General features: G+C 53.7%; 4 protein-coding genes across 11 annotated transcripts in view; 2 read left to right on the top strand and 2 right to left on the bottom strand.

Annotated features, from left to right (window-relative positions):
* The first annotated feature begins 18,655 nt into the window (after positions 1-18,655).
* On the top strand, positions 18,656-38,178 carry TCOF1 (treacle ribosome biogenesis factor 1). Of its 4 annotated transcripts, XM_064672035.1 has the most exons (18): positions 18,656-18,785; positions 19,246-19,301; positions 21,967-22,109; positions 22,832-22,938; positions 23,206-23,551; positions 24,375-24,475; positions 24,908-25,129; positions 25,763-26,032; positions 29,932-30,106; positions 30,271-30,413; positions 32,273-32,446; positions 32,686-32,935; positions 33,162-33,250; positions 33,972-34,200; positions 35,275-35,841; positions 36,914-37,014; positions 37,556-37,592; positions 38,058-38,178. In XM_064672035.1, the coding sequence occupies exons 1-17, from the start codon at positions 18,681-18,683 to the stop codon at positions 37,586-37,588; spliced, it is 3,111 nt and encodes a 1,036-aa protein (XP_064528105.1). In that variant the 5' UTR covers positions 18,656-18,680; the 3' UTR covers positions 37,589-37,592; positions 38,058-38,178. The 4 variants fall into 4 exon arrangements, with proteins under 4 accessions (XP_064528105.1, XP_064528108.1, XP_064528106.1 ...); XM_064672038.1 differs by lacking the exon at positions 38,058-38,178 and having other exon boundaries at positions 32,273-32,359; positions 37,556-37,719; XM_064672036.1 differs by lacking the exon at positions 38,058-38,178 and having other exon boundaries at positions 33,165-33,250; positions 37,556-37,719.
* Positions 38,179-39,033: 855 nt separating this feature from the next.
* CD74 (CD74 molecule) lies at positions 39,034-43,329 on the bottom strand. Of its 4 annotated transcripts, none has more exons than XM_064672040.1 (9): positions 43,195-43,329; positions 41,794-41,969; positions 41,587-41,678; positions 41,445-41,498; positions 41,177-41,272; positions 40,855-40,945; positions 40,286-40,474; positions 39,856-39,948; positions 39,034-39,710 (listed from the first exon to the last, which is right to left on the bottom strand). In XM_064672040.1, exons 1-9 carry the CDS (start codon positions 43,263-43,265, stop codon positions 39,703-39,705), a joined length of 870 nt encoding a protein of 289 aa, XP_064528110.1. In that variant the 5' UTR covers positions 43,266-43,329; the 3' UTR covers positions 39,034-39,702. The 4 variants fall into 4 exon arrangements, with proteins under 4 accessions (XP_064528110.1, XP_064528112.1, XP_064528111.1 ...); XM_064672041.1 differs by having other exon boundaries at positions 39,572-39,707; XM_064672042.1 differs by lacking the exon at positions 40,286-40,474.
* A 3,915-nt stretch (positions 43,330-47,244) lies between these two features.
* On the bottom strand, positions 47,245-50,150 carry RPS14 (ribosomal protein S14). 2 transcript variants are annotated; one of them, XM_064672044.1, is made up of 5 exons: positions 50,042-50,150; positions 48,758-48,908; positions 48,290-48,451; positions 48,035-48,111; positions 47,245-47,354 (listed from the first exon to the last, which is right to left on the bottom strand). In XM_064672044.1, the coding sequence occupies exons 2-5, from the start codon at positions 48,904-48,906 to the stop codon at positions 47,287-47,289; spliced, it is 456 nt and encodes a 151-aa protein (XP_064528114.1). In that variant the 5' UTR covers positions 48,907-48,908; positions 50,042-50,150; the 3' UTR covers positions 47,245-47,286. The 2 variants fall into 2 exon arrangements, with proteins under 2 accessions (XP_064528114.1, XP_064528115.1); XM_064672045.1 differs by lacking the exon at positions 50,042-50,150 and adding an exon at positions 49,310-49,428.
* A 4,507-nt stretch (positions 50,151-54,657) lies between these two features.
* The window catches only part of NDST1 (N-deacetylase and N-sulfotransferase 1), a 21,222-nt gene continuing 10,049 nt past the window's right edge, over positions 54,658-65,830 (top strand). Inside the window, exon 1 of the mRNA XM_064672039.1 lies at positions 54,658-54,745. The gene's annotated coding sequence lies outside the window, so the exon portion shown is untranslated. The remainder of the gene's footprint in view (positions 54,746-65,830) is intronic.

Below are 65,830 nucleotides of genomic sequence, written 5' to 3'. Positions count from 1 at the left end.
GAGGGGAAACTGAGGCAGGGAGGAGCCGTGGTCACAGCCAGCCAGGGGCAAGGTTTGGTGGGGACCAGAGACTTCTGCCAGTGCAGGGGTACTGATCTGAGCTTGGGGTTCTGGGACAAGGGGCCAGTGCCCTGATGCTTCAGGGCAGCTTTTGGGAGAGATGAGCAATTCCCCTGTGCAATTCTTTCCTCAGGGCCAGCATTCATCAGGCATCAGGAAGCTCCCACATCTGGAACCATCTCACCCCTTCAACTTTCCCCGGGGCAGGACTTGACCCAAGAAGGGAGATTGGTAGCACAAACCCTCTCACCTTCACCCACCCTTGGTACAGCCAGAGCTGAGCCCTGTGGCTGTTTGCACAGCCCCCATGAGGACCTGAGGGGTTCCAGCAAACAGGGCACCCCAACAGCCCTCCAGCCCACCCACCCACCCCACCTGCAGGACTGCAGGGCTGCAGGGCTGTGGCGGGGGCTCACTGGGGTATTTGGGGGGAACCTCAGAACTGGCTGAAAAGAGCAGTTGAGACAGACAGCTCCAGGTCCCCTCCAAGTCTCCCTCCTGGATCCCCTCCTCTGGTTCCCCCCTCAGGCTCTCCCTACACTCCCTGCCCTTCCCCTGACCCTCCAGCCCCCTGTGCCCCAAGTGTCTCCCCTGCCCCATGCCTGCCTGCCCCATAGGACCCCAGGCACTGTGGAGGCGTGGAGAGGACGAATCACAAAGCTCCCCAGTCCCAGGGACAGGGATGACTCCCAGGAACAGCAAAGGGAGGGTAGGCTTCTCCCACCTGGCTTAATGCACAGGCAGAGGGGATGAGGACAAGGACAGGCAATGAGACAGAGCCTATTTCAGCCAGGGCTCAGGGGTTTGCAGGAGCACGGGGAGTGGTGCAGGGGACAAGAGCAGGAGGCAGGATGGATAGCTGTGTTCTGTGCCTCTCCCTGCTGGCAGGAACCTCTGCTCACTCGATGGAGCACAGCAGGGCTGGGTTGAGCCCTTCAGTGAGGTTTGGTTAATCCTCAGGGGTTTATCACTCATTTCTTCCACCCGCTTCTCCTCTCCCTTTCCCTCCCTCCTTCCCATCACTCGCTTCCCTCTTCTCCCCCAACATCTCTAGTTTTGAACAATACCCTCCTCCCAGAAAATCCTGGACCTGACTGCGGGTAAGTAGAGGTGGGGGACCCTCCACCTCCTGGATCCTGTGTGCATAGCCACACACATGGCTCCGTGCACACCCTGAACAGAGACAGAGTTATCGCCAGGGATTGTAATCGGAGCTCTTTCCAAATAATAAATAATAGTCCATTTGGGTGAATATTACAGATGAAAGAGGAAATTGAAGATGTCAGGCCTCAGACATGCCAGAGAAAGTGTGTTTAAGGCAGCACAGATTGCTGATAAACTGTGTCTTCCTTGGGGCCAGAGGATGAGCAGGAGGGAGGTGCAGAGAGGGCAGCAGAAGGGATGTGTGGCCACAGCAGCGGAGCTGGAGCCCACCTATGAGTAGCAGGGCTGGAGCCACCCTGGAGGAGCAAGAGCAGAGCCAAGCACCTCCTGGGTGTGTGGATTTGCTGCTCCAGCAGCATCTGCAGCCCTGTGGTGGGTCGCATCCAGCTCACGCCCTTAGGATGAGGAGGCACAGGCTGGGAGAGTCATCCTGAGTTTAAGCTGCTGTCAGTGGCCAAAGCTCAGACACTTGAAAGGAGGGCAGGAGGTGGCAGCAGGGACATGGGCACATGCTGGCACAGGGAGGGGATCTTCCATGCCCGCCAGGGCAGCTGACTCAGTGAAATCAGTGCTGGCCCTGGGTCTGGAGAAGAAACAGCAGGGTTAACTCAGCTCAGGGAGCTTTTCCAAGAGCTGAAGGGTGAATAAATAGTGAATTTGTTGGAAGTGACCCTGCTCTGAAGGTTCAGGGACAGCTGGCAGGGTCCCAGCAGCACACAAACACCTTCAGGGTGCTCCTTCAAGAAATGATAAGAAGGTGAAAAGCAGCAAGGGGTACAGTGAAGGCACTCTCAATCCCAGGAAATGGGGTGCCATGGGACCCTCAAACCAGCCCCACTGAAATCATCTGACGGGAGGCAGGAGGAGGGAGTGGCTGGTAGTGAGGAGGAGGAGGAAGGAATGACAAGTCTGGAGTTTCAGGGTCAGTACGATTTAAGCTGTCTGCACAGCTGCTCTGAGGGTGATTAATGCATCACAAGGTCTAGGGACGGAAAAAGTACTCAGGGCCTGCAGGCACCCCCCCAGCCTCTCTTAATTCAAGGCAGTCACTTGTCCAGCCTAGCTCAAAGATGTCTCAAGAGCCAGGAGCTTCCTTGGAGAGCTCCAGCATGTTGCACAACGGGGAGATTTCCCCTGGCAGCCAGCCCGGACACGGATGCTGAGCCAGCCAGCAGACCCTGCCTGCTTTGGTCCTGCATCTGCCCTGGCAAGGACAGCCCTGCTCCTCCCTGTCACATCATCTGCTGTGACAAATGACACTGAATCTCCATCTCAGCCTGATCTGCAATAGTGTTACCAGTTCAAGGTGATGGGGAGCCCCATTGGGAGAGCTGTGTGCTGGATGTGGGGCTGGCAGCAGCTCTGTGGGCAGAGCATCACCCTCCCACACCCCAGCCCAGCCCTTCCACACGCCTGCAGACCCTTCCCAGCTGGAGCCAAGCCCCCCACACAGAGGAATTGCTCAGCATCCAGAGTAAAGCCACCAGACAAAGCCCCATATTCTTCCTTTTGGTGCTTCTAAGCCCAGCAACACGACCTGAGAGGCAGCAAACCCTGACCGGTGCCTGGACCAGGTCCCTCCATGTCCCTGCAGCTGGCACAGCTCCTCACATTTGCACAGCTGGTTCTCTGACCAAATATTTAATTATTACTTCTTCTTTTTTCCCCCCTCCCCCCCTAATTATTAATTTTATGTGGCCTAGGGCAAGAATAAAAATAAACACAGCCCTTCCTGCTTCTTTCTGCCCACCGCCCCCCGGCTCCGGCCGCACTTGCGTTCTGGCTCCGAGAGCGCTCGCTGCAAATGGGGTTATGCAAACAGGCTCCACATATTTCTCCACGCCTGCGATGTGCCACGAGGGCCACACAGCAAAGTTTAAAACTAAGCTTCAAATCTTTTTTTTTTTTTTTAACTTCCCCCCCCTCCCCTTTTCTTTATTTTTTAACCCTTTCTGGGGCCGGAGCCCTTTCAGCCCTCAATACTGCCTTTCTCTTGCCATCAATGGGGCATTATGGCAGGGGATTTATTGGAAGCAGAACTCCCAGGCTTTACAATGGGAGCTCTGTGCAAGGCAAATATTGCACAATCTGTTTGCACGCCGCCGGCTCACTGCCCTTCCCCCTCGGCAGCCCCACTCACGCCTCGGCCTCCGGCCTGCTGAAAAGGGACCTTAAAAATCAGAAAAATGAAAAGTTTTTAATAAGTCCCCTCTCTCCTGCTTCAGAGCAAGACATTTGACCTAACAGGGCATCGGGGAGCCTCAAAAAAACACCTCTTGTCGCTCTCGCCTCTCAGATGTTTAAGGGTTTCCGCTCTCCCCGGCCAACGTGTGATGCATTTACTCTTTTATTGGCATGATGAAAGAGCCTAGGCAAGTCTGGAAAAGAAGGGAGCAGTCCCAGGAATGGGGAGAGGTTGTTATTTTGTCTAGAAAGGGGAGAAAAGGTTGAGAGGAGGGGTTGGCCAGGTGATTTGCAGGGAAGGAAGGAGGCTGGAGGCATCGCCAGTCCCAAGCCCAGCAGAGAATGGGGTTGGAGGTGAACGCCTCTCCATTGACTTTGGGAGCCTTCAAGAGGTCCTGGCCATCATGCCTTTGGCCTGGGGATGGATCATGGCCCTGTCCTGAACTTCTTTCTCCCTGTCATGAGCACTCTTTGCTCTCCCATGTGTTATCCTCGAGAGATATCCCCAATGACCATCTCCCCTCCCTGGCACATTGCAGGCAAGCAGCATTTCTGCTAGGCAGTTCCAGGACCTGCCTCCTCCCTACCAACCCCCCAAATCCTATTTTCCCATTCCACAACCTCATTTTCCCCACCCAGAGCCCAGCACCTCTCTACCCCCTGCCACATGGACCCTGTGGATAAAAATCAATTTTCTAGTGGCAACCTCTGCGGCAAGACCTTGACCAGATTACAGGGCTGGGGTTTGGTTTGGGGGAACTCGGAGGTTTTTGAGCACACCATAATTCACTCTCTGGAAGCTGGAGCCAGAGGAAGAGAAAACAGCAATCTGCATCAGTTCCTGCTTATGCAACCCTGATCATCACTGAAGGGATGAGGAGCAGTGCAGCAGCAGCCACGGCACAGGATGCCAAAGCCACTGGGTAGCACGTTACAGGGCAGAGAGGAGAGCATCAGCTATCTCTCTGACGGGGATTCTTGAAGCCAAATACCCTTTTTTCCAATACACTTGCCCATATTTCATGCCATTTTCACTGTTGAAAGTAATCATCATCATCAAAATGCACTTGGAAGCTGTAGCAGAATATTAGAGTCTTTTCTAATGTAAACCATAGCCTCTAACAACACATGTTGGGCTTGGCCAGGGTTTGTTCCCATCAAACCACTGCTGCTCCCCTTCCTCCTCTCCTGGTCCCACAGCACTAGCAAAATATGAAATAAAAGCCCTGAATAAGAGCAGTTCCTCTCTTAGGCTAAGGAATTTTTCTTTTCACTGTGATGATACATCTCAATTAGTCTGCAAATTCTCCCATGAAATTACTTCTATGCCTTCCTGCTCACGTTTGGTTTTTTTCCTTCCCCTTCATTCAGGAGACTTCAGTCCATCAGCTCCCCTTCCTTCGTGTAATATTCCTTCCCTTGCCTTTCCCCACCTCCTGAGAAACTGCAGCTTGCCGCCTTCTCCTCTCCTCTCCTCTCTCTAACGACTTGCTTTGAAGAGCTGGAGAGGAGCCCATGGGTTTGGCACTGCTCCTTTCTTCCCATGCCTTATGGCAAGCTTTCCTCATAGCCTGGGTGCTCTCCCTCCTTGTCCTGCCCCCTCTTCTCAAGCCCAAAATCCAGCACCCCCCTGAAGTGAGGTGCTTCCCACTGGAGCTTCCCAGCAGAGCCCCAGGGCTCATGTGACAGCTGGCAGTGTGGCTGAAGAATTCTCCTTGCTGTGAACCAGGAATGCCCTGGGACACGGATCATGAGTCCCAGGGAGGATGACAGGGGAAGCAACTTGAGTCTGGCTTTGCAGGCAGGACAGGCTGGAGGTGAGGAACCCACCCACATGTGACAGCGTTTGGTGGGAAGCTGGAGAACACATGAGCACGTGGGTTTGTGCCTGGTCCCATCAGGCTCTCATGGCTCAGGCTCCTGGGGTGGACACTGCTCTGGTCCCAGCATACTCACCTTTTGGAAGGACTGAGCTTTGCTAAAAAAAAAAAAAATTATTAAAAAAGTCAGCGGTTGCCTGGCCTCCAAGGGCTCTCTTTGAAGCAGAGGAGAAGGTCCCAAGGCTGCGGAAGGAAAGATTTAAGCATTTAGCATAGTTGGGTTCTGGCAGCACCGCCATGTGACCCTGACACTGGATTCCCCAGCTTATTGATTTTGGACTTCCCCACCTTCATTCCTGACACAATTTATCATGGGATACACAGAAACTCCTCAATCCTCAAAGTATGCAAGATGCTGGCAACACCTCCAGCCTCACCCAAGCTGGGAAAGAAAGAGCAATTCTTCCCAGCACCCACCGGACAAATATCTCTCCATCCCACAGCCACTCTGGGCTGCACCCCAGCACCTTCAGTGGAGCCCCCAAACAAGCAAAGGCTGCTCCCCCTCACCATGAGACAAGACCATCACTGCTCTCCTCCTGAAAGCAGCCATGTCAGGCAGGTACCCAGGGATCCAGCACACTTCTGGATCCATGGGAGCAACCCTAGCCCCTCCACCACCTCCTAAGACCCCACCAGGGTTCTGGCTCCCCTCTCAAGCCACGGCACAGCAAGGGACCAGCCATCCTCTCCCCAGGGCTGGGCAGCCTCCTGGCTCCTTAAATTCCATCATCCCTTTCAGGTGCAACCTCTTCAAAGGCAGCCAGAGGATTTGGGCTGGCAGGAGATGCGACAGCCGGTGGGCTGGATGCCCACCCAGAACTCTGCCTGCTGCCCCAAGCCAAGGCATGGGGGAGGAGGAGGATGAAGCCCAGCACTCCCTGCCTTGGCTCAGGTGCCTGTCCCAGACAAGGAGCCCTTTCTCTCCACTGAGCCTGCAGCAGGGCAGGGCAGGATGGCCTCAGCACCCTGCTTGTTTATAACCCTGCTTCAGTGCAAGGAAAACACACCTGCCCGTGCCAGCCGGGCTCGCACCTGTATCCCCTTCAGGCCCCCTGTTTATCCAGGATGTGTTTCCTCAGCACCCCGGGGGGCCGGTGCGGAGGAGCTGCTGCGCCCCAGCACGAAGGGTTGTTTTCCATCCTGGCAGGAGAGGCAGGTGGAAAGCTCAGGAGGGGCATTTCAAAGGGTTTTACATCAAGGCTGGCCACAACCGCGCTGCTGGAGCAGGAAGAGGGCAGGGAGCATGTCCGGCCAGACCCCACGGCTCGCCTCTGCCCACCCCATCCCCGCAGGCAGCAGCGAGCCCTGGGCACAGGAGCTGGCAGCACCCACTCCCACCCTCTCAAAAGGTCTCTATGCTGCTGAGCGCTGACTGGGGAGTGGTTCAGAACAGGCAAAGAGCCCAATTAGATGCTGCATTACTGAATACAAAAGGTATCAATAATCCAGCAGGAGATGAGAGCTCTTTCTCGCCCAGGATGCCAAGAGCACAAATTGCCTTCTTGTAAGAGAAAGGCTTAATTTCCATAGAACATGACAGATTAAAGCACGAGTGGGTGGGTCCACTCTATTATTCATCAGCCTTCACTGCTAACAGGAGAGGGTGTGCTGCCTCCTTTGAAGTTTCTTCGAAGGCCCAGGGTGCCCACAGACATTTTAGCAGGGTGGGAAGCAAGATACGAAGCTTCGAACACTCAGTGCCCGCGTTTCCCTTTGCCCTGGGTTTGTAACACACCAGCCTTGCTGCTGCTATTGCTTCCCAAGAGGACTTAAACTAGAAGGTCCTGGTTTAAACCCAGAGACTTGTCTGACCTCTGGACCTTAAACCAGCAGAGAAGAGGTCCAGGATGACCGTGCTGCTGCATCAGTCATGCCCAAAGCTGAGCAGAGCTTCCTTTCCTGGCAATGAGGAATGAGCTCTGTCAACAGAGAAATCTAGGATTAAACTTTGGAGCTTGGATTCCTCCCTCCGGAATGGGAAACAGAGCAAAATAATGAGAAGAAAAACCAGTTTCTCTAAGCTGAATTTACTGAGGAGAACACTGGATTATTTCACTCGAACGGAAAACGCCAGGAGAGATTCCTCAGAGGCAGCACATGGCATTTGCAGCTAAACTCTGCAGGGCGAGATTGTGCCAGAGGAGGTTTAGATAGGATGTTGGGAAAAATTTCTTTCCTGAAAGAGTTGTCAAGCATTGAAACAGGCTGCTCAGGGAAGCGGCGGAATCGCCATCCCTGGAAGTGTTCAAATATGTAGATTTGGTGCTTAGGGACATGGCTTAGAGGTGAAACTGTCACTGCTGGGTTAATGTTTGAACACGATGAACTTGGACATGAATTAAGTTTTCCAAACTTAATGATTCTAAGATTCCATGATAGGTGGATATAACTCCATTTCAAAGCAGGGGGGCCTGGAGCAGCCTCCTGCCAGAGCCATGGATCAGGGTGAGGTGTGTTTGTTCCAGTGCAGGCAGCTGCCCACCAGGCACCAGTAAAACCATCAGATCAAGCAAAGAGATGTGGTTTCTCAAACAGAAAGTACCAAGCTCAGTGCTAGGAGACCATGTAAGGAAAGCACAACAAATGTAGGGAAGGGGTTGGAAGGGGCTAGAAGCAGAGTCCTGGGCTGGTGCTGGGAGCTGAAACTGAACCACAGAACTTCTGGTGCACACGAAGACGGTGGAGAAATGTGCTCTGCAGACACTGGAGCATCATCCCCATATTCCAAGCCCACCCATTACTATCGAGGATTTTCTCCTCGTAGTCGCAGGCATAACTTACAGGGTGGTTGTTGGGAGGGTTGAAGTACCTATATCAATACTGCAGAGGGTGATTCATGATTATCTGCAGTAATCCAGAAGCTATACAAAATTGCTAATAATAGGTCTTCAAAACCGACATTTTAGTCAAGATAAAAAATGACTGGAACAAAATTCAATCATGCTTCACTAAACCTATAAATGGAAAGGTATAACCCATATTCAGATCCCCTAAACACTGAGCTAAATGAAAGCAGGGGATGTAGCTCAGCCCCAGCATGCGAGTCAAAGTGTGGTTGGGATCCCCCCCCAGAAGTTGATTCTCAAATATGCTGAAAGCGGTTCCCAATATATCAGGTGCCACAGGACTGGCTTAAATCCGGGCTGGTGGAGGGGATTTGGGAAGGAGAAAGCATGAACACGGATTATGTAGCTGCCCTGGCAGCACATGACAGGCTGCGTGCTGGCAACTGCAGAGCTGCCAGAGCTGAGGCTCCAGCGGTGGGGATGCGGATGTGGGGCCCGGCAGGGTTCATGATCCTGCTGAACACCATTTATTTAACGTTGCTGTGCAATCTGATGCACCGTTGCTAGGTGACCAGAGCCCAGGGATGCCAGGATAACGTGGGAACGGCTGCGCAGGTCAGCCCTGGTCCAGCTCCTCAGCATCACATCTCTGGGATGCATAAGGATGTGGCTCCACGTTCAGGGAGCAGCACAAGGAGTGAGGTAAATACAGAGCTTGTTCAGGGGGATGCCAGACGTGGTCCTCATGGTCCTGCCCCCCAGCCTGAGATCTCCGCCAGAAGAAGGGAACAGAGCCTTCCCCAGCCCCAGGTCCCAAACCTTCCTCTCTCCCTTGCAGTTCCCACACTCCTCCTGCCTCCAAATGCCTGCTTACCCTGTTGGGAAATCTCTTCTCACCCCGCCTGACTTGCACTGTTTCATCTGCCTACGGATCGGATAAGCTGATAAAATGTGCTGAACGCACCAAACGGAGCCTGTTCCCTCCATCCGCTCCCCGCGCCGGCTCATCCAAACCAGCTCCGCCGCATCCAAGGCCACGGAAAGCTCTCTTGCCATTAACACTGCAACAGAGCACGGCGTTTGCAGGGCCAAAGTAAACACGAAATCTGCAGGGATTTTTGTGGTATTGAGGACAACTTAACGACTGCAGCCTGAGGCAGATTTATTGTCACAATTTTCACTGAGCTCTGTAAAATCCAGCAGTGTTGCAAGCTGGTCGTTAACATTGGCTTTAGGCTTTCACAGTTCTGGCTTGGGGAGTGGCAGCAAATGTTCCTGCATGTTGCTTTGGGATGGGAGCTAAGCGTGGGATCAGCTGTTCCCCACTGAACCCCCTGGCCCCCTTGGTTTTGGCATAACCAGCCCCACTTCCACCTTCCCCGCCCTTCCCAAGGGAGACAATGTTTTCTCCCACCTCCCTCTGGGAGGGCTTCCCAGTTCCAGGTGGGTAAGGAAAGGTGGGGTTTCACCCCACAGCAGCTCCTGGGAGCCTGAGAGAGGATTCTTTCTTACTTTTTTCCCTACCAAACCATCAGGCATTTCATACTGACCACTTGAATGAAACCAGGCTTTTTAGTCCAAGCAATTACTCATAAGCAGCATCTAATTACTTCTAGTATTTAAAGAGAACAGAGAAGAATCTCCTTGGAGTATAAACTCGGTGAAGTTGCAGCTGCACACACTCCTTCACATCCCCCCACGTTCCCTGGCCCACAGGCACACCCCAAGGCACCCAGGGGTGCAATCAACCCTTTTGTCCCCTCATCCTTTTACCAATAACAGTGTAAACAACAGATGGGAGCAAGGGGATTTGCAAATATACATTCCAATGCATCATATCCATACACGCACTCCTGCAACAGCATGAAGGGTAAAACAAATCCATACTCTGTGGGAAAACATTGCCCAGCTCTCTGGCCAGGCAGGGAGGCACGGCCAGTCCCCCCCAGCCTGCTCTCAGCAGCAGATAACATCAGAGGTTGGCAAAGCCACCCTCCCGTCTGCTGCACTGCAGGCTCTTCCCACCCCAGCCACAGATGAAGTTACAAGGGAGCTGGCTGGCGCTCCAGGCCGGAGATGCCGTCAAGCCCACACCCGCTGCCCTGGCCTCCTGGGACAGAGGGAGGATGAGACTACAGCGTGGAAACCTCCCAGAGCACTTCAATCTTCTGTCTTGGACAGTGCCCCGGGCAGCTGCTCAGAAATGCGGGTTGTCCCTCTGGAAGCAGAATTGCAAAGATCATGTTGCTGTAAGCCCTGTGCTCCTTGCCCACAGGGGATGCTGCAACCTCGGAGGGAGAGAGAAGAGGCATCAGGGACTGCTGCTTCTCCCCAGGGAAGGCCACAAGGGTTGAGATCTTCAACAAAGTCCCCACAGGGCCAAAAGACAACAAGTAGTACATGGAGGAGGCTGCAGCCTGTGTGATGTGACATGTCTAGGGTGACCATACACTGGCACCTTGAGGACATCCCAGGCAGGTGGATCAGGACCAGGAGCATCTTCCCTCCTCAGCACCACTCCCCAGTGGCACAGATGCTCCTGACACATCACTTGCAGTGGAACTGAGCTGCCTCCATCCCAGCCTTTTCTGAGTTTTTGTGGCTCCTCTACCCACCCATGTCCCCCAGCTTCAGCATGTTTGGAGCACTGGGGGGTGCAGGGTTGGCTGGCCACGCAGTTCTCCATGAGCACGAAGGACAGGCACTGAGCAGCTCTCCAAGTTTCCAAAATTACTCTAAAGTGTGGGTTTCACATTAGACCACCAACAGGGAGCAATGGCAAGGTTCCTCTCCCTGTCTGCTGCAGCGATTTTGGGGAGTTCCCCCCTCTCTTGGCAACAGGAATGGTTTGCTGGTGCCAGCACTGATACTAGCTAAAGCTAGGTGGAAATAAAAACTCCTCAGCTCCTCAGCACTAGCATCCCTTTTCCAGCCAGCACTGTCTCCCATCCAGGACTTCATCAAGGACTTTCCAAGAGCCTTTGGTTGCCTTCCAAAGGGGATTGCTGTCCTCTGCCAGCCAGGGACACCTTTGGGTTTGTCCAGGGCCACCACAGCACAGGATGGGACTTTGTCACCCTCTTGTGGCTTACAAGGGCTGGCAGGTTTGCTGTGGCTTTGAGGTGGCCACATCCAGGACCCCTGATCCAGGGAACGTAGGGAAGTTCCTTCAGCATCCTCCTTACTCCAGCATCCCTGCTTTGGCCTTTTGCTCCTAGGGATTCGGGGAGGCTGTCCACCCCCAGAGGATCAGCCTTCCTGGCTCTCCTGCCCTATGAGTCACATGCCTCCAGGGCAATTTCTTGCCCATCTGGTTCAAGGAAGATCTTCCCTCAACCAAGACATCCCTGCTCACCCCACGCTCCCAGCATGCCATGGAAAGTGCCTGCGAGTCATTCAGATTGGGTTGCTTTAAAGCACTCCCTCCTTTCCTGTTTAGGTGGCTGGAAATCTCCTGCCTAATTCTCAACCCACCCAAATCTCAGCTAGGAAATTAAGCTGCACCAGCCTCTAAGATAGAGAGAAATTCATTCAGCTTTATCTGAAAGCCATTTCAAGTATGTCCAGATTCCTAATGAAACTTGGATAAAGCCCCAGAGATTATTAACAGTGCAGGGCTTTTTCGGATAATGGTTTTCTTCTGTTTCCAAGAGAAACATATATATGTGCTTTGGTGGAATCTCTGCATACATTTTTTTGGCAGAAAAGCCAAAATAAATCCTTGTACTGCAACAACCCTCGAGCAAGATAAGGCAAGAATCTGTTTGTAATTCCTGTGTACTGTTGTCATACACAGATAAACAGGCATCTCTGGCCATGCTGTCCCCTCAGCAAGGCAGGGAGAACAGGGACTGATGTTGTCACAGAAGCCCATCTCAGCTGTCCACATTGGTGCAAGTCCAAACCTGGTCCTCTACCGTGTTACTTCTACACAAGCACAAGTACATGTTGCTCATGCATTAAACTTGAGTTTTTCTGGTACATCAAAGTAAATTATATCAATCTGGAGAATGTGTTTGGAGCCAGTGTGGGGCTGAATCCCACATAAGCAAAGGCAGAGTGCTCCACAGTCCACCTGGGAAGCCCAAGAGGAGGCAGGTTTGGGTGCCAGGAGACAAGCTTTCCGTCCTGTCCATCTCCTTGCCTGCCAGAGAACAAGGCTTATGCCACATGTGCTCACAAAAGTCTCCCCTGCCTTTAGACTGAGCCTTGCCAGACGTGACTCAATGGGTGCAGGTCTTAGGAAGTCGTGCTCTTCACAACCCTTCTCCTTCTGAGGCAAGACACCTAACGAGGGGGCCCTCTGGGTCTTCCCAGAGCACTAATGCATCTGGCATCTGTCCATTCCACTCCCTTAACCACTGTGGCTTTTTCCATCTTCATAAGCAGGGAAAGCAATCAGCGTAATGAACGTCTCTGAAGCTCTCACCACGGCACTCAGGATGTGCTAAACGAAATAAACACACATCAAGAGCCCATTAATGGAGGTCTCTTGTGCCCAGAAGCCACACTCAGACATGAGGGGACCGGGAAGGGATGCTAATGTACAAAGCAGAAACCCTCGGAAAGAGAGGCCTGAATTCTTACTTATTTTATTCGGTTTTTTTCCCCCTGTTTTCAGATTGCTGCATCCCCACTGCCAGCACATGGCTGTGCCCACACTGGGATGGTGCTGGCAGGGTGGGCAGTGGGACGTGCTGCTGGCACAGTGATGCTCCTCATGGCATGTCCTCCCGTGGGTGACCCACCCTGCCCAGCCATCCTGCCCTGGCAAGCCTTCCTCTCTTTTCCAGCCTCCCAGACCCTACATGGGGGGAATTCAGAGCAAACTGGCTGGCCACAGACAGTGATTATGGTCAGAGACTGTGGGACAGAGACCCTGGGGCTGGGGGACAAATGCTTCTGGTCTGGTGGGAGCATGAGCAAGACCTGACTCTCCCAGGGTGAAGTTATAGGATACAGCCACACAAACAAGGTACTCACTGCAGAAAAACGTTATTCCTCCGTTTTCAAGATCATATTGGGCCACTTAATCAAGAGCAAGAGTTTTTCTGTGCTCAGAATGGAGCTGAGAAAGCTCAGGATGCTGGAAGGGCACAAGCCACAGCATGACCCCAGCACGAGCAGCCTCTGCCTCTCCCCGCTCTCTGCTTCCCCTCCTTTTCCTGCCGCATGCCTTTTGACTTCAGTTAAAGCAGCAAAGGATGTCTGATGAGAGAAAAATAATACCCCAGATCTCTGACTTCATGAAGGCAAACATAGCCCCTTCCCTCTCTTTCCAGGTAGAGCTGTTGAGTCCTGAATCAACACAGCAGAGCTGTTGTGGCTGTTGGTGTTGGCCGTGCTGCACGTGAGGCTGCCAGGCCTTTTAACAGGGATAGGCTTACAAACGAGAGCAAGAGCCTTGGGGGAAAACAGGGCTGGGCTGGGGGTTGATTAATAATAACAGCCCTTCTGCTCTCTGCATCGATGGATATTAGATCTGCTACCAAAAAAATGAGAAATTAAATGGCTTAATGCTACTCGATGTTCAGTGCCAGCGCTGAATAACTGCCACGCCAGCAGACACACAGGCAGTGAGACACAGCCAGAGAGACACTTCCAATCAAGATTGTTAAGCATATTGCAACCAAATTTTAATGTCACGTCTTCTGCTCGTTGGAGTTCTCAAATCTGTTCTTTCAGCTACCGAAATTTAAAAACTGCTTTATATTTCACAGGCTTAGAGGTGACTTTTTCCCCCCCGTTAATTAGTTTGAAACCAAAAGGGCTGGGTTGCTCTGAGTTCCAGTGATGGAGCTTTTAGGATATGCGTATATGTATTTTTTCAATATTTTTTTTCACTTCTGAGCTGCTCCTTCTCATCTGACAGCAAGCTGCTGGAGAGTGAGTCAATATTATTTGATACCTGCCTCATAGCTTAGGGGAAATGATCTGACCACCCCAAGCAAAGCCCCAACAGCAAGTGGCCACATCACAGAAATCCCCTCAGCTTTGGCTCTGTGGATCCATTCCAGCTGTGGGGCAAAGGAAGAGGCAGATGTGGTGACACAGCTTGGCTTTCCAAGGGGACCAGCAGCTAAGCTGGAGGTGCCAGGGAGGGCTGTGCTGCACCTTGTTGGGCTCTCCCAATCTTGTTCTTCCACTGTGTGCAAAAATCCTATGAACATAGCATGGATTTGAGTGTCATTTATAACCCCCAAGCCCCAAAGGCAGCGTGGAGCAGATGTTTCAAAACTAAATGCTGGTCTCAAAGTGCCACAGCCTCGGTTTGGCTTCCACAAATGCGGCTGGTTAATTTACGAATGTGACTTGGACATCCAGGTCTGGGAGGGCACCTGTCACCAGGCTGCTGGGGATGCCTGAACAGTCCTCGGTGTATTTGCTAAACACTGAGAGAGCTGCCCCAGTGAGGCCGAGCGGCAGCAGGGCAGTGTACACAAAACAATGCCATGATTCATCCGAGATTGCCATAACCCATCACATTTCATCAGGATGCTGTGGCATTTAAAATGGCATTTCCTCCCATCTGCTGTGCATTAGCAGACAAAGAAAAAGGAGGAGGGGGGAAGAGAACAGCAAAACAAAGGGGGGAGAATAAAACAGGATTCCTGAGTCAGACTGTTCCCAAAGCAGCTCCTTGTCCTTGCAAAGGCTGAGCCCGCCGACTGGGCAGAGGACAGTGACTGTGGCCATGTACAGTTTTGCCTCCAGGCCTGGCTACTGCCCAGGACATTACCCAGATGGTGGTGAGACATGCTGGTAACAACCGTGACTCAAAGCCGGGGAGAGCAGCACCTGGAAAACCCCCTCCACACCCAGAGCTGTCCAGGCAGGGCCCCCAGTGAGCAAATCCCCTCAGGCTAATTTGGTCATTTCCTCTGCTTCTCCATCCCTTCTCAGATTTTCCTTTACTTCCTACCTCCCTTCCCTGACTCATCTTCCCTGGGAAAAGAGAACCCCTTTCTCTATTCCTTCACTGCTCCCCTTTCTCCTGTGTCCATGCTCCCACCTTCTCTCCTCACTGTCCCTTAACACCTTTCATCTCCATCTATCTCTTGCACCTTGTCCTGTCCCATCCCCACCTCCTCCATACTCCCTCCTCTGCTCAGCCCAGTGGCACCCCCGAGGGTTTTTCCAGGAGGGAGAGGGCTCAAAGCTCTTTTGACAGGGCACTCAGAGCAGGGAAATTCAGCTCAGTTTCTGAACTCGGCAGTGAAGATTATCCTAAGCACTTTCAGCCAACACTCTGAGTCATGAGACACATCAGAGTTACCTGTTGGGGGTTGCAAGGGTCATGTCCCTGGCCACCCATCCCAACCTGCTCTGGTGCCGAGGCAGAAGGATCAACGTGCCTGCAGCTCGTGCTCTGGCTGGAATCAGCAGCCATAGAATGGGTCAGGCAAGGAGCTGCAGCAGCTGAGGAGCAGCCAGAGTGTCTTTCCTCCTGCCCTACAAATCACGAAGTCCCTTCACTCTGCAACTCCTAAACAGGCATAAGCAACTCCACATGCACCAAACAAAAAGGTTGGATAACGATGGGAGATGTGTCCCAGACTGCTACAACACGGGACATGCCAGAAGCTTACGTGTGGATAAAAACATTAAACCGAAGCTTGGAGAGCAGCGTGTTCCTGCAAGCCCAGCGGTCCAGCAGACGTGCCTGGAGGCTGTCAGCTCCCATTGGGCACAACGGAGGAAGGACAGCACTCTCCAGCCTGCAGGCACACTCCCTGAACCTGGGCTTGGCCCAGACATAAGCAGTCATTCAGAATGGAATAGGTGTGGACAAGTTTGACCCCAAGCAATAACCAGAGAGCATGTGAAAGTGGCAGTGAGCAAAGCCTTCAGCTTGAAGGCTGAGGACAGGGACAGGGCTCTGTGGTTATTAGAGATGGAGCTGAGCTGGCTCCTCAATTACAGCTGTTTTATCCCCTGTCTGGATTTCCAACAGCTTCCTCCGATCTCTCCGTGACTCAGTGTCTTGGCATGGACAACTCATACCCGAGAGTTTGGCTTTTGAAATCCACCAGGGATATTCACCTTCCTAAAATAAAGAGTGGGCAAAATGTTTTCAACCTCCCTCCAAAAAATGCACACATGCATACACACACACACAAAAACCACTCCTTAATAAGTGCGTGTTGTTGGGTCTCAGCTGGCTTTGGGCTGGCATATATTTTCCTGGTTATAATCATGCAGCTGTTTGCTGACTGAATAGCTGTATTTATTTTTTGACATGTTTACTAACCGCCTCAAATACCTTCTCTACCTGTAATTGTGGTGCAGCGTACATATTATTTTTTTTCAGATTTCTTCATTCAAGTGGGTCGTGTTATTCCCAGGCCCTGAGATGTGGTTTGCTGAGGGTATTCGTGGTTTGAGGGTATGAATCTTTGGACTCAGGTGACCCTGAACTGTGGCAGACCTGCGAAGAGACACTTGGGGGGGCGGGGAAATGGACTCAATTTTTCAAGCCATTTGTGCATAAGCGCTCAGGGCTTTAACATCCTCTATTTGCCTTCCTCCAGAGCAATCTCTCCTGAAAGTGTTTCCTGCCATCTGTGCTCCTTTGTCTTTTTCCCTTCCATGAAGTTGGTCAAAGCCAAACCCTTTATGCTTTCTAGTACATGTGAGTCCCAAGCCATGGGAGAGGAGGAGGCCTGAAAATGCAGCAGAGCAGGGGTTTATTGGACTCCTGGCACCCAAATGCAGGGGGAAACTAATGCAGCCAGTTTCCCCAGACACCCTGTGAAGCATCATCACTTGGCACAGAGATTGGAGAGCTCTGGAAAAGCTGGGCTGGCAGAACACCTCCAACCCCAGACCAGTACACTGCCATCATGCCCTGCAGGGCTGTGCTCTCCTCTCCTGCCTGTACCTGAGCTGAGTGTCTGTCTACATTGTCCCACCCCTGAGGGTTGTCAGAATGTATTCCTCTCCTTTGTCTCTCCACTGGCACCTGATGACTTGGTCACCTGTCATCCTCTCAGCATTAAATGTCCCATCCACCCTCCACCTAGACCTCTCCAAACGGTGTTTTTGCAACTCCCTGCACCATTAATAGTTTGACATTTGTTTGGAGAGCTTTGCTGACCAGGAGGGACCCTCCACTCCTTCCTGCCTGAGCCCCGAGCATCAGCTCCTGTAATCACCAGGCTGCTGGTGGGAGCTGTGTTGGTGTTCAGATTTGGGGGAGGGTTTTATATAAACAAAGCAAGTTGAGCAATTCCTGGAGGTATAAAGCCATTCCAGGCCATGTCAAAGCAAGTCTAAATCTGTTAATCCACGTACCTGCAGCAGACAGAGCCCTTTGTGAACCCCTGGGGGCTCAATCTCCACCCAACCACACTTTCAGAGGCCATGAAGTCAGTGTCCCCAGGCTGCCTCTGTCCACTCAGCCCCTTCCACAGCCTCCCCAAGAGACACCCTTCTGTGCTCTCTACCCAAGAATGCTTCCATGTGGCTCTTCCTTTCCAGTAAGGAGAACCAGGGCCCCAAACCAGGCCACCAGCTGAGACCTGGTTACCTCAGGTCACCTCAGAGCAGCAGTAGCTGAGCTGGGACCCCATCCTGGGGCAGCCACACTGTCACTGCGTGTTTCACGGCCATGTTCATACCATGACCACTTGTGCAGGGGGAGGTCAGTCCCAGAAAGGACTGGCCAGGTCTGGGATTCATTTACAGGAGCTGTAAAACTGCCACCTGGACCGTGGCTTTACAGCTTTGGACGATGCTGGTGTCAGAGACGTTTGGTGCAAGAGCCAGCTGGAGCCATGCCAGTTTTATATTTAATCCTGCCTATGAACACGAATAAAGGGTCTGTATTTTGAATGAGCGACAGGCACACCATGGACACTATTAAACCTTCCAAAAATAAACCTCTGCCAAAGTGATGGGAGCCAGATTTTTTCCTGGAAAGTATCAGCGCGGGGCGGGGGGTGGCAGCGGGGCAGCCCCTCTGTCACAGGCCCCTCTCCAACAGCTGCTCTGCATCAGGAGCAGCTTCTTCCCTCTCGCCCCTTGCTTGTTTTAGCCCCTAAAACGCCAGCGGCTCCTCTCAGCAGCTTAATGTCCACTCAGCATTAAATCAGCCCCGAGGATTCAGCTCCGGAGCGCCGTGGATGAATCCTGCAGGAAAATCTGTTCCAAAACGCACAGAATTACACACGGTGGTGGTGCCGTAACCCCCGCCGTGCCACCCCCGCCCCCTCCGCTCCCAGAGCGCCCCCACCTCCTGCCGAGGGGGTGTGAGGGGCCCAGCTCCGGCCGGGCGAACCCCCCTTTCCATCCTCCCCCATCTCCTGCCGGGGCGGTGTGTGAGACCCCCATGGAGCGACACCCCCTCCTCGCCCTTCCCTTCTCCACCTCCCACCAGGGCGATGTGCGGGGCCTCCATGAGGTGACTCCCAGCCGCCCTGCATCGCCCTCCATCCCCTGCCGGGGGCGGTGCGAGAGACCCCCACGGAGCGACCCCCTCTACCCCCGCTAGCACCAGATCCCCCCAATGGTGCCCTCGACGCCCCCCTCCGGGACTACATTTCCCATGGTGCGGCGCGGCGGAAGCGGAAGTGACGCGCGGCGGCGCGGCACGCGGAGTGCCATGGCCGCCGGTGGCGGGCGGGAGCTGCTCGCCCTCATCCACCAGCACCTGCTGCGCGGCGGCTTCGCGCGGGCCGCCCGCGAACTGCAGGCGCAGACCGGGCAGGTAACGGGGGCGGACGCGCCCGGGCTTCGGGGGAGGCAGCAGGGCCGCAGCGGGGGGAATGATCCCGCGGAGCGCGCGGGCCTCGGCAGGGCCCGGACCCCCTTGGCGCCCTCAGCGACCACCGGGTGCGACGCCGGTGCGGGCCGTGGGGCCCTGCGCTCGTGGCCCCGCGGCTGCACGCTGGCCCGCTGAGCCCACGTGGTGGCCCGGCCCCGAGCCGCCCGGGGGAACGGAGGAGGCTGGCAGCCCGCCGGGTAGCGCTGTCCCGTACCGGGACACGTGCTGCTGCCGGAGAGACCCGCAGGGGGACACGCTGCCCTGCGGGATTCACCGGCAGCGTGTGTGTGGGGATGGCATGGTCCCGTTTGCCCGCGGGTTCCTGGACGGGCCTCTGCGGTCTCTGGTGGTCGCATCTCGAGACGGGGCTGATGCCTGACTGGTGTTCCTTCTGCTTTCACAGAAGTTGCTCCCTTCCCTCTCGACCTCTCTCGAGGACATCTTTACTCACTGGGAAAAGTAAGTCAAAGGACGAAATGAGTATCAGGTAGATTCCAGGCTGTGCTAACATGGCATGTGTGATCTTTATTTGCTAGAATTCCCAGTTATCAGAGTATTTCCAATGATAACTGTGCTCAGCAGACTTTTCTCCTAACCTGTGGTTTCACAGCAATTCCTTTCAGATGTTCAAGATTACTGTGGTTTTAAAATTTCCTGAGCTTGGAGATAAGTTGTTACGTTAGTTTTGAGCAGCTGATACTGTTAGTGCTGGTTAATACTAAAATGTTATGAGGCTCACAGTAGTGCTTTACTGTCAGAAATCTGTTCCCTGGTTCTGTTTCACTTTCTTTTTAAAGCCACGTGCTTTGCAGGAGCATTGACCCAGGAACAGAGACGTTGAGCAGATGTTGAAATGCCAAAGCTCTTGCAGGGACTTAAACCTTGGCATAGATCACAGATGATCTGGCTCAGAGGACATCTTTTGGTTTCAACCTGTCCTTTCAAGCCCTGATGTGTTCCCAGTGCTTACATATTCCCCACGGGAAGGTCCGCAGTGTGGGGCCTTCCCATCCGTGGGGTGCAGTGACAGTGGCATCTACCCAGGGTTTGCTTTGGTTGGATGTTGGAGTGCAGGGCTGCAGGGAGGCCTTTGGCAGCCTCAGCGCTGGGTTATCCAGGGAATTCCTGGAGCTGGGAGTGCTGGAATGAGGATGCTCCTCAGCGCAGCCGTACCAGCAGCCTTGGGAAGTGTTTCCCTCAAAGGTGTGCTTTTGCTGGAACACCTCATGCCTTGCTGCAGCCTTGGTCCCTGCTCTTGTGCTCCACACTTGGGCAGGAGAAAAGCTGGGTCTAGGTGAGGGTGTAGCAGCACAGAAAGAGGTTTGCAGTTCCTGCCTCTAAAACAGTTTGTTGCTCTTGTGGGTGATGATGGTGACCTTACCCTGCCTGCTGCAGCAAACACTCCCAGACACTGCTGCTGTTAAACCTGGGGGCAACAGGGGACTTGCATCAGGTTTAATTCCTTTTTCTCCAGTGTCACCCTTCTGTTGTCGTCCTGCCCCACAAAGATGTCTGTTATTCCTGATTTGCCTGAGCTATGCCTGGTTTGGAGTAAGAAGGAGGGATGTGTTGACCAGTAGTTCTCTTTATCCAGAAGGTGTCCTGGAGTGCTCCTGTGACTGAGCTGCAGTTATTACATCTTGTCACTCCATAGGGTTTTGACCCTAAAATGTCCTTCCTTAAATTACCCTGTGGCTCCTGCCCATCTCACCAAGGTGTCCTTGGTGCTGTCCTGCAGAAACTCCTCCAGAGTGAACCTGAAAGCTGAGACTTGCAGTTACAGGAGTGGCCTCCCTCCAGAACTGCATTTACTCTTAGAGGATGCAGGGAGTGAGTGGGTAGAAAGGTGCCTGGGGACAGGAGAAAGCTGGACCAGCTCAGTCCTAGGAGCAGCCAGAGCCCTGCAGCCCTCAGATGCTCTGGAAAGCTGCAGGGACAGTGCTAGCAGACACCACATCTTCCCCTCACACAGAATCCCTGAGCTCCTGATCACTGACAGCAGCCTGTGTTGTACTGTCAGCTGCCACTGGATCAGGAAGGTGTTGCAGGATCAGAGCTGCCTGTGTGGGCTGCATGTTGTTTTATTAAAACAATTAAAGGATTATTGGAGTAGTTACCAGGACTTTGGAATAGTAAACATGCCTTTGGCTTAGCCTGTTGCACAAAACTTGCTGTTACAGCTGTGCTGCTGGAACGCTCTGGTGACAAGCACAATCTTTACTCGCCAAATTGTTGGACTAATCTTGTTTTTAAAACAGATGAACAAATAAAATGAGCTAAACTGGCACAGAAGTGAGGATATTTGCCTCTGATAATTGTGTGTCTCAGAGCTTAGAAGTATTGCCTGTATGAATCACACTCTGTGCCCAGTGTTATCCTTGTAATAAAGCAAATGTGTTCTCTTTAATTTTCAAATGAAAGCATGGGTAACTTTAGCCCACATCATCTGTTCTGGTCAGGTAGGATTTAGAGCCTGGAGGAATCTTTCTCCAGCTTAATGTTTTAACCCAATTGAACAGCTTAAGTGTTTAATGCTTATCTGTGGCCTCTTCCTCCCCTTTTTCCAACATATCTTCTGTAGGTCCAGCCACTTTCTTTCTTAAACCTCTCTGCAACCTGACTTTCTTGCCCTTTTGACCCGGGAGCCCAAGTTCAAATGGCTTTTACAGCCTTCAGATTCATTTCTTCTGGTCTTGTGGAATACCAAGACCTGTTTGGGGATCACTGCCCTAACCCTGAGGCTGCACTTACTACTCTGTGGCTATAGCTGCCTCCTGGAGATGGAATTTGTTGTGTAGGATGCCTTAGCTCTGCGTTGAACACCATCCTGACCATATATTTTTTTACTTCTCTGCTAAAGTGAGAAAGAGTCTGCTTAGGGCACGGAAAAAAAAGGTCTAGGTTCAGTATCTCCTGAGTATTGCAGGGATATGTTGCTCTTGGGAGTTCCCTGAGGACTAGAGATGCCCCTTGCAGGTTAGAGAATTATTTCTCCCATCCCTTTAGGAGCCGTAGAGGAATTACACTGCCTGTCCTGGAGCCTCACCTGACAGTAAATGAGTAATTGTATTGCAGTTTGTTCAAGATGTATTTGATGGGTTTTGACACCATTTCTCTTCCCTAGAACTCCCCCAAATTCGAGGAGAAGAAAGTTGAGTGATGACGAGGCAGCCATCCCAGAAAAGATCAGAATTCCTGATCCTGTGAGCAGCTCTGAGAGCTCAGAGAAAGAAGAGGATGAGAAAGAAAAGGCAAAAGCTGCAAATGGTAGGAGCCTTTCATCTCCCTGGAGTTGACAGAGTAGGACTGGAGGCTTGTGTAGGAGCAACCCAACTTGCTTGGCTAGAGAAGATGCTTGTAAAGTGATGGCTATTCCCTTGTGCTCATAGAAAAATAGGACAACTAATTTAGCACCCTCTTCTCTTCTCATGTGGAGTTTCTGAGGAGCACAGATGTCTGCTGAAGCTAGAAAAAAAGCTGTTATGATTCATTGGGAAGGGATGGGTGTTGTTGCTTGGATGAAACCTTGGGAACCTCTCGCTGTCCACTGTGGAGCACTAGTTGGTCCCAGGTGTGTGTGGGGTCAGCAGGATGGGCCTGTTACATGGGTGAGGGAAGGACTTGGTCTGGAAAGCCAGTGCCCCTGTCTGAAGTGGGGATAGATCCCTGGTGCAGCTGATGTGGGTGGCGTTGGCTTGCAGAGTCTAACAAAAACCCATGTGTCTGATGTATTTTGGCTCAGTTCATCTGCTGTAGACTAGCCTTTGAAAACCTGCAGATCTTGGCAGGTTTCTTGTCTTGGTGCTGGGGAGAAGGATGGGTTGGAGGAGCAAAGCACTTGTCTGTCACAGGGACAGCAGTGATGGTGGTGTTGGGGTAGGTGTGGAGATGGGCCCCTGCCCTGCTGCTGGGACCTTCCTGCAAACCAGAGGCCACATTGTTGTGAGAAACACACTCACAGAGCTGTTCTGTGGCTCTCTCCTGTGCAGCAGCCAGCCTTTCTCTGGCCACAAACTCAGCAGTGACTGTAGAAAGCAGTGAGGAGGATGAGTCCTCGTCAGAAGAGGAGACGCCGGCTGGGAAAGGTGCAGTGGCGGTAAGGCAATTCTTGTGGCTTTGAAGGCTGATGGTACTCTGAGGCCAGGACTGTCCCAGACTCCTTGGCATGTGTAGAATTGTGAGCTGAGGTGGAATTGTTATTAAAATGACCCTCCTGTGCTGCCATAAGCCTTCTCTCAGATATCTGTCTCCCAAATCCTTCCTTAAAGCGCTTGCCTGGTTGCCAGATTGCTGTTGAAGGTACATTGTCTCCAATTTAGCCCCTCATCTGTGTGTAGGCTTCTAATTTTCATGTCTCCTGTAGGTAACACCAGCTGTGGTGGGTGGCAAAGCTGCCAACTCCCTGCATTCTCCTCCCAAGCCCACTGCCCCGGCGGGCAGAGCAGCGGCACTCCCTGCTCCCGACAGAACTGTGCTCTCCAACAACAAGCAGCAGCCCAATGCTCTGGCTGCAGCTCCAGCTCCAGCCAAGGCCCAGAAACTGCCTGCTCCTGGGAAACCCAAACATGCCACAGCAGCTGTGGCCAAAGTAGGGCAAAGCAAAGCACCAGTAGTGAGCAAAGCACCGGAAAGTTCCAGCAGCAGCAGCAGCTCCTCATCCGAGAGCGAGGAGGAACAGGAGACACCGAAGGCCCCAGCCCCCAAAGCGGGTAAGGAGCCTGCAGGGTGTTGTAAATGTGTGTGTGTGCTCCAGCTCTGCTGTGAATCGGGTCTGAGACGTGCCTTCAGCATGTTCCTTTCAGCTCCCTTGCTGGAAAGCTCAGTGATGCTTGTTCCTTGGGGAGGCTGCTAGAACACTGCAAAGCAGCCAGCTCTGGAGCTCCGTGGGATGAATCCAGCGTGCTCGCTCCCATTTCAAGCAGCAGATCCTGTGCTAAGATGTCTGTCTGGCAGCACCCAGCATTACAGGGTTGGGGGTAACAGCATAGTGTGTCCACAAGAGATGCAGTACTGATATTACAGATACTTTCAGCTTTTTTGAAAGGCACTGCAGCGTTTTCTCTTTATTCCCAATTGCAAATGATTAGTTTGGAGTTTTGAAGTCTTTAGGGAAATCTTTAAGTGCTTTGAAGTGTGTGTGTGTATGTGTGTGTTGGAGGAGGGGAGTGAGGCACAGACTGTTGAAGCTCTGAAAATGATCCTTCTCTTGGCTCTTTTCCAGAGGAGGCCCAGCCAGGCTGGGTGCCCCTGCGTGTGGCTGGGCAGCTCCCCGTAGGGTCAGAGGGTGGCCAGGAAGCATTTCCCATCTCTGCCTGCACTCTTGGAGTGGTGTTTGTGGGCCAGTGTTTGTCTGGAAAAGCTGCTCCCAGCAGGCCACTGATGCTTTTAGCAGGGCTGGGTCCTCTTCCCTGCAAATCCCTTAGCCCTCTCTGCGGCTTGTTTTCTTTCCCTGACTTCAAAAGCCACATTAGCATCGCTCTCTGGGGGCTCAGAGCAGGCAGCAGCTGTGACATCTCCTCGCTTGTGTTCCAGAGCCGAAGCAGGCGGCTGGGGCTGCCGAGAGCAGCAGTGAGGAATCAAGTGAGGACACGTCCTCTGAGGAAGAGGAGCAGCTGGCAACTCCAGCCGTCCAGGTAACCACTCCAACACATTCTTTGTCCCTAAGAAGTCACTTCCCTTCTTTTGGAGATGAGAGGAAATGCTGCAATGCTGTATTCTGACAACACCCTTTACCTTGGGTGTGTGAGATCCCCAAAGCCAGAGAGCATGCTATGTGGCTTAGAGCCCCATTAACCCCTGCTGGCATCAATCATTCCATCCCAGTTTCTACTAGTGCCTGAAGCTGAGGGAGATCCTTTGATCTGTAGGAGGTGATTGGCGTGCAGTTTCACAGATGTAGTCAGGGAGTCTGTGAAGAAATTGGCTTTTTTCAGATACTCCACAATCCAAGGGTCTGAACGAGCCTGTCCTGGTCAAAGTTAGCAAGGCAGCTTGCTTTAAAACATTCCATGCAGCCGTTTTCTTCTGAGGTGTTACCTGATTCTCCTGTTCCCTTTTGTTACCAGGCAAAACCAGCTGTGAAAGCAGCACAGTTTAATGCAGCACCTGTGAAAAGTGCACCTACTTCTCTGGTGTCTCACAAGAAGAATGCAGTGAAGCAAACAGTGCTGGCACCAAGCCACACCAAACCTACATCCACAACGGTTCCAGGGGCTGCGCAGCCCGTTGACACATCAGAGAGCAGCAGCTCATCAGACAGTGAAGATGAACTTCCTTCAGTAACCCAAGTGCGTCTGTCTGAAACTCTCTCTCTCCTTGCACACCTCTCAGGGCTGGGAACTGCAGTGAAAAGAAAATGTTGTAAATGCACGTAGTGTGTAGCAAAGTCTTGTTAGGGGTGGGAGGAAAAGGCGTGGGGTGTTCAAAAGCACCTCAGTGTCTTGGCTCTGAGCTTTAATCACCCCACTGTGCCTTTCTTAAAACAAAACAAAAAAATCCATCAGTACTTTTAAATAAAAAAGCCTCCCAGTAATTCCTTTACCATCTGAAGAGGCAAATTGTCGTGGTGGAATTTGCTCCTCAGGTTTAAATAGCAATAAATAGTGTCTAATTTGTCAAGCTGTAGTGCAGTCCAGCTTCCCAGCTGTGGAGAGTGCAAAGTGCTGCCTTGTACCTCACTGGAGGGGACTATTAGTAGCAGCAGGCTGATGAAGAATATCTGGTCTTGCTTTCTCATCTTGGGAGACTATCCCCACACAGCTAGATGAAAGAATTCCTTGTGTCCTGCCAGTCACTAAACTTCCTTCAGGGTTTGCCTTTCCCAGGGTGCTCTGAAATCTCTTCCCTTGATTACAGTTTAAGCAAATGAATTATGCTGCTGGAGAATTTGCCTTATTTCACTCTGTTCATGTCTTGTCCAGACAAAGTCACCTCCAAAATCCTCCCAGGCCATCCCATCCCCGGTGAAACCTACACCAGCAGCATCACTTTCCGTCAAAGCATCTCCAGCAAAAGCACTTCCAGTGTCACAAGGGAAGCCAGCACCAAAAACAGCAGTGCCAAAGCAGGCTAAAACCCTGCTGGGAAGGACTGCTGCTCCCACAAAGCCTGCTGAAAGTGTAAAGCCAGTGGAAAGCTCTGACTCTTCAGGCAGTGAAGAGGAGGATCTCCCTGTGCCCATCAGCCAGAAGGTAGGTGATCCTTATTCAGCCCAGTGCCAAGGGATGGGGTATGCAAGACAGATGTTTATCCCTTAAATGCTAATACTGATCTCTTGAAACAGCAGAAGTATGTTGCATCTCCCTTAGAGAGGAAGATCTTCCTGCTTGGAAGCAACAAGTACAGCCTAACTCTGCTCACTCAGCCATACCAGAGGAGGGTGGGGGGTACCCTGTTTGATACCAGTTGTTCTCTTCACTCGTGCATTGCTCCTCTGGAGTGGACCTTGTGTGCAGGGTCACAGGTAGCTTGGTCTTGGCTCTCCTGTGAGGGTTTGGTTTGAGTTCTTTAACCATGAGCTCAGATTGGACCCAGGTGGCTAAACTCAAAGGGAATTAAATCCCACATGTTGTATTGAGACCTTCTGCCTTGACTCTGAGCTGCAGGGCCCTTCAGAAAGTGCCCTGAAAGCAGCCTTTTGGAGATGGCACATATTGTCTGCAAGGGAGGAAGAGAAGCCGGGGGCAGAGCCTCACGTGTCCGTGCAAGGAGGCTCTTTGTCAACACGTCCTTTCAGTATTGACAGGCAGGAGCCAGCAAGGCTCTGCATTTTTGTCTTCATAGCCTTGGTCTGCTAAGGTGGGTGGAGGGGGACGCATCTCTAACAGTTAGCTCTTGCTGCTCTCTTCCTGCATGATTGATTGTATGTGAGGATTCAGCTCTGGGTGACAGGAGCAGCTATTTTAATAGCTGTGCCATGGGGTCCTGCTGCAAAACCATCGAGACTCGTCCGTTTTAGCAGGGTTGTAGGTGAAGGATGTGCTGGGGTAGGTTTGTTTCCTCCAGTGTTGATTCTGTGAAGCTGTCAGCAGCAAGTTTTACCTGCTGGTTTAACCACTTCAGCATCTTCCCTCTTGCAAACTGACACAGCAAGGAAGAGCTTGTCATCGAGGGAGCTCTATTTTTGCCAAACAGGCTGTTTCTTCCCATGTTAGTAACCTACAGGCAGAGACCACGAGTGAAGCCTGAAGACAAACCGTTGGGCTTAGCTGTGTCCACAGTCCTGTCCTCCCAGTCAAACTCTTCTTAGCTCATTCTCACCATCTGCTACTTGGGCATATGCTAACCACTGACTTACTGTATCCTGCAACTTCCTCTGGCTTCTGTGCAAGATCCAAACAGATACAGAGCGTTGGAAGCTGCTTCATCCTTCCCTGTGGGGGTGGATTAGCACAATTAAAATGAACATCATGCCTAAATTGAACTGCTTAATTGGTATGTTTACCCCTGAAGACTCAGGAATATTTAGTTAAAGAAGTTGACAAGGTGTTTTGCATATTTTTGGGGGGGAAGGATGGTGATGGGGGACAGTCTGACCCTAAAGATGCTGTGAGCTGCTTTTCTTTCAGAACAGCTAATTCTGCTCTGCCTCTTCTCCTGGACGTTTTGAGTCAAAGGTGGCACTTGAACCCTCTATGGACAGGCTTTTGCTTCTGTTTACAAGGAGTAGGTGTGAGATGCACGTGAACCCGCGTGTTGGGAACCCGTGTCTTCCTTGAGCATCCCGGGAAAACCCGCGTGGGCTACGCTAGCAGGAGCTGTGCCCGCAACTTTATATCCTGGACCGCAGGCCCTATGGGGAGAGGCCAGATCTCCAAAAGTCAGAGAGTCTCTTTGAACCCTGTTGCCCCTCCTGAGCACTTGACAGCTGTACCTTTGCTGGGCCGTGACACAGCCGAGATACTGGTCCCAGTCCCGATCCCGATCCGATCCCACGGTGCTTCCGTGGTGCACAGGCAGCGATGGAATGTGGTTGTACAACGTGCTGGGCGCACGTGGCTCAGTGTTGTTCCCCCTGTTGTCATGCAGTGCTGCATAATGCAAATGGACCCAGCGAGTGGCAGATGGGTTGTGCGGGAGCTGAGTCATCACACTCACGGAGCCACAGGCAGCTCCTGCTTTGGGGGCTGGAGAGGGAGCAGGAAAAATGATTTCCTCTTGAGTTATTTTCCTCCTCTCCGAGTTACTTCAGTACCTGTGACTCCCAAGCTGTCAGAAGCTCTCTGCCTGTGTTACCTGCTCCCTGGGTGTAACTCGGCTGTGCTGCCAGTCTGATCCCACCTGCAGCTGTCATCCATCTGATGGGGATGGAGGGACCTTGGCCTCCTCCCAGGAAGATCTGAGGAGTCCTGAGGCTGTGCAAACCTTACGGTGATTTCTCTGTGGATGCTGTTGTGTTCTTTCTGTGTTAGGATGCTCCTGCATGGCAGCTTGTTCCCACTCCCTTGCTAAGTTAGGAAATCAAGCAGCCCTGTGCTGTGCATCCACACAGGGGGAGAAACCAGTCCTGTTGCTATGAAGGGCTTAAAACTGAGTGAGTGGGCTCTGATCTTGGTAAGCTCTTCCCTTGCACAGCAGTGCTTGGGACAGCAGGGAGAGGAGCTAGCACGCTCAGAGTAATGCGTGTGAATTCTTCTGTATGCTTCAAGTAGTTCTCTCTCTTCAGCTTTGCAAATCTGGCCTCTCTCCTGGAGATTGTGACTCACTGGTATCAAAACAAAACGGAGAATTGAGGTTTGCAGTCCCCCCTCCCCAAGCACTTGTGGAGGTTTCTGTTTCTCTAAGCAGAGTCAAAATGTACTTGGCTTGTTCAGAGAGCTGTTCTGTAATGGGATAAACATGCAGATGCTGTTGTCTGTTTAGTGTTTGGCTTGGAGATGATAAACACTGCCCCAGTGGCAGGCTGTGGCAGGGCTGTGCCAGGAGGCATGGTAGGATTGGCCTTTTGGGGGGCCTGCTAGGCTGGTGCTCTCTGCTGCTGGGGTATATCACTGTGTTGGCAGCATGGCAGGGGGTGGCAGGGGCAATGCAGCTGGGCAGGACTCTCTCGTTGAGTGCCAAAGCAGGCTGCCATCACATGCCAGGGGGAGAGGGTCTGCCTGCCCTGGCAAACACGAGGTACTCTTTGGCAGAGCAGCCCGGAGATGAGCCATGAGTGGAGTAAACGGAGTGGGTGCAGAGCACTGTGAGCCTGGGGAGTATCTGTGGGGGGTGAAATTCCCAGATTTCTGCACAAGTGCTGCCTGTCCCTCTGCCACCACTAGCATTCAATGTGCAGGACGGGGGTCTGCAGCCCTCAGCACAAACTGGGAGAGGGGCCAGGAAGAGAGAGAGTCTCACCTGGCAGTTGTGTGTCTGGGACTGAGATGACTGTGGCATCCTAGTGCTGACACAGCAGTTGCTTTGGGAAGTGGCCTGTGGCCTGTCCTGGGACATCAGTGTCGACAGGTGCTGTAGAAAGTAGGTGTCAGAGGTTTTTTGTTGTCTGGGGATTTCTGAGACCTATTGGCACATCAGTTTCCAAGGTGAATCCCAGTCTATCTCTGCCTGCCCTCTGTGTCCCCAAACCCTTGTGACAGCCCTGTGTTAACACTGAGCCCTCCAGCACCTCTAGGATGTAGCTGCTCTGTTACTGTCTCTGAATCTTGCAAGTGTTATGGCACAAGGCTTCCCAGCTCAGTAGATTCCCTGAGCTGTGGGTAGGTCATACTTAAATAAAACTCTTCCTTGAAGTGAAAGGCTTGGGGTTGCAGTGCTTTCTCCTCAGGCTCCTGTCCAGCCAGTGTCTCTGCCTGAAGAAGGAATTACTGTTGTGTGCTTACGAGCACTGTCAGCCTGCATGCTCGTGAGTGAAACACTCTCGGGTTTCCTGTCAGAAGCAAATTGCTAAATGCAGAAGTATGTGTGTACAGCAGCTCAGTCCAGGCAGTAACTGAAGCCTTTTCCACTCCTAACGTGCCAAGGATGGAGTGTTGGTAACAGCTGTGTTAGGGTAAAACAAAACCCAACTTGAGCTGAAACTGCACTTAAACTCCTAAACAACACCTGTACTAACACGGCATTTCTGGGCCTGTGTTTCTGTTTTATTAAGAGGTTAACAGAACAGCCCGGGCCTGTTCCCAACCTGAGCCAGACTGCTAAAGCTGGGCCGCCTGAAAAAGCAGTGGGAAGCACCTTGAAAAGCCAGGTCTCAGAAAGTGGGAGCAGTGACTCGTCTGACAGTGAAGAGGAGTCCCCTGCAGCACAGAGGCAGCCTCCACAAGCTGGTGAGTCTCCTGGTAGTAACCAGGATCCCTCACCTGCATCCTCGTGGGTTTCCTCCTCTCCCTTGCACATGGAACAGTGCGGCCTGTTGTGATAGCTCCTGCTCTGGATAGCCACAGAGAGCAACTCTTTCTCACAATGACAATCTCTTATGGTTTTCCTGCAGTGAAAACCAATTCTGTGCCCCAGCCAACAAATGTGAAGAAGGCACTGGCTTCGGCACCAGCCACAGCCCCTCCAGCTGTGGACAGCAGCGATGATTCCAGCGAGGAGTCAGATTCAGAGAATGAAATAGTCCCCCCTTCTCAGGTGAGGAGCTGCTGATGCACTGGGTGTGTAGGCTGCTAGTTCTGCAGCTCAGGAGGTCTCAGGATTTGGAAGGTGGTAGTTGTGCAGGTGATATGTGATTCAGGGGAGCCCCCCCTTGGCTGGATCAGGTTTTCTTGGCAGTGTCCGTGGATCTGGGTGCCCATCTTGGCCACAGCAATCTTACAGTGTGTGAGAGCAGTGGGGGGTGTGGATGCTTTGACAGGAACATGAGTAGACACAGGAACCCAGACCTCCTCTGGGACTCTGTTGCCTCTGCTCTACTCTAGGAAGTAAGACTGGAAAAGCAGCCAAATCCTTCCAGGCACCATCTTTCCATCAGCTGTGTAGCTCCAAGGCAACCCATTGCCTGATTCCTCCCGAAAGCTTGGGGCTCTCTGGACTCCTCTTCTGCAAGCCTTGGGAGGATGGAAGGATCTGTCTTGAAGGGTAGCACAGTGGTCCTGCTGCCTTTCAGCTAGAGGAGCCAGACCCTGCCTTGGAGAAGGGAGGTGACTCCATATCTGTGCTGAGAGCACGCTGAGTGTCATGGAGCTGATCCCAGGGCTCCCACTGGAGTCTTTTCGTGTCTCCATGCCAGTCCTGCAAGGCTGTGGCTGAGCTCCCTGGGGACAGAGCTGCCTTGGTGTGAAACTCTCTTGGGTGTCTGCGCTTCTGCTGCAGTTTGAGCCCAAGAAGCTGCATGAAAAAACACTGACTGAGGAACGTGGCGTCCGTTCCTATGTGGTGGTGGCTTGGCTGGTGCTCTGAGCCCAGGGCTTAGTGGCCAGGCACACTTCATATCCCACACATACCCATCCTCTGCCAGTGCCTTTGCTGGGAGAGGGGCATTATGTGCACTCAGGAAACCCTTCCCCGTGTTGGCCTGATGCTGTGGCTATGGAAAGGCTGTCTCCCGCCAGCTGATGGACAGGCAGCCAGCCTGAGCAGTCCTTGCGTAAAGCATGTTTATAGTACTAAGATTGTATAAAATAATGCAGCTGCTGTAACTTGAGCTTTGTGTGAGAGGGCTGAGAGCTCACACTGGATTGGTGGCTCTGCATGGCAGAGCGTTGCCTTTTCCTTTCTGAAGGCCAGATGTTTTGTGAGGGAAATGTCAGCCCACAAAGGCCCAGCTTGTCAGAGATCTGGAGAAGCAGAGCTGCTCACGTAGCCTTTTTGGTAACACAGACAAGGAGGCCAAATGCTCCTTCGTGGCTCCTGCTCCCTCCTCTGCTGGCATTTGTGTCTTGGCCCTGTCGTCAGTGCCCGATTTCCATGCCCCTGGCTCTTCTATTTTTAACTCCTCTTACATTAAGTTTGATGGGAGGTTTTAAGTGTGAGGCAACAAAATTGCATCTTGTTAATTTGCTCCGTAATCTGTTGCTGGCTTGTGGACCTGGAGGCAGATTTTTTGTGATTGGTGTCTTTGTTTATCCTTCTTACCAATTAACTCTTAGTGTGTGATTTTTAGAGTGTAGAAAACATCTTGGAGTCCAAGTGGTGGCTATGCAAAGGTTTGCAACTGCAGTCTTGCTGGTGCTGCAGTGGGTAGGGATTCACAGCCTGCAAGCACAACACATTTTGTTTGCCCTCCTGATGGGTGCCTTTGGGGCACTGAGCTAATGCTTTGGCACTCCCGGGGTGCTGACCCTTACTGCTGCTCATGGCTGTGCCAGAGGCCTCAGAGGCTCATGGGAGGCAGAGCGAGTCTGTAAAGGAGAGAAGGAAAAAGAAAACAAAAGGCCTTGGTGCTGAAAATGATGGAAAGGCTCATGAGTTAGTGCTGGATTGGTGTATGCTTCTTTATCTTTTTCTTCCAGGTTGTGCTCTGTCGTGATTTTCTTTCTCATCTGTTTCAGAGTCTGCCCCAGCAGAATGTCAAAGTGACTGCGGTTTTGAGCACGGTGGCTGCAAAGGCCAATGCCACCCTGCCCGCAGGGAAGAAGGTAAAAACTCCTGCTGTCCCTCCAGCAAGCAGAGTGTCTGAGAGCTCTAGCATGGATTCCTTGGAGCACAATGTGCTGACAGGAAAGGTAATGATGGAGGAGGTGGGGAGCTTCTCTGAGGAGAGGGAGAAGATGGGTCTGCTGGGGTCTCTGTGTCCTGCCTGAGAGATTCTTGGGCTAACCCTGACACGAACTGCAGTAGTGTCACCTGAAGAAGGGCCAAGGTGGTCCAAGCCCATCTGCTCTGGGCTGCTGCTTATAGTTCATGGACATGAGCAGTTAGTTTTATTCCTCCTTTCAGATCTATCTCATTTTCCTCTCCCTAGGCCCCCGCTGCTTCCAGCTTAAAGCAAACGGTTCCTGTGGGAAAAGCTCCTCCAGCCAACACTGCCGCCCCTCAGGCTGCTTTGCTCCCAGAGAGTTCCACTGGCAAGGTGAAGAAGCCAGGCCTGCAGCCAGTGCAGAATGCCCAGCTGAGCCAGACCACACTGCCCACCCAGGCAGAGGACACCACAGACAGCAGCAGTTCCTCTGACAGTGACGAGGAGGAGGCACCCAAGGAGCCCCCCAGAACTGGTCAGTTCCCTCCAGAAGATGCTTTAAGTGCTGTCAGGGTGGATACAGTGCTTTGCTACCCTGTGGGAGGTGTGTAGTAGTTGGAGAGTGGTTCCCTCTCTCCAGCTTGGCAGAGCACTCCTCTTTCTTTGGAGGTAGAAGGGCCTTTTGGTGGCAGTACCTGTGCTGGGTAGGTGAGCCCAGCTCCAGACAGCAGTGGTGGTTTTAATGGGATGAACTCTTCCAGCAGGCTCGCTGCAGAAACCAGGAGTGACCCAACCAGCCCACAGCTCCTCCTCAGAGTCCAGTGAGGAGGAGGAAGAGGCAGCATCACAGGTATGGGACCTGAGCAGGCTGGGATCCTCTCATGTCTTGCAGCAGGCTCCTAAGGAGGATTGAGAGAGGACTCAATCCTCAGCCATAGCAGACAGGGTGCTGGGTGGGTTTTCCAGCAGAGAACTGGGGACCCTCCAGTGGAGTGGTGTGAGCAAGACTTTTGGTGGGGGAAGAGGGAGTCTCTTGGACCTAGAATGCTTCCCCAGGCAGCCAGCCTTGGGTCCAGGGTTCATGGTGCCTTTGCTGGGAGAAGAGACGGGAGGAGATGGTACCTTGCAAGGGTTAAACCAGGAGAACCGGTGCACAGTGCCAATAGCAGCAGGAATTTTTTTCCCCCACTTTTATTTGTAACTTAACCCGTGTCCAAGCCATTAAATTCCCTTTGTAAGTAACGTGCAGGGCGTGCAGCACATCTGCAGTGCATTAGCTGTGCGTGGGCGCACACTCATGGCCAGGAGCCTCCCCCAAGCCTGCCTTGCTGGGCGAGAACAAAGAAGAGAACCTCTGGCCGCCAGCTCTCATGGCTGTCAGCTCAGCCGGTGTCTGTCAGGGCTGGCCCCTCTCCTGGTAGCCCTGAGCTCTTCAGAACTGGCTCCACCAGTGGCCAAAGGTGGGCCCTTCACTTGGAGTATGAGGACAATAGCAGCAGAGACAGCTCTGTGTGTCTGGTGTGTGGGAGACTGCCCTGCTGTGACTCCTCAGTGTGTCTGTGCTGTTTCAGTCCCTCCTCACAGGCTATCTGGGCTTCTCCAAGGCCCCAGCAGCACCCCAGGCCCCAAAGACGGTTCCTTCCCAGCCTGTAGGTGAAGTGGGGCCGGGGAAGGCAGCTGTGACTGCTGCAAACTCTCCCGCCAAGGCCCCTCTGAAAGCAGCCCCAGCCGACAGCTCAAGCACTGACAGCAGTGACTCCGACACAGATGACAACCAGGTGGCTGCAAACCACAAAGCAGGTGGGTCTCCTTTGGCAGGGTTGGGAATTTGCTTGTCCCTGGAGCAAAGCCATGCTGGCACAGGAGGGTGACACTGGCGAGGGTGTCAGTGGGACGGGCCATGTTCCCAGTGTGTCTCCATCACGGAGCCCAGCAGCATGGAGTGCTGCTGCCGTCTGCTGGCTTCCCTGGCCATGGCACGGCCCTCTCCCTGAACACCCTGCTCATGCTGGCTGCTTGTGAGGCTCAGTGCTCAGTGCCTTTGTCTCCTCTGAGCTCTGCTTTATCCACAGTAATTAACAGGAGCAGGGAGGGCTCTCCCTGGAGCTGAGGCACACTGCATTGGTGTGCTGAGGTAGTGATGGCTTCTGTGGAAGATTCAAACACTGGCTGAAGAACATCTGCTACACAGTGCTGTTATTTAAGCCTCCCATTGGGCTATATGCCCAGTGCTGTGTGGGGTCTGTAGCATATCTGGAGTGCAGAGCAGGGGAAGCAAGTGGGAAGACCTGTGGAGAAAGGAAAAGTCCCACCATTTCCCTGGTTTGTTGGCAAATTGCAGAAATTGGAGCTGGAAGCTGCTTCTGCTCTGGTGTGAACTGTGGCCTGGCTCTGAGCTCTGGCCTGCTCTAGAGGCTCAAACAGGTCTGTTGGCCCCTTGAGCACATAATTACATCATGCAAAAGAGTGTTGAGGAGGTCAGGGCTATATATGGGCTCGAGAAGGCCCAGGTGCCCTGGGGTTTGCCATGGATGATGGTTAAACGTGGTGGTGTGGATACTCCCACCACCTTGGTAAGTCCCTGACTTACTGGGAATGGTGTCCTGGGGAAGGACTGATCTATCTGTGCTCACCCATCTTGTCAAACAGCCAAAGCTGTTGTGAGTGGTTGTCACCCCCTTCCCTCTCCAGATAATTGATCTCAGGCTGAGGCATCTTTCTTTGACTTTGCTATAGGTAGCCAGCAGGTTTAGCTTTCTTGTGAGGAGTACTGGATGCTCCTCTTCAAATGCATATTTCCATCCTCCTGTGACTGTGGTCTGTGTAATGAGTGCTCCCTGAGTTGTCTTCTCTCTCTTGTCACTGTTCCTGCAGAAAACAACCCCCCTTCAGGGCAGGAAGCCACAGAAGCCTCCAACAAAGAGAAGGTGGCAGGAAAAACAGAGCCAGGTCATGCCAGCCGCAAACCTTCACTCAAGAAAGCCCTGGCAGCGAAAGAGAATGATGTTGGTGCAAAAGAGGTGCAAGTGACCCCAGCACCATCACATGCCCCGCTCTCCGTCCCACAGTCAGGGGAGCCAAGCTCAGGGAGCGAAACCGAGGTCACTACTGCTCCCAAAGTCCCTGCAGTGCAGGCAGTGGAAGGATTAGAAGCGAAGAAGAAGAAGAAAAAGGAGAAAAAAGAAAAGAAGGAAAAGAAGAAACCATCCTCCACGGCAGACAAGGCTGTGAAACCGTCTAAGAGCAAAGACAAAGAGAACAAGAAGCAGAAAACATCTCAGAAGCGGAAACTGGGGGGAGAGGATGGGGCTGTGGGGCAGCCCAAGGAGAAGAAACGGAAAGGGCAGGCTAATGAAGAAGTACCCAAAAAGAAAAAAAAGAAAGAAGATGGTGACCTGGAGAAGACAGCAGGCAGCAAGGAAAAGAAAAAAACAGCTAAAAGTAAGCATGCTACACTTGTGGCCTAGTTGGCAGTAGGTTCTTGCAGCTGATGCATGTTCAGCCTCCAGTGCAGGGCCTTGTAAGTAGCACCCACTTCCCTATTGGCTTCCTGCTTGGCTTCTTCCCTCTTAAATCAGAGTCATTTGGGTTGGAAAGACCTCTAAGATCATCAAGTCCAACTATTAACCCAGGCCCACTCCCAAACCATGTCACCAAGTGCCATATCTACACATCTTTTAAATATCTCCAAGGATGGTGACCCCACCACTGCCCTGGACAGCCTGTTCCAGTGTTTGACAGCCCTTTCAGTGAAGAAATTTTTCCATATACTCAATCCAAACCTCCCCTAGCTCAACTTGGGGTTATTTCCTCTTATCCTGTCACTTGTTACCTTTCTACAGCTTGCCATTCTGTAGTGCTCTGCCTGCTGCCCTAATCCAAAGGCCATTTTTTTCTTTGCAGTGCAGCCTGCATTTGCAAACCAGAGCTGGTTCTGTGCTGGATCTTGTAGGCTTTAAAAAAAAAAAAAAAAAAAGAAAAGGAGATGGATTGGCTGGGCCATATCTGCTGGGGTTTCTGTTCTGCTGAAATGCAGCCCTTATTTTTGGAGCAGACAGACTTGTCCATTGGCCCTCATGTGGGCAGTTGCACATGGGTGAGCTGAAGCCTCTTGGAGCATTTGTGCTGAGCTGAACCTCATGCCCATCCTGTGTTAGCAGCTCCCCTTGCTCTCATTTCTGGCATGTGCCCAGCTCCTCCAGCCCTGAAGCGGTTCCTTGGAGCGGGTGGGCAGCAGGATATGGAAAGAAGGGAATCCTATGTAATTCCACCCACATGTGTAGACAGATGGTGGGATCAAATTGCTCTGGCTCAGAGGTATTAGGGAAACATCCCCGGATACAGCTGCCTGTAGCAGGCTTCTGGCCTCATCCAGTTCCTGCTCTGGAAAGCTTGCTCAAGTTTGGATGTGATCAGAAACTTACTGGGGGCTCTCCTGCCAGTCTGTGCTCCCTCTCAGAGGCTGACAATACCAGAATCCCTCTCTTAGTTGGCTTTTCTTTCCGTCTCCCAGAAAAGAAGACTGGAAAAGAAAAGAAGAAAAGCAAAAAGGTGTCTTTTGAAGGGGAGCCTGTAGCAGATGGCTCTGCTGAGGTTCACAAGAAGAAGAAGAAGGTATGTGCCAGACCCTGGGCTGGGGTACCGTGGGCAGAGCTGTTCTGAGCCATGGCTGTGGTGCTCATCCCATCCTGGCAGCGTGCCAGGCTGGAGAAGGAACAGAGCCATGTCCTGGCCTTGCTGGCAGTACAGAGGAGCCTGCAGTTCACTGTGGCCAATCTTGAGAAATCTTGATCTTTGTTTGGGATTAGGGTGGCTCAAAGAAGGGCTTGTTCTTGTATCGCTGCCCCAGGAGAGATCCCTGTCCCTGGAAGGGTCAAACCCAGGGGCCCTTTTGGTGGCAGAGAGAGCCTGTCCAAGGAGTAAGTGCTGCTCTTCAGCTCTCTGTTCATCTTGTTCTCAGCAGAAACTGGAGCTGCTGAGGGCTTGGCAGGCTACTGCATCCCATTCCAAGGGCTAAAAGGGAGACTACAGGATGTTCCTTGTGGTGGCTACCACCTCCACAGGGACATATCCAGGAAGCCTCTGTGGCTTTGCTGGGTCCTTCATGTTTGCGGTGCTGATGATAATTATTTATTTCTCCCTGTTTTCTTTTTAGAAGAAGAAAACAGCTGAGCCTGAAGGACTGTGAGAAGGTACATGGCCTGTAGATGGGGACTATCCATTGGTACCTCAGAGCAGCGGTAACCTTGGCCAAATTCAGAACTCCTGGGCCAGTTTTGGGAAGACAGTGTGCCCTCTAAGTGGTCACTGAGCCAGCCTGGCCTTAGATTAGAGGGCCAGGGAGTGGAGCAGTGTGAGGAATGTCATGCAGCCATGTGCTGGCTTCTCTGGATGTGTCTGACCTCAACTCTTTAGCTGCTGAGAACTGGATATCCAGCTTGGATGTTGCTGACCTCTGTCACCAGCAGAGATGAGCGGCCTCTGGCAGTGTCTGTCTGTCCCTGCTGACCACAGGGAGCTTGGAAGAGTGATGTGGATTAGATGGTGATGTTGTAGCCACCTGGAAGTGGACCAGATGCCTCTGCCCGTGCTCTGCTCAGCTGTGAGGCTGTTCTCCTCCTCCCCATCCCTAATGCTTTTAACTCCTCTCCCCAAAGGTACCGCATTCCTGTGATTAAGGATTTATGGGTGAAGATCAAACAGAAGAAAGGAAAAGGAAGCTCATCAGGAGAATTCCAACTTTTTTAAAAATATAATTTATAATTTCTTTTAACTGTGACTTTTACAGCAGAGCAGTGTAACTTTCTGCCTCCTCCTGCCCTGCTGGGGCCCAGAGATGTGTTTATTGTCCCTCCCCGTGGAACAGAACTGGAGAAGGCAGTTTGACCAGAGCAGAGCACAAGCTGCTTTTCTCCTTGTTGACACCCAGCCGTCCCTTTCTCTTACCACAGAGCTATATTTTTAAGAGAAACCTTTACCTTTTTTTCCCCTCCTCCTTCTGTGACTTGTGGTGTCAGTCCTTTTGCTACTACAGAAGAGAGCTCGGGTTTCCTTTTTATTCTAACACTGACAGTAGTGATTATCATGTCCGTGGAGTTGCACTGAACAGCTGTGTCCAGCAGTTGTTCTCAGCCAAGGCAGAGTCAGGTTTTGTGTTGTTTTTTTATGGAGTACAAAATAAAACCCAACAACATAAGATTTTGCTTCTGCTACTTTCAAAGGAAGGGAGGTGACCAAGACTGCCTGGCTCTGGAGGATGTTGTGGGTAGGAGAGCAAAGCCCAATGTCTGCCTGGGTTCATGGGCACTGTTTCAACCCTTGGGGGAAAAATAATTGCTTTCTTCCTGCTCCCTGGGGACAGACTGGGATCTAGGAGGTGAGGAAAAAGGGACCAGATCCCCTTGTGCTCCATGGGTGAGGGCAGAGCTCTCTGGCTCCAGGAGGGAGATGGCTCCTGGCACAGGGTGCTGCTCCTCTCCTCTCCCCCCCACACTGTGACTCACTGAAAGGAGACTTCAGCCTCCCGGGCCATGATGGGGACCAGGGGGGCCCCAGGGTGCATGGGAAATCAAACAAGGGAGGGGCCAGCAATGGGGAAAGAAACACATACAGTCCTGGGTGAGGACACAGGTGTCCAAGTGTTTGCAGAGATTTTTCCTTGTCCCTTTTTTTATTAAGATGCATTTATTTTTAACCTACGACAGATGCAAACTGCAAGCACAGCCCTGCTAGAGTTGCTTACAGGGCTTTCTTATTCAAAAGTTTATTTGAAATAATTAGCTTTTGAGCTCATTTATAAAGGAACAATCAGATATATTCAGGAAGATTAGAAGCCCCTCTGCCCACGGTTACCCACTGCTGCGGCTGTAGGCGAAGATCTCTGTCTACAAATCTGAGCACCCCACAATAAAAACCCTCTACTCCAGTAATCTAACAGGGCTCCAGCCTACGGGGATCAGTTAAGAAGCTGGTGGATATTGTTTTGCTGCTTTTAATGTTCGTTTAGTGCAAGGAAGCATTAATTCTTCAGCAGGGGTGAGCTCTGCCACTGCCTGGGTGCTGTGGGATGTCGATGAGCCAAAGGGAACAGGATTTATGGATCTGACATGGTTGAAATAATTTTCCAGCCTGCTTTACCCACCCTCTGAGGGGACACTTTGTCTCTAGCACTCAGAGTCATGGCAGCTCAGCCCCAGCTGCTGTTCTACAGCGGGGGAAAGGTCAGCAATGTAAGCGCAGAAAAGAAACGGGGGAAAAAAACCAGACAGGAGCTGGGATGCTGGAGGCAACTGCTGGCATCTTCTACTCTGCTGTGGGGGAAAAAAGAGGAGGTAGTCAACAGGACAGCTCAAGGACCAACCAAAACCCCTGTCTCCATCACAACCTCCCTGGCAGTGCTTTGGTGCTCCCCCAGGAGCTCCCCTTCCCGGTCCTGGACTGCACTTGGACACTCACGTTTTTCCACGTTCAGCTTCAGCGTGTCCACCCCGGAGAAGATCATCTCGTCCGGATCCGGGGCGGCAGCGGCACTGGTGGGAGCAGCAGCCCCTGCAAAGGGAGGGCAGGATATGGGTGCTGGACCCCAGGGCTGCCCCATCATGCCCCATCCCACAGAGGGCAGTGGGGGAGAGGCTGCACCCACTGCTGAGCTGTGGGCTGGGGGCAAGAGGGGCTCATGGAAAACCCTGTCTGCATACCTTGGCTCCACCTGCAGAGACCTGGGGTGGCTGTGGTTTTAAGGGTCCCCTCTAGTCTTAATCTGCTGGCACCAGAGGGGTGCTCCCTACAGCGTGGATGCCTCTCCTCTCCTAGCTCTCCTCCTCCCTAATCCCAAGCAGTCCTTGCATACTGCTCGTTCCTCTCCTTCCCCTCCCTGGCAACCTACCGGAGCAGTCCAGCTTTCCCCGAGTAGCAGTGCCCTCAATCTTGGTGCCATTTTTGTAGCAGCACCAGCAGAAGCCAGTGGAGAAATGGCACTGCTTGGGCAGGTAGTCACCGTTCTCATCGCACTGTGGGTGGAACCGGCCTGGATGGACACCCCCAAAATTGGCCTCGGCCTGGCACTTAGTTTGCACTAGGGCAACAGAAACAGAGGGGAGACCCCATCAGCCTCTCAGGCCCTTCTCCCCCTCAGCAGCCTCAGCAGGAGATTCTACCCACAAGCAGTTTAATTTAAAGGTGAACAAGCCCCAGCCCCGTGACCTTTCTCAAGCTCTTGGGCTAGCCAGGGGTGGAGGATTTGGGGTGGTGGTCCAGCTGTTCAGCCTTTTGCTCACCCCAAATGCCCTGCATGCAGCAGACAGAGATGCTCTGTGATGTCCTATAGGCCACCAAGCAGAGGCTCCCCACGGAATGAACAGGACCATGACCGGAGGGAGGGCTTGGCTCCCTGTGGGATGCCCCATGCCAACACCTCCCTGACCCTCCCCAGCTCAGCAGCCCCATCCCCAATACCTTTAGTTGCTGGGATTGCCTTGTTCTCCTCCGACTTGGGGTTCTTGGCCATCTCAAACAGCAGCCAGTTGTACATCCAGGATTCCATGGACTGCAACGAGGGGGACCAGCACATTAATGGGCATGGGGGGAGTTGTGGGAGCTGTGCCATGAGCTCCAGCTTGGCCAGGGAAGGTGGTGAGCACCATCCCCTTCCCTGGGGTGGGAGTGGCCCAAGCCTGGCTCAAGCAGGCCTTTGTTTTTCCAGGTGGGGACATTCCAGTCCCTCCCCCAAGCAAGGGACTCCTGGATGGGGAAGAGTAGGATGGCAGCAAGCACTGACCTTCAGGTCTGCGTGAGCCATGGTGTTTCTCAGTCTCTTCACATTGTCCAGAAAGTTGTCCTTCAGCTCTGGGAACATCTTCCCGGGGTCTGCTTGCTGCAAAGAAATGACCACAGTGAGACAGGGCAAAGAAAAATCAGGTGGGAGTGTGCTGATATCATCCAGACAGATGCCGCAGGAGGCCAGGAGCTCCCACCAGCACCCCAAGAGACCCCAAACCAGTGCAGGGGGGCAGCTGTGGGGCAGGTGGGGGTGCAGGAGACCTTACCAGCAGCAGGTGCTTCACTAGGTCCTCAGTTTTGTTGCTAGCAGGGGCCGTGGCCTGAGAGAAAAAGCAAAGGAGCAGTGTGAGCACGGCAGTGAGCCCTGAGGGCAGCAAGCAGTGCCAAGCAGTGGTGAAGCTCTCTTACCGGAAGGTCTGCAAGGGGGCCAGCAGGCAGGACCCTCATGACCAGCGGGGTGTTCACCATGGCCATCTTCATCTTGTTCACCGGCTTGGCACCTGCTCGGGAAAGAGCACCGTGAGAGGCACCAACAGGGCTGGGTGGGCCAGAGGGAATCTGTCCCCTCTCCCTGGACCCCCCCACCACCACACTGGTGCCCATGGGGCTACTGACTGGCAGGCAGCTTCCTCTGCAGAGCCTCCAGCTGCAGGGTCTGGGAGGTCTTGGTCAGCTTGCTGATCTGCCCACTCTGCTGGTACACGAAGTAGATGGTGACAGCCTGGCCAGCTATCAGCAGGGCCACCAGGATGGAGAGCACGGAGAGGCCGGCTCTGCGCCCCAACACCGACCTGCGGGCACGGACAGGGAGCTCAGGAGATGATCCTCTGACATCACCCTGTCCCCGCCCCAAACACGCCCTTCCCGGGGGGGTTTGCAGCCAGACAAATGCAAATTCCCCCATTGCAGGGTGCAGAAGTGAAAACTCAGTGTGAAGGTCACACCAGGAACTGAAACTCACTGTGGGGGCGGGAGGGGGGGGCACGGGACGGGTACCGAGGGGTACATGGGCACATTTAGGTGCGGACAGGGGACTGCCAGGGGACTTTGGGGCACGATATCACTCTAGGCATCGCCTTTTGTGGGATTTTGAAGCCACCTGAATCTCCGCTGATTCCTGAGACAGAGGACACGGCCCATGGGATGCCGGACAGCAGTTAATTCTTAAAATTTTGTGCCAGATGCTGCCCCGCCGGGTGAATGTGGCACTATAGGGGTGCAGCGGTGCTCCAGAGGCCACCCCCTGGCTCCGCTGCCCGACGGGGAGCGGGCACTGCCCGGCCGAGGGACATGTCCCGAACGGGACAGCGCTGCGGGGGTGTCTGCCCGGAGACTGGTGATGTCACAGCTCCCGGGATTCTGATTGGCTAGAAGCTTTGGCGGAGGCTGCCCCCGCGGGGCTTGGGACATGGGGACTAGTTGGGACACGCGGTGGCAATGGGATGGCGGCCCCGCAGAGCCAGTTGGGTCCAGGGCCCGCGCCTGCCCCATAGCCACGTCATCACCCTGCCTGTCCCACAGCCTGTCCCATAGCCGTGTTGCCTCCCCCCTAGGTTCAAGCCATGGCTCTCTGCCCCACAGCCACGCTGAGCCTGTCCACCCCATCGCCATGACTCGTCCTCAACTGCCCCAGAGATACAGTGACCCCCTTCAGCCCCATAGCCACCCAATGCCCTCCCAATCCCATAGCCACCCAAGTCCCGCTCCATCCCATAGCCACTCCATGTCCCCCCTGTCCCACAGCCACACTGTGCCCCACCCATTCCATATCCTCCCCGTGTCCCTTCCTGCCTCACAGCCATGTTCTGGCCCCTTCCACAGCCCCCTTGGCTCCACAGTGCCCCGTAGCCACCCTGTACCCCCCACCTTCTGCCCCGTAGTCACTCTGTACCCCCTTGGCCCAACTGTGTCCCCTTCCATCCCACACCCACACAATGCCCCCCCTGTCCCACGTCCCCACTTGTGCCCACTTTGCCCTCTCCGTGCCCCCCACCCCTTGCCCCCCAGCAGTGGCACCTCTGGGTGTTCCCAACGCTGAGCACGGCGCTGCCGCGGTCAGAGATGAGGTCCCGCTGCTCCTCTGCCATGGCTCCGGTGGGCTCCCCGATGGAAATGAGCACCCCCAGCTCTGTCCCTGGAAATACCCTCCGGTCCCCACCCTGCCCTGACACCCGGGGGGGGAGCAAAAAAAAAATCCTATTGGCTGCTGGCACTTGCATCACTTGTTGCCAGGCAGAGCTCTGCTCCACAGGTCTCCAGTACAGAGTTTATGCTGGGCTCGGTGGTGAGCACCGCGGCTACTCAGTGGGGGCATCGCTGCCCTCCCCACGCCACGGGCATGTCACAGTGCCCAGCCTGGTGACACCAGTGACATGGGTCTGGGGGCTCTGGTACCCCTGGGGGGGCAAGAGGTGGTATATGGGGGGGGGTAGCAGAAGCTGAGAAACGGGATGTGCTGTTGGGATGGGGGAGGTGAGAGACGATGTGTGAAGAAGGAAGTGGGGTCCAGAGGTGGGTTACCAGGCGTGGGACACCATGGGGAGAGACCCCACACCCAAGACTAAGAGCAGAACCCCCGTGTGGGGGCACACTGTCAAGGTACACCCCTCCTCACTGATCTTTGCTGCTGGGGAAAAAACTGCACTTCAGCTCAAACCCCGGGCTGAGGGTCACTTCAGACCCCCCGGGCTGGGGGTGCTTGGCCAGCACTTCTCAGGGTGAGGGGGAACAATTCAAGGACTAAGTGCTTTCCAGCCCTCCTTGCTTTGCCTGCAGCAGCTTCCAGAGGCTGAACCCCCAAAGCTAAGAGAGGAGGAGCAGCCCCTCAAGGTGAGTGACCCCAAAGCACCAGTGGGAGAGAAGCATCGGGGATTCCCAGCCCTCCCAACAGCCCTGGAAGTGCTACATGGGCAGAAGCAGCATAATGCTGGGTTTGGTGATTTTATTCAAGGTCCCAGGGCAGTGCCAGGGGTAACACACCCCCAGTGCCCACACTGAGCCAGGGTCACACTGTGCCCAGCACAGAGCTGGCTCCAGCATCAGGATCCAGCTCCACCGTGCCCAAGGCTCAGCCAAAAGTGAAACTGTGCGTGAGGCACTAAAAGCCAGACACCACCGGTTACCCGGCAAACCTTCTGGGGCTGGTTCAGCCACTCCTCCTGAGTTAGTCCTGAGCCACCTGGCTGGAGGGACACAGAGCCAGCCCTGGCTGTGCCTGGAGAGCAGGGAAAGAGATCGTCATGGAGCATTTCCAGGCAGCGGGGCAGGGTTTCCTGGCAGTTGCTCTTCCTGGAGGAGGCATGGTGGAACAATGCTCTGGCTTCCCACGTGGGACATTGCAGCCCCACTGTAGAAGGGCTTAGGTGCCCGGAGCCTGGTGTCCCACCCACAGGCTCCTGTGACCCAGCTGGGAAAGCCCTGGGCACCCAGGGGTGCATGGAACACCAGCCCAGGAGTGTCCATCAGCCTCACCCCAGGCTACCAGTGATAAAGCTGTACTTAGAAACCATCAGAGGTGTTTGAAAAGAAAATGAAAAGGGAGAGAAAACGGAGAGAAAAGGGAAAAAAGAGGAACGAAAAGGAGGCTAAAAAGGAGGAAAGAAAAGAAGGCTAAAAAAAAAGGAAATAGAACATAAAAGCTTTCCATAAACTTTTTGTCTCTCTCCTTGTGGGCACTGGGGGTTCTGGGAGACACACAGGTTTTTCCTCAAGGCTCCAGACCTCACCCAGCTCCTCGTTTGGGCCACAACTCTTGCCTTGAGGCCATGCTCCAGGCACATTCCGTGACCAGCCTCAGCCCAAAGGGGAACCAGAGAGAGTTTGAACAGGAACTTTGCAAGTGAAACCCCAGCGACTCCATGGAGCTGGGTCTGGCTCTGCAAACCACAGACGTGGCGATAACCTGGGGGTGGGGGAGGGCCTTGTTCCCCCTGGCAGGCTGAACCCCCCAAGCCCCAGCCCAGACGGGCACAACCAGCACAAAGCCAGCCCTCACTACACACACAGACACTCCCCATCAACTCTTCAGTACTTCACACCCCCCACACACTTTCTGCCTGTGGCTGTGGCATCCGGTGTTTCCAGTTTGTAAATTGATTTTTCCAGGGAAGATGCAGACCCTTTCAGAGAGCAGCTCCCATCCTGTCTGACCCTCCTCATTCCCCCGTTGCGCAAGCCTGGCACTGGCTCCTCACCACCCTGTTACCCCAAGGCTTTGTGTTTGCTGTTGCCCATCAAAAACTCAACAAGCACCATTACAGGAAGCTGAGGAACCAGTTGTCTTTTTTTGGGGGAAAAAAGCCATCTGGAGAGAGGAGTGGTCTCAGGCTTGGGCTCAGACCTGCTGAGGACCAGGCCGGCAGAGCAATTATTTGAGGCAGGCAGTTGGAATAACCCAGGTGCATTCACAGGAAGCCATTCATCACCAGCTGGGCCTCGTCTCACAGCTCTCAGCCCCCAGACCCTGCACAGAATAAGGTCTGGGGAACAGATCCACATTTTCCACTGCCCCTAAGGCTACACCCCCAGCAGCTCAGGTTTGGCCCTGGGCAAACTGGAGGGGAAGGGCTGAGCCACAGGGCTTGCCAGTGGCCACAGACTGTGTGTGGGAGGGGAGCACAGCTCCTGAGCAGCCCCATGTCCTCGGCAGGATGAGCATCTCTGCTGGGGAGACAGGGTGGGCAGGCACACACATCTCACCCCCATGCAGCCCGGGAGCCATCACCCAGCTACAGGGGGCTTGCAGGTGATGCAGTTCCTCGCTGATCACCCGAGACAACCACCTGGGTCAGGGCAGGGACTGCCAGAGCCATGAGAGCCATCCATGCCACTCTGACAGGAGGGTCTTTTCCTCCAGAAAGGTGATGTGCCAGGCAGCCACTCTGTGCTGGATCTCCGGTTTCTCTTCCTCATTCAGCATTTCCCCCCCTGGGGATTACACACCAACGCAGGAAGCCATTTCAAAGACGTCAGATCTGCCAAGAAATCAAAGGTATTTTTGCCATTAATTGAGCAGCAAGCCCAGTGAGCAGCCTGCCCACGACACATCATGTCCAGGGCACCAAATGGCATAGGGCAGGTTGCTCAGCCATCCCTGTGCACACAGCAGGGCTCCAGTTTCCAAGGATTAAGGGTTAATAGAGCAAATCCACCTTCATGTGGAGCAGACACCTTCCCACTTCTGAACTGCCCTTAAAACCAGCAGGGCTGAAATGGCCTGGACCTGGGCGGCCCTGCTGGGCCTGGGTGGGCAGCAGAGGGGAGAGGAACTCAAACAGCACCCAGAGATGAGCTGTTTGTGCTGCCACAAAGGTCCTGTGTTGGATTTGCTATTGCTGAAGTTTTTCCACAAAAGTGCCCTGGGAAGCAGCCACACCAATATCCCCTGGGATGGAGCAACACACAGCAACAGTTTTCACTGTGTTCAAGAGTTTATTAAAAAACCACTGACTGGAGCTCTTGGTCACACACACACAGTCCCATTCCCTGCACTCCTGACCTGTCCCCTCCTCTGTTCAGCTCCATGTTGGCTGAGCTGCTGCTGGTTTTGTGTTTTCAGCAAGTTCTCAACACAGAGTTCAAAGAAAACTTTAAGTACAAGAAAACAGCTATTTGAGTGGCAAACTGCACTTTTAGGACAGTAGGGGAAGTTTATTCTAAAATTTTCCATGGCCACATAAAAAACAACAAATAAAGCACTATGGCTGTGCCAAAGGAAATGCTGGCTTAGGAACATCTGCACAGGCAGGGGACTTTTTTTCCACAGAAAGGGGAAGTGATGAATTAAGCAGCATTTTGCAGAAAACACAGCAGTAGTTTCTCACTCCCAGCCCAGCCTTTTTTCCCCGTGGCAAGGACACTTCCAAGAGATCATGACTCAGTTTGAAAGCACAAGTATCCAAGCAGCTTCTGCTTTGAAGCCCAAGACCCACCATGGCTTTGGATCAGCTAGCCTAGTTCACCTCCAACATCCCCCCAACCCAGAGGCCCAGCTCCAGAGCCCAAGCCATCCATGGATGGCATTACATGGAAGTCCAGCACACCCCAATAAGAAAACACAGCTGAGCAGAGGTTTAAGAGAGCTTTAATAAACAGAAGGTGCAGCGCTGTTTACAGACGACGTCCACGGCGACCACCCTTCCTGCGAGTACTGTCGGAGGGGATGGGGGTGACATCCTCTGCAGGGGGAAGAAAACCCAAAACACACTGTTACCTTCCAGAGGTACCCCCAGAAACCAGTGGGGCACAGCCACCAACCCCAGCCTCATGGCTGCACCTTGGCAGTGCAGGGGCCACACACGGGCAGAAGGTATGCTCCGTAGAGTGGAACTTGGGAACTTCCCACAAGCTGGGCACCCAGAGCTTTTAATGTATAGGAAGCAAAAATTCCCATCTCCCATCCCACTTAAACCAAGCAGCCACAGGGTTTCCAAAGAAACAGGATGCTTGATGAATTTTCAGCACAGCCACTGCAGCTTCTTGTGACTCCCCCACAAAGTTCAGGACTCTCCTCCAGCAGCTGGAGAACTCCACTATAACTGAGTCACTGTCTCAAGCTGAGACCACCAAGGTATTTTTAGGTGACTGAACCGCTATGGGACAAGCGCTGTGACATCCAAGGAACAGTGGTACCCTGCTGTGAGTTGAGGTTTGCCCTGTACACAGAAACCTGGGTTCTGAGTTCTGCTCTCACCACCTCCTGAGGAATCATCACTTTAGGGATTTGCTTAAATTAAATCCTTCCTTTGGTGCCACCTGAGCGGCCACGAAGAACATCCCAAAGTTAAACCATCACACCAAGCAGCACACATGCCTACAAAGCTCCTTTCACTAATTAATCCCGCTCTCCCTCACTCACCAATGCGGCCAATCTTCATCCCAGAGCGGGCCAGAGCTCTCAGGGCTGACTGAGCACCAGGTCCAGGAGTCTTGGTCCTGGAGGAGAGTCAGAACCAACAACCCCTTAAATGACTCAGAAGCTGAACAGAGTTTACAAACAACTAGCAATATTAAAAATCCCACCTTCCCCATTCCAAACCATCCTCCTCCTGTCCCAGACCCAAACCCTTCACCATCAGCCACCACAGTGACCACCAGTGTCCCTGTGACGTACCTGTTCCCCCCAGTTGCACGTAGTTTGATGTGCAGGGCGGTGATGCCCAGCTCTTTGCACCTCTGGGCAACATCCTGGGCTGCCAGCATGGCTGCATAGGGAGAGGACTCATCTCTGTCTGCCTTCACCTTCATCCCACCGGTCACACGGCAGATGGTTTCCCTACAGAAGGAAAAGACAACACTCAGGAGAAAGCCATTCCTTGTTCCTCCCCCCAAAACAGCTTCTGGGTAGGGAGAGAACCTGTTATTGTCAACGTTACCAGATCAATAAACTGCCACCTAGTACCCTGAGTACAACATTGATCAGAGGAGCTCACCAAGCCACCTGGTTTGTGTACATGCACCATCCCATCGGGCTCAGCAGAAGCTCCAGGACTTTGGTGGAACCTCTTGCCAAGCCTAGTTTCTGTTTTCGCACCTGAAGGAGCCATGTACCACAGCGAGGTGATGGGTGTTCAATACTCACTTGCCAGAGAGATCAGTCACGTGGACAAAAGTGTCATTGAAGGAAGCAAAGATGTGGCAGACACCGAACACATTCTCTCCTTCAGCCACCTGCGGTCCCAAGCTGATGACCTGCTCCTCCTTCTTCTCCTTGCCCTTACGAGGTGCCATTTCTGAACAACAACCAAAGTGAAGCATGAGTGATGCTAGGTTTCTCAGCATTGCTAAAGGATTTTATGAAATTCCTACTGTTCCAACCAAGCAAGAAAAATGAGTTACCGTTGGCAAAACAGAAGCGGCAATTTGGGGGTACAAGCAGATTTCTTACAAACCCCGGGATTCCCAGCTTTGCTGCATGCTGGCACACAGGTCACCACCCACAGCTGCTTAGTGGGGTCTCTCCTGCTGCGCTTGTCCCCAGGCCCCACCACAGCTGCACACGAGGGGGGCCCTTTCCTTGGTAACCAGCAGTGCCAAGCACTTCCCCTTGCTTGTGTGACTTTATGGAAAGAAAATACCAAGCCAAACAACTATTAAAGACCTCATTTGGTCACTAAGGTCCAACTCTGCACACCTTTTAAGTACTAGCTTGGGTTCTTCCATGTTACTGCTCTCCTAACCACATCCTTGGGACTAGCCCAGGTAAATCTTCTGCCTCTGAAGACGAAACTCAGCGACGGGAGACAGCAGACCCGGCGCTCGGCTGTTTGTTTTGGGGGCCATGGATCCCGTGCCTCTGTCCCGAGCACAGGAAGACGGTTCCCTATTGCCCTCTCCTGCCAAATACTTGCTACAGCCGGCGCCCTGCACAAGTGAGATGTTCAACCGCTTCGCCCAGGAAACCAACTCCAAGAGAACCCGCGTTCACCCTCGCTGGTCCCCTCTCCGCAGACAACATTAATTTACACCAGTGCCTGCGCGGCCGCCCCGACAGCGCCACATCCCCTTCCCGACACATCCACAGGCCCCACGGACAGCGCCGTCCCCAGCCCAGTGAGGCCGACACAGCAGACGCTGTACCGCCAGGATCGACCCCCGGGCGACGACCCCGCCGCTCTCCCGCGCTCGGGGGCACAGCCCCGGCCGCTCAGGGCCGTGCCGCCCTGCACCTCCCGCCGGCGGCTCCGCTCCGCCCGCCCTGGGCTCGCCTGCGGCCCGTGGTCCCGCTCGGCCGGGCGCGCCCGCCCCGCGCCGGGAGCGCTGTCCCACGCAACCCCGGGCCCGTGAGGGCGGGCGCAGAGCCCGGGGCCCGCGGCGAGGCGCGGGCAGGCGGATGGCGGCGGATGCGAGACAGCCCCGCACTCACCTGCCCGTCTGCTCCGGCGGCCGCCACGGAAAGGAAGCGGCGGGGTCAGGGGGCGGGGGGCACCGCCTCACCCGGAAGGGATGGAGGGACGCGACGTGTCCCCGACGGCAAGCACAAGGCTGTGCCCTGATCCCGATCCCGGTCCTCATCCCGATCCCGATCTCGATCCCGGTCCCGATCCCGCCACGCCGGACGCCGCCGCCACACCGTGACCGGCACTCCCGAGGACAAGCAGGGCCGACCTCCCCAAGATGGCGGCCGCCTCGACCTTCCGAAGATGGCGCCGTCACCGCCCTCCTCTGCCTCCCCTACTGACCTCCCCAAGATGGCGGCTGCCCCACCACCTCTCCTCTTCGGCTCGACCTTCCCAACATGGCGCTGCCACCTCCTGTCCCTCTGCCCCTCACCAAGATGGAGGCGGGCGCGGTTGGGTGGTTGGGTTCCTGGCAGACCTGCCCCGGGAAAGCTTTGGAAACGAACCAGTGTAAAAAACAACCGGATGAAGATGGCCATAATTCCAGCACGCGGGGCCTTTCCCCCTGGCTACACAGCCACAGCTGGCACTCAGCCATGTTGGGGCACAGGCCTTTCCTCCTTGCTCTGCTGTGGGGACTGAGCACAGCGAGGTGTCATGGGGGTCTCCAGGCAGCTGTTTGTCCCTGCCCCAAGCTCAGGCAGGAGCCCTGGCTAAAAGGAGGTGCTTGGGAATGTGTGTGGTGGTTCAGTATGTGTAAGTCTGGAGTATTTTTCATCGAGGAGATAATGGGAGAGGTTTCAGTCCGGTGATTCTCCATGGGAAGCTCCAGCAGCTGATGGGAGCAGCGCAGGCTGTGCAGCTCTGAGCGATGGCACAGGGACCAGAGCTGTGATCAGGGAGGTTTGTTCCAGCTCTACAGCAAAATTTGTAAATTTTCACATAAAGGTGATCCTGCAAGCAAATATTTTCTGGTTCCAAATAATTTAGAAAGCGCTCAGGAGAGTAAGGACGGGGAACATCAGAGACCTTTGGAAGAGAGGCAGATTGCAAACCTCTGGCGCTGCCACCAGGGAGAGGAGGTTTGGTCCATAAGGCTCTCTGCACTCCCATGTGCCAGGTTTCTTCCCTGGGAAAACCCTCTGTGCTCAGGGATGCCTGTCTTGACCTAGTGGGCCACCCTCACTCACTCCTGTCTTTGTTACCCGTTTGCCACTGCATCAGGGATCTTCCAGTTTAAATACTGAAGGAGAGGTTTTTAAAATACACATTGGCAGCACTGCTGTAATTCCAGCCGGGGGCTCCAGTGACAGCAGCCGTGGCCTGATTTGGAGGAAAGGGGAAGGAAGGAGTCAGCAGCAGGGGGTATTGCAGAGGTCAGCCTGCATCAGGCCATGTGTGGCTGCGGGTGACCCCTCTGAGGAGGAGCCTGGGGACAGTCAGGGGTGCATGGCAGCCAGGCAGGGTGGGTTTATCCCCATGGAGCCACGTGTGCAGGGCTGGCTGTGATGATCCTTGGCGAGGTTTGTACCAGCCTGTGGATGTTGCCCTGGAACAGATGCAAATCAGAGGCAAGGAAACAGACAGACCTCCATTTATGGGGTAACAGGCTGGAATAACCGGATGAGCTGTTAAAAACTTACCCATCGGTTCGAAATTCCACAGAGCCCTCAGCCCCAAAGCTGCTGGGAAACAGGCTGCTCCTGGTCCCTCTGGGCAGGATGGGGCTTTCCTCACTCCCCAGGACACATTCTTCCCTTTCACTTTGCCTTGCACTAGTCCTGGTGTATCCTCAAGAGAACTGCCTACCCTGCAAAATGTTCCTGGGGCTTGAATGCCAGCTCCAGCCAGGCTGTCCTACTGCCGAGGACAGCACTGAGAGTCTTCCCAGGCTGAGATGAGCAAAAAGGGAGGCACTGGTCAGAGGCTGCAAGGATTGCATCCTCCAGCCTGCCAGGAAGGGAAGGATGCTCAGGCCAGGGTGGGGTCAGTGCCAGAGGTGGGGTCAGTGCCAGAGATTATGTCTATTTGCTTTGAGAAATCCCCCAGATTTAGTTCCTTAATGGGTAATTAACATTCCAACTGCTCCTCGGTAATAGCCTCTCCAGCCCATGGGAAACCCACAGACAGGGTTACGCTGCAGGCAGATTTCATAACTCAGCCAGTGACTAAACCAAAAGGCCAGGGAAATGGGAACACAGCTCCCAACCTCTCCTCCTGCGGGGCTTTGGCCTTGGAGTAAACTAGTTCAGGCTGAGAGGGGTCAGTGGGAAGTAAATGGCCTGACCTGTGAAGGTCTCAGCTCCAGGCTTCCCGCAAGCAGGAATTTTTGGTGCTCAAATATCACAGTTTCCATGGCTGCGACTTGTTCTCACGAGCCACCGGACCAGTGGTGGCCTTGAAACAGAGACTGGAGCTGGAATAGGCCAAAATTCTTCCCACAGCAGGATGAACCCCAGCTGTCTCCCTGGTATGGAGCAGGGTCTGCGGTTGGGGCTCTCTAACAGGCCCCTCAAAATGGCATCTGTCCTCTAACAGCCCTGGCAAAGACACATTCAGGGTCCTGAGTCCACCCATTCACAGGTAAACAAATAAAACTTTTCCGTTTGCTTTTAAGGCAGTTTTTAGTTTCAGAAAGGCAGTTTGTGCGTGCACACATGTAAATGATGTGTCAGAAACAGGCGTAAGAAGATTAAAACAGAAATGTCCAACACTGAAGTTAAAGCACTTAAGGAATTGGCAGAGACTTCAAGAGTCAGTTTCTGGTCCTAATGAAGTCAGTGGAAGTGCTGCCATGGACTTCAAGGACCATAATTTGGCTGTAACTCAGTAGGGAGCTGAAAGTGTTGATTAATAAATTGGAGACAATGTGGAGGAAAGCCGCTGAACTGCTTTCCGACAGATGTGCTGAAGAAGAGCCTGTGAGTTAAAGCACACAGGAAAGGAACTGGTTTCCTTTGTGTTTGCAAACAGAAGACAGGAAAAAAAAAAGCTACCTGATATTCATGTAAAATGGCAGAGCTGGTATTAATAAACCCCAGTGCCTTTCTGAGCAGCCTTCTGTTTCCCGCGAGTCAGTCATTCTTTAAAAAAAAAAAAAAAAAAGGATTAGCAAATGTCAGACCAAGAATTCAACGAATTCCTTTTTCACAGAAGAAATTATTCAGTGGAAAACTTTACCACTGGAGATTGTGGATTCTGCAGATTGTTCTTGGAGTTTGGTGCGTGCCTTTGATTACTCATTGCTGGCTTTTTGCTCAATGATTTGTGCATGAATCTCCTCTGGCAGAGGTTAGCATGGCCTCGGAATGCTGTTCCCGGGGGAGATACTTTTTTCAGGCTGAGTTTGCAAATCATTTAAGGCTGAAAAAAACTGTAATCCCTTTAATACCTTTTACAGCAGTTCGCAGTTTAAAAACTTGCTGTTTGTCCCTTTTTGTTTTCTGAGTTTTCAAGTAACTTTGGCGTTGGCAAGTTATTCAGGGATCTTCAGAGAAAAGGCTCGTGAGGGAAGTGAAATGTTTAAGGATAAAGAAATCTTTGACTTCAATAAACGCCTCAGAGCCCGTTAGAAAATTTGCAGCCGTAATTGTCTCCCATTCTTTGTGTCTCTTTCCCTACAATTTCCTTTCCTCTTTTCTTTTTGTTTGTTTATCTGTCTGTTTCATTTGATTGAAATTGCTTCCTCGACTCAGGTTCAGTCGGAAGCTCTCCCAGAACATGCTGCCTAAACCAGACCCAGCAGACCTGCCACATCCTATCCCTGTGAGCTGGACATGAAACTTTGTCCCCATGGACTGGACATGAAACCTGACAGGGTCGTCCTAATGTACCACATCCCTTCTGACATGGGCAGTAAGATGGACCTGGGCGGCTCGTTCTGGTGGTTAACGTGGGCTCCCTTCCCCTGGACTGGAGCATGTCCCCGCAAGCTGTTGGTGTCCTCAGCAGCCTCCAAGGGCAGGGCAGGGGCAGGAGTGGAGCAACTGAGCAACGTTAAGCTCATTTTTCCCCTCTCTGAGGAATGAAGGGAATTTTGTATGTATGTGCATGCAGGTTGGAGGCGCCAGCCCATGACTTAGATGTGGCCCTTGAGCTTGTCTTGGAGCCGGGGCGGAAAAGCTAAAACGATGTGGTGTACCAGCACTCTGAACCTGGGTTCTGCGGCTGGAGAGGAGGATGGGGACAACCTCAGGCTTGGCTGGCTTCAAAACTCTGACACAAAAGGGTGTGCATACACTGGGGGAAGGATGAAAGGGCTCTATGTAGGAGCCGTGAGCCTGACACCCCAGTTCTATCAAACACACTCCCTGTGCCGTACCCTTCGCACACCCCATCACGCTCATCCCGGGGAACCGCGGGAGCGCGGGGGCCTGGCGGGAGCATCGCCGGGCACATGGATCATCACAGGCGCTCGGAGCCCGGCGATCAGAGCTCTCCCGCCGGGGGAATTATCGCCGGGCTCACGGTCACCCCGGGGTCTGGACGGGGCGAGGAGCTGGGCAGGGGGAGCACCGGGGCAAGGGCAGCCCCGATCCCCGCGGTCAGCGCTGCCCCTGGCGCGGCGGGAGCCCCTCGCGGCCCCCGGGGCGGTGCTGGCGGGGGGCGGCGGGGGCGGTGCCTGCCCGGGCGGCGGGCGGGACGCGCCGAGCGGGGCCGGGCCGGCGGAGCCCGGCGGAGCGGGCGGCGGTGGAGGCGGCGGCCTGGCGGAGCGGGCCCGGCGGCGGCAGGTACGGCCCGAGCGGGGCGGGCGGCGCAGACAAAGGGCGGACGGGCGGGCGAGCGGGAGGCAGCGCGGGCCGGGCCCCGCACCGCCCCGGCCGGGCTGCGCCGGGGACGGGGCCCGGCGGCTCCTCCCGCCCCGCCGGGAACCGCGGCTCCCCCCGGTGCTCTCGGGAGGAGCCGGCCCGGGCGGAGCGGGGGGTCCGGCGGGGAGCCCAGCGCCCCGAGCCGCCCCGCGGGCCCGCCGGGCCGAGGGGGCTCTCGCCGCACGGGGGGCTCGGAGGAGGCCGCGCGGGGGCCGGGGGTGTCCCCGCCCCGCCGCTGCCCGGGCACCGGCCGGGAGCAGGCGAGGCCTGGGGCGTCCCCGCTCCGCAGGGGTGCGAGCGGTGTTGGCTAAAGCCGTGCGGGACCAGCGCGGCCCAGAGCCGCTGTGGAAGTTCACACCTTGCGTATGGCACGGCTTGGCCACTCTGGCTGGCGTCCCTTGTGAAGCACCTCACCACCACCTCTGGAAGAGGTCCTGGCTTTTTCCCAGCCACCGGTGAGCTCCTGGGCCACTCGCGCATAGCTATGTGTGTTATCTCCCCAAGTATTTTGGGTTTGCCTCCACCGCTGACGGGGGCAGCCCCTGATACCCTGTGGTACAGAGACACACCAGCTTGGGTAACCTTTGGAATCACCTGGAAGGCTTGGCTTCCTATCAAGACTTGTGCTCCCTCCCAGCACTGTAGTTTTATCCCACCACTGGGGCTCTCCCTTCCTGTGGTCTCAACCAGCAGTTGCCACAGCACACCATGGAATGGTCATCTTCCCACTACTGGTGCTCACAGTGTTGGGAAGCAAGTGCCTTGCAGTGCCCCTTTGTCACCGGCGGTCTTGGAACAGCACCTCTTCCTGCAGCAAAGCAGCATCTTTGTTACTTTGATCTTAAGAGTGTTTTTTCCCTGGGGCTGGTGCAGATGGGGAGGTGAGCGGCCCTGTGCCTTCTCCCCTCAGCTGCACACAGCGACCATGGCTGAGGGAAGTTGTCCTATTCCAAATAAAACAACCAGGATGAATTCAATAGGAAATAAGTTCCTTGCTTCTGAGTGAACTTGCCGTGGGTGGAGAAGAAGGAAATTAAACAATAGAAAAAACGTGCGGGACTTGATACAGCAGGAAAATAAACCCCAACATAGCTGGTCTCTGGCGGGATCGCCAAGCATCTTCCCTTCACCAGTGGTGCTTCTTTTGGGCAAGGATGGTGAAGGCAAAGCTCATGTTTTCCAATGCCCATCTGTGTCTGGGGCATCCTTGTGTGCGTAGGGGAAGCCAGGACCTTCCCAAGCCTCCCATGAGGTTCACCTCACCCAGCCCCCGGTACGTACCATGTCACCCCAGCAGCTGCAGTCCCCAAGTTCCTCCCTTCCAACCTGGTGTCACTGCCATGGGACACGGATGCTCACTCACACAAAGCCTTTCCCGCTTCTCGTGCCTTTGGGAAGCTGGTGGGTCTGGTGTGGCTGTGTTTGGGTGGGGATGGAAAACCCATCCCAGGCAAACAGACTTTTCATTACAGGTTGTTTTGTGTTTTTCCCCCTCTCTATGCGGTATTGTCAGTACTGTAGAACATGTCATGTTTAATACGCTGTTGGTGGTAATTTAAACAGAAGGAAAAAGACGCCTCAGTCAAAAACCAGGCTGGAATGAAGAGGGAATGATTAATATTTTCTTCAGTAGCGTGTCATGGTGAAATATGGCACAGGCGAGCGTGTCCCTGCTGCAGAGTGTCACCAGCACTGCCTGCTCCTCTCCTTCTGCAGGCTTTTATAAACAGGTTTGATTTTGGGGGCATCTCTGGGTGCTGGGCTGGGCACAGAGGGTTGTGATCCCACTGAGCATCCTGTCTTGGGGGTTTCTGGGTGGGCACCGGAGATGAAGCTGCTCTCTTGGCTGTTCGTGCTCTGGGGCAGGGTCATGGAGGGTTCTGCTTAAAAGGATTTTTTATGGAATTCTGCCTTCTGGATGTACCTTAATGAGTTGTGGTTTTACTTTTGGGTATTGGGGTAGAGCCTACTAAAATGAGGTTAGGACTCAAGACAAAGAGAGAAGCAAGATATTAAGCTCCTGTGTCTTGTCCCTGCTTCATGGCCTCGGAGGACAGGGGTTACCAGTCTCTCTCACTGATGTTTCCAACCCTTTCAACTTCAGTACCTCAGGACTGCCCTTGGCTTCCTTTTGTGTTTTTGACCCTGGTGGTGGCATTGTTTGGCTTGTTCTTACCGCTGCCATCACCACGTGTGTGCTGGTGGTGGTGGAGCCTGAGACGGGGGCAGGAGGACCCAGGTGGAGGGAAAGTGTGATGCTGCTTTCTTGGAGACCTGGGGGGCTGTGACAACTCAGTCCCCAGGTGCCAGTGGGAGATGGTGCCCCCGCACTCCTCTCTGTGCCCATCCCCAGGTGTGGAGGAGCAGTGCCAAGACCCCTGGAAGGGCTGGATGAGTCACACCGTGCGGACGCAGGGAGATGGCGGCCTGTAGGTTATGATTCATGTTGTTTTCCTGCAAAAGCCACCGACTGCAATGGCAGAGCTTGCAGAAGACAAATCAATATCAAGCTGTAAATTCCACTTGTGACTGTTGGCCAGCAGTGAGGGGGCTGTGGATGGGAGTGCCTCGGTTCCCATGTCTTCCCCAAAAACAGAAGGACCTTGCTGTAGCCCTCTGTCCTAGGAAGGGGACAGGATCCTCAGCACAACCATCAGGTGGCATGAGCCTTCCTGGAGGGATTTAGGAAGGTCAAGAGATCCCTAAATGTGGGGTGTCCCGGGAGGAATTGCCCTGGTATTCATGGTGGGCATGTCTGGAGTTCAACTCTGCTACTTGTCTGGTCCAAAGATGGAGGTTGTCTTGGAGAGACCAAGACTGTCTCCCCGGAGCTCTGCCCTGTTGTCCCCCTTCTGCCAGGGAACCCAAAGTATCTTGGAAGGTCTCATCACTGATGTAAAGCAGGGAAGAAGAAGTGTTTTCTGTCTCTCTGGGCTGGGGCATGTTAAGGGTTGGATGTATGGTGAGGGATGTCCTGTTCTGCTCCATGCACCACACAGGGAGATGTGTATCTCATTCCATGGCTTTAGGTATGGTGTGGAAGGATGACAGCCCCCAAGTTGTCCCTGCTCCCTGGGGTATCCTGCTGCTCTCTTGGCTCTGCCTCCCATGCCTTGGCCCCAGCAAAACTCAGGTGTTTTCTAGCTACTTGTCAGCACCTCACCCAGTATCCCCTTCCTTCCCAACACTGTCTATATCTTCACAGCCTTATACAGCTCTGTAGCCTCAGGGCTTGGAGCCCTTAAAAAAGGGGGATGTGTTAAAAAGGTGTTAAAGATATGGCTGCAAACTGCTATCAGTGCCTGGACACAGGGCTCAGGCCATTTTCAGTCTCCTCTATCAGCCTTGATCCATCCCTTACTGTGCTGGTGCATTGCTGGCCTCCTGGATTTATGTTGGATAGTGAGATTGAGGCCAGGAGGGAAGGAGTCTGTGTGGGTACCTGGAATGGGGATGTTTTGCCAGATGGCTTGGTGGGGACATGGGAGCCCACCTGAATGGGGAATGTCCCCAGGCCAGGAGCAGTGTGGTCCCCTGGTCCTGCTGTCCGGGGTCATATGAAGGAGCAGATGGTGCCAGTAGTTTATCAGCTCTCACAAGCTGAAAGCACAAGCATGGGGAGGTGCAGGTGGGCCATCAAAAGTTGGTTCCTTGAGCATTTGCTTGGCTTGGAGCCCCTGCAGAGGAGAAGGAAAGGACAGGGCTGATGCTGTAGCTGGGGAGAAGGTAAACTAAAGCAACAGGCTTCCCTGGGACATGCCTCTTGATTCCTGCAACCTCAGACACGGATCTGGAAATAGGGGAGGCCAGAAGCAGCTTGGGTGCCAGCCCCAGTGCTGTGCTTGCCGGGGGCAGGCATGGGCTTTGCCAGTGCTGTTTTAGGGGGTGAAAACAAAACAGCTCTAGCAAGTGCCTCCTGTGCTCTGTGCCTGTTCCTGCTCCCCATGGGCTGCTGAGCCTTGCAGCCTCCGGTGCGTTTTAAGGGTGACAAAGTTTGCGTGCAGAGGTAATGTCTTTTATTAGCCTAACTAATACCTTTAGGAAAAAACAGATGTCCAAGGAATGTCTGTGCAGCCAAAATGTGTCGGTTTTTCCAACTGTGTCCATTGGTCTAATAAAAGACCTGACCTCCAGCCTGGCCTGGCCATGACCTTGGAGAGTGCTGGCCCTGGAAGCATCCCGCCTGTGCGTCAGTGTGTGCTGCTCAGCCCTTCCCAAAGGACCTGCCACCCCAGGAGCCATCACAGGAGCACACCCACGCTCACGGCAGGGACTGCTCCGACTTCTAGTTCAATACTGGCCGCAAGCACCCGGCCCTGGGGGTGCTTTGGGCTCCTGGCAGCGTCTGTCCTGGCAGACTGCAGGGAAGTGGAGGTCATCTGCAGCTCAGCAAAGCATCGGGGCATCATGGATGTGGTCTGGCAGGAGCATCCCAGGGAGTCCCTGGGAGGAAAGGCCAGCTCCATCCTTGCAGGGATTTCTCCAGAATGCAGGCACTGGCTGGGTCAGTTGCTCTCCGTAAGCTGGTTCATGCTGTGGTTTTATGGATGCTGCTTTGCAAAAGGGCTGTTTTGGGGCTGGGCTGTGACTTGCAGGGCAGCCTGTGCTCCCCAGAACAGCTGGTGGGGAACACCCAGTTCTTCTGTGGTGGGATGGATCTGCTCTCCTACCAACTTTAGGATCCCCGTAGTGGGAAGCTGTCAAAAAAAAGAAGCAGCTGGCCTGTCCTTTGAGTCTCGCAGCGCTGCCTTAGCTGAGCTGAGGGAATCACTGCTGCCCTGCAGCTCTCTATGATCCAGGGTCACCCTCACACTCACAGCAGGATCAACACCTCTGCAGGGAAAGTCTAGCCAAGCAAAATGTCAGAGGCTGCAAAAGGTGGCATTAAGGGGCTTTCAGTCCGTGCTTTTTTGGTAGGAGTCCTCTTGTGACCTTGTGGGTAGAGCACAGACTGCTGCTCCATGAAGTATAAAAATTCATGTGGGATTATTTTCCCTTTGCCCTTTTTCTTTTTAAAATACTCGGGATTTAGGCCCTGATTATCCAGAAAGGCTCCTGAGTGCTTGGAGAGCCACAGGAACTGACATGGCAAATTTCGAAGCAGGAAAACCCAATTCATTGAGTGGATTTTCCCCCTTTGTGAACCCACTTAAAATTCATGGAGAGTTTTGTCACTAAGAACCTGTTTCAATTAACAGACAAAAGAAACTCTCCTCGTTAAGTGCCTCTTTCAATTAAGGTTTGGGAGAATTCCCCCAGCCTCCTCTCTGAGGCTGTTCCCAAGGATTCAAGGGCAAAAAATACCCCTGAGAAGAGTCACCTGCAAAGGGCTCCAGCTTTTTTTTGGGGGTTGCAGTGGCACAACCCGAACCATAACCTGGCTTTGGGATGTTGGGGTGTTTGGTTGGGATGGTGTCAGGGATCATAATTGCTGGGGGTTGGCTGCCCAGCCCAGCATCCCTGGGGTGTAGGAAAGCTAATGACTGCTGCTAATTGCTGGCCTAGTTTATGGAGGAGGCTGGTTTCGTGGTGGGTGTTGGGAGATAGAGAGGTGCTCTTCCAAATCGGGATGCTGAGGACAAAGGTGGTGGGAGCCGCTGGTGCCTCAGGATCAGAAACGGGGTGACCTCTTCAGGGGGATTCCTCTGTACAGCCTCACTGGTAGGGGCTGCAGCACCTTGGAGCTGGGGAAGGGGCTGGGAGATGAGATTTGGCATGGGCAGGACCTGGGCACATGGGATTAAGATTTGAGGTTTGCTAGAACTAGTCTTAAAAGCCCTGCCAGTTGGGTTTGCCAGCTGCTCTGCCATGGAAAAAAAATTAATTCATTGAAGCTTTTTCTCCCCTCAAAATTCACCAAATACTTGCAGTGATTTACCACACACCGGACTTTGCCTTTCCATCCCTCTGCAGGGAAAGAACCATTCTCATGATCGTTTTTTTGAAGAAAACCCGAGAAAAACATTACTTTTATCTTTTGCGGTAAAACTGAGGTGCTAACAGGGCTCTCTGGGTAAAATACCGCCTCTTCCAGAGCTGGGCACTTTGGCTAAAAATAACTTTTTTTAGAGTGAAAATCCTTGACCACTTTCACTGGGCTCATCACTCATATTGGTTTCTTTCCCACAGGAGCAGGCAGGTGGTGGGCAGACAGAGACAGAGGTTTATTTCCAGAGGGGAGTGAGGCATTGAGGGGAAGCTTGATTCAGCAGAAGCAGTCCAGGTGGATGCTCCAACTGCTCATTTCTATCTGGGCTTTATAGTTCAGATCTTACAAAAAGAGCTGAGAAAAAGGGGGATTTTCCTGCTGAAGTCCTCCTGGGATGGAAATGCTCCAGACCTTATAAATCACCGATGAGTTTGCCTGATATTTCCTTGTGTTTGTTCCTATCCAGCCTGTGCATAGAGGAGAGAAGCCAAGTTTGGGTGGGTTTTGGATGGGAGCAGCATTGGTGGCTGCCTGACCCTTCCTGTGCCAGGGTCAGCTGCCAGGCTGCCATTGTCCTTTAATTTTGCACCTTTTGGGCACCGGGGGAAGGCGAGTGTCCTTAGGAAAGCAGAGCTGGGACTGTCCCTCTCCCATCAGCAGGATATTTTTCTCCCTGGCAGGTTGTAAGTACTGTTTGCAAAGCGCTTAAGCAGCCTGTGTAATCTACCATTAAGACGCTCCTTATCTGGCATTGCAAAACCACGGGGCAGCCTTGGCAAGTAGGTGACCAGGACGAGCTCCTTTCTGTTCCTCTGTGTCCTTTTGCCTGTTTTCCTCTCTCTGTCTGCTCCACATCCCATTCCCCTGCCCGGACATCCTGGGTTTGCCACCTGGCAGGAGGTGGCTGGACATCCCTACAGCTCACCCCTCTGTCCAAGTCTCTTGGGCCCATCCTAAAGGCTCATGACCCAGGCTGTCAGGACATGGGGTTCACCAGGAAAAATCCCTTGATTTTGCAGTGGCTGAAGTTTTTATGCCAGGTTTCCTCTCCCTGGGTTGCTGTGGCTTCACAGGGCTGCTCTGGTGCAGGGCTTCAGTCCCAGCTCCAGGAGCATCTTGATGGGATCATAATCACGCACCACAGTAAAAATCATGTCCTCCTGATTGTGTCTTGTCTTGGCTAGTGGGTCTGGCCCTGGCTGGGGAGGGAGATGATGGGGACAGGGACAGGCTGTGGTCCTTTGCACCCTATGATAGCTCTTTTCCCTTGCCAGTGCTCTCAGCTCTCTGCAGATACTTCCAGTGGCAGCTGGCATTGCTGCCATTCAGAACTGATCCAGGCAGCAGTGCAGAGGTGGGTGTTTAAAGGCCATTTTTTCACGCCAGTTACTCTTTCATTTTCAAAGCAAGCTCCCCTGTCTTGAGCTTGCAGTTGTCTCTTGAATAATGTGATGGCATTAATCTCCTCTCAAAGGACGTGCTTAGCTCAGTGGTTTTAGATCTGTAGCCCTCTAAATATTACCAGCGAGTGAAGGGAATTCCCTCTAGAGGGAACTTAAACCTATTATTAATAATTTGGCTGCCTTTTGTGCATCTTTTACAGGTAGTGCTGATTCCCAGGGCTCCAAGCCACCATTTAGTGATCACTGGGAATGCTGGCAAGAGTGTGTGAGGTGTGGGAGAGACAGGAGGCAGGGTGGGATGAGCACTGTTGCCCTGCTGGGGGCCTGGGTCCCGGCCTGGCCAAATTTAGACCTTCCAGTAGCCTTTTGCCTTCCAGTGTCCAGGTGGGAGATGAAACAGATGTGTTGGTGGGGCCGAGCCAGCCGCATTCCCTGCGGTGGTTGTATATGGGAAGGGAAGTGTTGGAGCGAGCAGGAGTGATTGCAAATCACTGAGCTGTGCAATGCAATTTAGCATCCTGCCTCTAAATCCTCCTCCATTCCTGCTTAACCCCCAGGGCTGGCTTACATGGAGAAGTGGAGCTGGCATGGTGGTGACCTGGTGATCACCCAGCAGTGGTGGGTCTCTCCCTGCGACCATGAGGAGTGAGGAGCAGGGGTGCCCACCCAGAGGGTGCTGGCAGGAGAGGAGCAGGATGACCCATCTGGATGTGGTGTTTAGGATGTGGCTTCATCTCTGTGGGTTGAATGTTGGAGGTTTGTGAGCTGCTGGAGTCGAGTTGGGGTTCTTGCACAAAGTCTTGGGGTGTCTTCTCCCTGAAGGTGGTGCCTGATCCCCCCTTGCAGCCCTTTCCAAAGCAGTGCAAGAGAAGTGTGTGAGCAATTTCTTGCTGTGTCACACCCGTAGTTTTGAGCTCACCTCCCATCCCTGGGCTGTGGGATTGGGACAGTTGATTTATCTGACAGTCGAGACTTGTGAACTGCCTGATCTTCACTGCTTGCACCTGCAGCCTGACCTATTCCACCCCCCAATAAATCAAACCCTGCTGTGGTTGTCTGCTGGGATGACTGACCCTTCCCTCTCCTCCGGATCTCCTTGCACTTCCTTGCTTATATTTAATCCTCCCATTGCATCCCTGCAAAATCTCACCGGAGGTTAAAGGAAGAGCACTGCAAGCTGCTAATGGAGATGGTTTCATCCCCTCTCATCTCCTGAGTGCCCCTCTGGCTTTCTGGGGTTCAGGGTTTCCCCAGGGAGTGTCTGTGGCAGGGGGAAACCGCAGCCCCCAACTGCACTGGGGGGGGTGCATTTAGAAAAGCTTTTCAACCATTTTCCTCTTCCTCCTGCAGCTCTCTTAGATTTGAAGTGCTGATAGTAAAGGGCTTCCCTGCCCACTGGTTGCACTCCTTGCCTGTCCTGGGGTCGGATCCAGCTCCGCAGGGTGCTCCGGGCTCCCAGCTACGCTGGGAAGCTGCTTGGACGCTGATTGTGTTTGTCAGGGCAGCCGGATTAAGAGCACTGTGGCTAAGCCTCGTTGCTGAGCCTCCTCTCCAGTGGAGCCTGGGCTGTGGTATTGCTCAGAAACCCATCAGCAAAGAGCATTTTCCAGGGCTTTTTCTCCCAAGGTCCTTGATGTGTGGCTGTGGCTGAGCACTCACCTGGGTGATGGGAACCTGCCAGCCCTGTGTAGTGTTTCTGGGGGCCTGAGGTGTGTGTGTGGGACTCCGGCTGACATTTCCATCTGGTGCCTTTTAAATAACTACTGTGGGTTTAAAAGGCACCTGAGCAGCTTCTAAAAATCAGGTTAAAAGGAAGTTTGACCCCAGCTGTCACCTTGCCAGCTCTTGTGGGTTTTTTTCTATTTTATCATGTTTCCCTTTTGTTTTAGAAAAGCTCTTGGTCTCAAGGACTTGTTTTGTGCTCTTGGACCTAAACCTGCTTCCTTCTCTGGTAGAGAGCTGTCAGCTTTCCTGCCACTGGAGGGGTTTGCTGGGCACAGTGCAGCCAGCACCCACTCATATGGGGAAAGCAGGAGCATCCCTACCCCGTGGCATTGCCCCAAACCCCTCAGCATCCTCCCCATGGAGGGTTTGCTCCAGCAGTGAACCGGCAGAGCAGGATTCCTGCCTGCTTTCTGCCGCGCTGGCGGGCGTGTGGGGCGGGACCGTGCCTGCCCTGGTCCCGGCTCACCCCTGGCTGCTCCAGGGGTCCGGTGCTGGCCCCCTGCCCGGGCAGGCTTTGACGTGGCAGCCTGGGGAGAGTCAGCCAGCGTCTGCCCAGAGATCCTGTCTCCAAAGCCTGGTCATTAAGTACCATAATTAAAAGCTCTTAGAAGAGGATGGACTAATGAAGCGCCCTTGGAAGTGGCAGGTGATGGAGGTGCAGAGCCCTAGTCCCTGTCTCATGGAGGGTGGTGCAAGGATGGACACACAGTCCTGTCCATCACCCGCCAGCTCCGGCACTTGGCACCAAACCCACCGTTGTCACTTGCCCACCCATCACTGTGGGAATGCTGCTAGCACCCACTGCTCCTGGCAGATGAAAGAAACGGAGAGGGAGCAGGATGGCATGGTCAGGGTGCTGGATAACACAGTCCCAGCTCTCCCCACCCCTAGGCAGGTACCTCCCTCTGCACAGGCACATCCCTAAAATCAACATCCCTATGTGCTTCTCCTTTTGGACCTGGAGAAGTGCTCTGCCCTAAAATCCTGTTGAGGCTGTTTGCCCGGGGATGCTGAAAGTTCAGCCCCACTGGATGGGAGAAAGGAGTGAGGTGAGACAGGCAGGGCACACCTTGGGGGTCTGAGAGTGAAGGTACATCATCTCTTGGTCCTGCCTAGAGACCATCCATGTGCACAAAGATAAATTACAAATCTATAAACCCAGGTGCTCGGCTGTGCCTGGCACAGACGGCAAGGGGAGGTTGCTAGTGGGTGGTGGTGGTGATGGAGGAGACAGTGGCAGAGGCTGGATGGAGACTGGCTGCTGGTGGCACCTGCAGGGGCCTGGCTGAAGCAATGCCATACTGGCAGGGTTGGGAGGCAGTGTCTGGAGCAGGACTCGCTGCAGGGAAGGGCAGGGATGACAGGATTACCCTGCCAAGCCCCAGCCTGTAATCCACAGTACCGCTCAGCTGGCCACGTTTAATCTTGTTAGGAGCCTGGCTGGTGTTGGTTGGGAGGGCGCTCAGCCGTGGTGCTGGCAGGGCACAGGGAGCTCTCCCTGGGAGGAGCAGGGACTCGTGCCCTTGTCCCCAACACTGATGGTGAGTTTGGGGCAGGGCTGCCAGCCACCATGCCAGCACTATTTTTTCCTTAAAACACACCGGCTGCATCAGTGTCACCTGGGCAGCTCCACCTCCCAGCAAGCAGTGCCATCCTTTTTCTTTTTTCAAATGCGCCTTTCACAGGGAGGGGAAAAATATTCCCAAGGTCTCTTCGGCTCCATGTGGATGTTCCTGTGTGCCCCTCTCAGTGACCTTGTCTGGCGGCTCCTGGCTTGGCCTTGAGCTGCCCATCTGGCCGGCAGCCTGTGTCCCTCCCTGCCAGTCAGGGTGGGCCGTGAGAGGCTCAGACCACCCCCAACATTCTCCTTGACACAGCCTGGCTCCCACTGGGAAACCAGGAGTGGGGCTGCTGCTCCAGCTGCTTGAAGTGACTGGGACTCACAAGGGG

This window comes from Pseudopipra pipra, chromosome 15 (genome assembly GCF_036250125.1).
Source record: "Pseudopipra pipra isolate bDixPip1 chromosome 15, bDixPip1.hap1, whole genome shotgun sequence".
Classification (NCBI taxonomy): Eukaryota; Metazoa; Chordata; class Aves; order Passeriformes; family Pipridae; genus Pseudopipra; species Pseudopipra pipra.
The sequence above is the reverse complement of the archived record's forward strand: the minus strand, read 5'-3'. Positions and strand labels throughout refer to the sequence as shown.

Excerpts from the sequence above, each read along its gene's own strand:
- TCOF1 (XM_064672035.1), top strand. The coding sequence starts at position 18,681 with ATGGCCGCCGGTGGCGGGCGGGAGCTGCTCGCCCTCATCCACCAGCAC. Across the intron at positions 19,302-21,966 it reads ATCTTTACTCACTGGGAAAA|AACTCCCCCAAATTCGAGGA; the intron begins GTAAGTCAAAGG and ends TCTCTTCCCTAG. Across the intron at positions 22,110-22,831 it reads AAAGGCAAAAGCTGCAAATG|CAGCCAGCCTTTCTCTGGCC; the intron begins GTAGGAGCCTTT and ends TCTCCTGTGCAG.
- CD74 (XM_064672040.1), bottom strand. The coding sequence starts at position 43,265 with ATGGCAGAGGAGCAGCGGGACCTCATCTCTGACCGCGGCAGCGCCGTG. Across the intron at positions 41,679-41,793 it reads GCAGAGGAAGCTGCCTGCCA|GTGCCAAGCCGGTGAACAAG; the intron begins GTCAGTAGCCCC and ends TTTCCCGAGCAG. Across the intron at positions 40,946-41,176 it reads TGGCTCACGCAGACCTGAAG|TCCATGGAATCCTGGATGTA; the intron begins GTCAGTGCTTGC and ends CCCTCGTTGCAG.
- RPS14 (XM_064672044.1), bottom strand. The coding sequence starts at position 48,906 with ATGGCACCTCGTAAGGGCAAGGAGAAGAAGGAGGAGCAGGTCATCAGC. Across the intron at positions 48,452-48,757 it reads GTGACTGATCTCTCTGGCAA|GGAAACCATCTGCCGTGTGA; the intron begins GTGAGTATTGAA and ends TTCCTTCTGTAG. Across the intron at positions 48,112-48,289 it reads CGTGCAACTGGGGGGAACAG|GACCAAGACTCCTGGACCTG; the intron begins GTACGTCACAGG and ends ACTCTCCTCCAG.